Genomic DNA, 71,512 nt, shown 5'->3' on the forward strand with positions numbered 1-71,512 from the left:
GGCAGCATGGGAAGCCCCTGGGTCACCTCAGCTGCAGGTGGGGAGGTGAGGACCCAAAGCACTAACACGAAATAATAAGAAAAGGAAATAAAACCACTTATGCTCAACCAAGAGCATTAGAGGCAGCTACTCCCTAAACCTGCATAGCAACCAGATGCCAGCAGCAGCACAACACAGCTGCAAACAGGGGAATCCCTTTGGTTTTCCTAGCCCTCACTTTTGCATTTGCAGTCCCTACTGCCTCAGTCAGGATTATGTGAGGAATACTGATTACAGCTGATTAAGGGCTCTGTCTTCATAGAGCTGATTGCATAGCTTGCCTGGAGATGGCTGCTCTGTCCTCTTGGTATGCTGTGGGTCTTAAATCCCTTTTTATTTAGCAGCTGCTCCTCTGGTGTGCAGCGACTGGCTATGTCACATCATGGCTGGGGGTGGTCAGGGGACTTGCTTTATTGATTGCTGGGTGGGAGTTTCATTAACGTTTTGATAACCCTGCATTTTCAGCCATTAAGGTGCTGCTCTCTGTAACCTGCATTTTCTTTAATTCCAGTTAGGTTGCATGTGATACTCTCATTTTCATTTAAGGGAGGTGAGGGTTTCTCTTTCCAAATAACTGCCAGACAATTAAACATTAAAAGCTCTGTTTCCCAACTGCCTGAGGTTGTTTCTCATCATAAGTACTCCATGCCAGTTCCCTGGCTATCCCTGAGAAGATCCCTGTCTTCACCATTAAATAATGACAATTGTATGGAATTCAGCCCAGGTGGCAATAAAGAAAAATTTGCAAAGGGTTTTTGTTTTGTTTTGTTTTGTTTTGTTTTGTTTTTTATTTAAAAGGTAGACTTGCCAAATGTCAGATCCTCTTGCATGTGTTGGAAGCAGGCAGGAGATGAGCTGGGCAGAGAGGATGCTCTATATGTCCTCTCTATATGTCCTAGCTATTCAAAGCCACTCAAGTTTTGCTGAGGCTCTGTGCAATATTTAGCTGGGGCAGGGTGTGCTTGTGCCTCCCCACAGCTGTTAGTGCATGGGCAATCCCCACCATGGCTGTGTCCATTTTTTGGGAAGCTGTTGCCAAGCAAATACCTTGACATCTACCAAAACCTTGCCAGAAATTGAAATTCAGCAGATTTTTTTCCTGAGACAACTACTTAGACTTTCAGAGTAGACTACACAATAAAGTATGAAGTTTCATCAAAACTGTGTTACTCTAAAAAAGCTTTGAATTATTTAATGCATTTTATATGATGATTACCTGATCTATAGCACAGGACAGGAAGTGAGTTAACAAGTTTATCTCCTGTCTTCTCATAAATAGTTAAAGATGTATTTTGCTCTTGTTCTCTTACTTCCAAAGTATCACATTTTCTTTTGTGCACAACAGAAAGCATTTCAGAACCCCATATTCCTACACACAAAAGCTCTGTGTGACATGTTAAATTACATTGTAAGACCCAAACCCAATTGTTCTAGCTGAATATTACATTTCCTGACCACATGTTCCAGGAGAAGCAAAGTTTCCTGCAGAAAATATGTGATACAGAGCTAGAAGCTTGAGCCCATAATGCACATATTCATTCATCATTTCTCTTGACCTGATTTTGTGCTCCAGCTTTTCTGAGAGATTGTTTCCTTGGTTATCTAAGTTTGTTGCCAAAGCAGACAAATGAATCACCCATTTACAGTAAAAGTGGGGAGCTGCCAATGGAATACCTGATGTTGCTGCCTGTGGTGTGCCAGTCTCAGGCCAGCTGATCATAAAGTCCTTCCTCTCAGCTCTTTGGGCACAGGCCACATCTGCTCTGTGGCACCCACCCTGGCACACAGGCTGAAGACACCCTGTGCCAGAATGACAGGACTGGTTGGTGAAGGGTGTCTTGAAATAGCACTGCTGGATGGTAAAGCTCAGGAGAAAAGCCCTCAGAAAGCTGCACTCACCCAGCAGGATAGGTATGCAGGCTGCCCTGGTTCTTGTCTCAGCTGCATCTGGGGTTCAGACAAGCTGACCCAACTCAGGACCTTTCTTCTTTTAAAATACATATTAGTTCACTCATAGAGCATCTGAGCCTCCCACAAATACTCCTGCTGTAATGGAAAACATTCTTTTCCAAACCACAAGGAAAAATGCTTACTTTTTCCAGTCTTCTCTCCATCCTCTCTGGAGGTTAAAATCCCTGAACACTCAGAGTGCTCAGGACATATGCAGAGTGCCCTAGCACTGCAGTTCCCCATTGCTGATCCATTTGGGTGGGACAACCAGACCTCAGGTCCCCTAACCTATCCTGCTGGCTTCATCACTGAACCCAAACAGGAGGAAAAAATACAAGGTGTGCCTTTGTTTTACACACAGGAATAAGGAGGTTCTATTATTTACAGCAAACTGTAGAAAATTCATAAAAATCAAGCTTCCTACTATGAAGCCAGATTTGATTACACAATAAAGTTTTCATTGAAAAGGTGTCTAATAATGCCCTTTCAACTATATTTTTCAGGTCACCCTTGGATTAAATCCCAAAATAGCTGATGTAATTTCCAGCTGGCTTTCACAGTTAGACTTTAAAAATGGCATGAGGTAAATTCACAATTATGACTCTGTCTTCAGCTGGAACCAGTCAGAAGTGCACGTCTTGCTATTAAGCTCTGTATTTAGAGGGAGAAGCTGCATTTTATTTAGCTCACAGCATGCCAGAAACAAGCTTCCCTTAGCAGCCTCCCAACAGAGCAGCCAAGGAGGGTCCCAGGGCACAGCCCATGCACACTCCCAGAGCAGGCTGCTACTCAAAAAGCACCAGCAGCTGCTTTTAGTTCAAAAAACACAGGCAGCAGAGATGCTCACAGCATGGAAACCCACTTTCTTCTGTTGCTGCATGGCAGCATGAGAGTGCTCGCCTGGAAAGTCAGACTGAAGTTCAGCTCCATGCTGAGACAGAGGGGCTGCAAAGCCCACCACATGCACTGCAGGAGAGGGACCCATGGGGAGGTGGCACCTTCTTTATGGCCTCCTGTAGGGCTGCAGCACAAGATGGCATTCAAGGATCAGCGTGCCAGGCAGAGCTGGCATGGGGATCTGGTTCCCCGTCCAGTGGCTACTTGCAGGTGTGGAAAGGTCTCAGACTCAGAGTTCTTACAGTATTTTCTCATGGCCATGAAGTGAGAAATACCTTGGAACAAGATGTTGTAATGGGACTCCCATCTCACACTGCTGGGGAAGAAGCATCTCTTTGGCACTGGGCTGTGATGGCAAATCCCACCTGGAGCAAGAAGGGCAATGACTCAGGTGCTCCCTACGCAGGGCCCTGTGTCACACAGGATAAGGTAAGGAGTGCCTCTGCCCCAGCCCACAGCTGGGAAGGGCAGTGAGTCAGCATCCCTGGGGTTGTGAAATCTGGGGATCCCCTGTAGGCAGGGGAGTCGGAGCAGAGGCAGAAGAGCCCACAGGAGCAGTGCCAGTGGCCACTGCTGGCACACAGGGGCAGCAGACACAAGCCAGGCTGCCCAGCCTCTGCCCTCAGAGGGGAGAGCCCCAGCTCCCTGCTCTCCTCTCTGCAGGGTCAGCTTTAACAGGGCAGGCAAACCCCGAGCCTGGAGCCCATCAATGCCAGCACCACCTGCCCTGGGGATCCACAGGGATCCCACACCGGGGGAGCAGCCACCACCCACAGCCAGGCAGAACACAACTGGCTCCTTCCCAAGGAAGGCTGGGTAAACACCAACAAAAATAAATACTTCTCATCGGTGTCATAACAGCCCACATGGGCACTATTAGCTTTGGGTCCTGAAGAAAAGCAGGGGGATGAAGAGCTGGGACAAAAACCACAAAACCAAACCAAAACAGAGATGCAGAGTAGTAAGCGCAGACTTGAAATTCCACTCCTGTGGGCTTTATTGTGCTTAAAACTATTAAAAAAGTAAAATATATCAGGACAATTTTATTTTGAGGTTGTTTTCCTTGCAAAGGGATAAGTTCTGCTATGAATTAAAAAAAAAAAAAAAGAGGTTGATATTAAAGAAAATTGGTTTATTGTAAACAAAGTATAAAGTACAACGTAAGAAATGTGCAAATCTTTAAAGTAGTCACAAAAAGCAGATCTAATACACTATTTTCAAACCATTCACTTTCTGATATGTGTCCTCAACATAATATGATAGAATAGGAATAGTGAAAATTGATGCATTGTCACAAAAGCTGGTTTAAATTCTAGGCCGGTGTCTTTGCTGCCTTGTTTTCCTCTTTGAATTACAACTTTTTAATTTAATACATTATATATATCCATTTCAATTTTAGCATAAACTGCCTTTCAATGAATAACACAATCAAGAAGCCTAAGATTCTTGTTTTTCTCCTTTAATCAGCCAGAGTAGTTTACAGTTACCAAGTTTGTCTTCAAGGTGCCCCGTTATCTGCTCATGATAAGCACAGTGAGAGGGTGGAAAGGAAACCACAAGCAACACAAAAGCAGCAGCACCATGCGATGCTCAGGTATAACCAGCTGTAACAATCACAAAGCTTGCCAAAGCAGCTGGGAAAACATTACAAAGCTAATAAGGGTTTGGAAACACTCCTGCCCTTCAACTGTCCATGCAGTGTCCCTGCATGCCCATCCCAAGCCCCTCTGGACACAGCAGTGCAAAGCTGGGTGTGTTTACCACCCCATGCAGCAGGAGACGCCTAAAATCTCCAGGAGTCTGGACAACAGTTAGAAGGAAAAGGTTCCTACCAAGCAAAGGTGGCAGAAGTAGCAGGACTGATTTAGATTATCTTACGCAGGTGGGCTCTGGGCTTTCAAGCCTGTGCCTTACATTGCTGCTGTCCTTGTCAGCGCCTACTGAAGATGGACAACTGACAGCTAAAACTGGAGCTGGTGTCAGGCATGAGCAGCAAACCCTCAGGAACACTTGCACAGGACTGGATCTAGAGCATACGCAAATGATTTGCAAAATTCAAAACTGGCACAATGTGGCTGCTCTGCTCTAGAGCCTTCCCTTTCTTTCTCTCCTCACCAGTGCAGAATACACCCGCTATTCCAGTCAGCCACTGGTTCTCCCAGCAACATCTTTTGTGACTGAGAGCAGGCTGCCTTTGCCTCTCTGTACTGCTGTCAGCAGCCAGTGCGGGACAACACAGACCGGGAGGAAGAGCCTTTTTCCAGCCGGCCCATCCCAGCAACAACAGTTAATTCCACCGTCTGCAGAGCCAGTCCCTTCACTGGGCGGTGGCAGACGCTGGCGGCACAGCCACGTCGCTGAGCTTGCTCACTTCCATCTGCCAGCTGGGCAGCTTCTTGGCCGACAAGTGGCGCCGCGCGTGCTTGGTGAGGTGGTCGCTGCGCATGAACCGCCGCTCGCACATGGGGCAGGCAAACTTCTTCTCCCCGGTGTGCGTCCTGCGGTGGCGAGACAGTTCATCAGAGCGTGCAAACCTCCTCTCACAGCCCTTCCAGCTGCAGCTGAACGGCTTTTCTCCTGCAAGGGAAGAAATCACAAAGGGAAAAACCCAGTGAGTACTGAGCAATGAACACCGCTGCCTCAACTGGCAGCATTTGACCTAATAGGCAGGAAAGTTTCTATTATTATGGCAGCTCAGCCAAAAATCTACGTGAGCATTATACGCACAAAATAGGGAAAATTGTTTATATACTAATATTTAAACATGAAGGCTCACTATCTCCAAGGCTAAGTAGTATGGGTAAGGGTTAAAGGTTAAAAATTCTCTGGAACCCAATAGTTTGAAATGCTTTTCACACCTCAAGACAGCTGATTTTAACACTCAGTTCCGTGTAAACTGCAGATAATGATGACTCAGCATGCCCAGAACTCCCCTCTGAAGCACAGCCTGCAATGATGTTTTATGCAACAGAGCTCTAGTAGTGCACTGTGAGGCTGTGTGAAAATACATGCGTATTATAATGATGATATAATACATGGAACTCTTTCTGCTACTGCAGTTAAGGGCTAAGGCTGGAGAAGTAACTCTAGAATAACCAAGGCAAGAGTAGTTTGGAGTGAATTCTCACGTCCTCTCATAAAACAATCTCCAAGTTTTACCCATTCCTGGCAAAGGCATTCCAGGGGAGCAGCCCAATGAGGCATCTTTAATCCTGGAAAGCATGGTCCATTTTGGGCAAGGCTTTGCTTCCCTGGATGTATTACTGAACACCTTCTGACACGAAGCGAGTCCAGCACAAACAAACTGCTGAGTCAACTTCCCCTCAGGGAGACTTCCCGTCAGAGATTAGGCAGCTCTATAATGCACGCAGGCAAAAAAACGTATTTCATTGCTGGCCCACAGATCTGGTAATGGCTACAACTATAACAAGCTGTACATATAACCATAGTTTTCTCTATTAGATTTTAACACGCAGCAGCAGTAACCAACCTGTGTGTGTTCTGACATGAGCCTTCAAATGGGAGCTCTTGAAGTACGTTTTCCCGCATCCTGGGTAGCCGCAAATGTGACTTCTTATTCTTGAAGAATCAGCCTGAGGAGTGTTTTTTGCTGTAGAAGGTACAAAGCCAGGAGCAGGGGCAATGGGAGAGAGTCTCGTGCCATTTGGACTAACAATGGGAGCCTTTGTGCCCTGCACAACTGGCTGGGGCACCACAAACATGACAGCCCCTTTGGGCACCTGGGTGCCCATGAAGACCATGGGCTGACAGAGAGCCGGCTGCTGGCTTGGCGCGGGGCTGGGCACCACGGCCGTCACAACGCTGCTGTTTGTGGGCAGTGGCACCATCTGGCAAATCACTGGCACGGGGGGGGCTGCGCTGCCTTGGGCGGGGGACAGCGGCGCTGCCAGCGCCGGCTGCTCCGCTGGCTCAGGGACAGGCTCCTCCTTGCTCACCGAGGGCTTTGTCAAGGGCACGGCACCACCAGCTGGTTCTGCAGTTCTTCCCTCTGCCAGCGACAGTTCGCTGGTGTCAGCAGCGGCTCCGCTCGCCGAGCGCTCCTCTTTGGCGCTCTGTCTGCTGTCGGCTCCCCGCGCAGCACTGTCCTGGTACGTGAGCAGGCTGGCGGCTCGCACGGGGCAGGTTTTGTGATCGCAGAGCTGGGCATCGGCCGTGTGGCGGATAACGCTTGTCACCCGGGCTTTCAGAGGCCGGGCAGCCGGGGAGCGCTCCGCCTCCCGGCGAGGCGTGGCCAGGGGCGGCTGGGCAGCCTCGGGCAGCGCCTTGCCCAGCGGATGGATCACCTGCGACATCTCCAAGTCGGAAGGGCTGTAGGGAGGGGTCAGGCACTGTGCAGGAGAGAGAGAGGAAGGGGGGGACGTTAACGGGATATCACTACACTGATTGTCAAAAAAGGCACACGCACAAATTGGAAAACTTACGAATGCGGGTATGGCATTGAAGTCCGCCGCTCCAGGAAGCAAAGGCTCATCACTCTCTTCTGACATGTCAGAGGCAGGAGTTATGGGTCTCATCTCTGCATGTTTCCTGAAATCCGATTTCCAGTTGCAACTCATCGAAATAAGGGCTTCTACAGCCTCATAATCGCTTTTTTCAGGTGCATTGTTCCAGAAATACCTCGCATCTCTCTGTTTTTCAGTCATCATCTCCATTTCTTACTCCTGTTTTGGTTAGAGAAAAAAAAAAGAAACTTTAAGCATTATGTTAAGTTTATTTTGTAGCTGCTTGTACGAAGGCACTGCAAAAAACAAGCAGGGCAATCTGTTCAAGATAAATACACTTGATGTACCTGTGTTTTCCTGCCTTCTTTCTTATCTTTGTAATATTTTTATGAAGCTGTTAGTGAGAATATCTGGCCATCAGATGAAAATTACACAATTATTTGAGACAAAAGAACTACTCTGGATCTTAAGTACATTAAAGTTATTCCACACTGCAAGAGACGTGTCTGAGAACTTAAGAAAAATTTTCACACCCCCACAAAAAAAGTAAAACAAAACTTCCTCCACCATTCCACCCTCTTTCTATTTTCGCTTTGGACACACACAGCCCTCAACATTCTGCTTATTTTGGCACATGAGAAAGAACCGCATTGGGGCTGATTCACATTTTCTTCGAAAGGTATTAGCAACAAAAAACGTTCCAGAAAGCACTCAAAGGTCTCTCTCGCACACGCGTACATGCGAGGGACATTACCCGCTCAGAGAACGGAGATATACACACATATACATATACATATATATATATACATATACACACACACGTACCCCACACACCGCTACCCGCGCGCTCCCCGCCCGGCCCTCACGCGGGGCTGTGGGCGGGGCTGAGGCGCGGCCCCGCCCCCGGCTGTTGGGCGCGCGCCACCCTCACCTCAGCGCACCCCGCCGGCCACCCCCGCGCGCGCCGCCCCCGCGCTCTCCTATTGGCTGCGCCGGAGCCGCGCCCCGCGCCCATTGGCCCGCGGCGAGCAGGGCGCGGCCCGGGGCGGGGCACCTGAACAAAGCGTGAGCGGGCGCCGCCGCGCGCCGACCTTTCCCCCAGTTCCCCCGCGCGGCGCCCCCGCCTCCGGCGCGCGGCGGCGGCCGCCGTGAGGGCGGGCGGGGAAGGAGCCCGGGCGGGAGGAGCCGTCACAGCGGGCGGGGGCCGGGCTGGGGTCAGCGCCGCCACACCCGCCGCCTCCCGCCGCGAGGGAAGGGAAGAGAAGGGAAGCGAAGCGGCGACCCTGCGGGAAACGGGTTACGGGGGCGGCGGCCGGCTCTCCCCGCAGCGCCGCTCCGCTTCCCTGCCGCCGCACCGCCCACCCCGCGTGGCGCCGGGATCCCCCCGGCATTCTCCTCCTCCCTCACCGCTGCCACCTGGTACATGCAGCCGCCGAGGCCGGCGCCCGCGCCCGGTCGAGCACGCAGGCACAAGGGGCTGCACGGCGCCGGACCGGCGCTGCCAACAGGTTACCGGCGGCTTCTCGCTCCTTCCCTCCCTCCCGCGGCTTTCCTCGCCGGCTTGTCCCACGGAGGAGGCTCTTCACGCGGGCGGCTCTCCTACAGCCCACCCCAGCAGCTCCAGTCCCCCCACCACCGCTCAGCCCCTCCAGTCGCCGCCTCAGCACGATCTCCCGCCCGCAGTTCCTCCTATCGTGGGTCGCCCCCGCACGTGCCCCGGGGATCCCCGTGCCGCAGCACCCCCGGGACTCCCTCCGTCCCAGCCGCCCCGACCGCCCGGGATGCCCGGGTCGCTCACCGGAGGAGCCGAGCCCGCCCCGAGGTGCCGCCGTCGCTCTCCCGGTTTTCCTCTTTTTGTTCGCCGCTCCCCGCTCGGGCGGCAGCGCCCCCGGGCCCGCGCGCGGGGGGGTGGGCGGGGCCCCGGGGCCGCCCTTCGGCCAATCGCCGGCAAAGGTGTGTGGAGCGGCGGCCAATGGGCGGCGGGCGGCCGCGCGTGATCGGCGGCCGCGCGGCGGCGTGGCCGGAGTGTCAGCACGGCGTGTCCCCGCCGGCGGCTGAGTCAGGGCGGCCGCCCCCGCCCCCCCGCCGTGCCCTGCCCTGCCCTTCCCTCCGCGGCATCCGTGTGGGAGCGGCGGGGGCGGCCCGGCGCTTCCTCCCGCATGAGGTCACACGGCGGCGGGGGAGGGAGCAGCCTCCCCGGCGCGGCCCCCTCTCCCCGCCGGGCTGGGGTGAAGCGGGGCCGCGGGCGGGGGGAGAGCGGAGAGCGGCGCGGTGGTTCCGACCTGCTCAGGTCTTTCTGACCCATCCCCGTGTCCGTGCGCGCCCGGCCGGGGACCCGCCGCCGTGTCCTGGCAGCACCCGCGGGGTGCGGGAGGTCGCTGCCGCCAATCGGGACCACCCCAGTCCGTGTCAGCCAGGGCGCGGCTGCCGGCGGGGATCCGAGGGACACCGCAGGCGGCTGGGCCGTGCCTGACGCGGCTGCCTCGCCCGCTGCCCGGCTGCTGCCGCCCGGCCGGCTCGGGAGCAGCTGCGGCTTAGCCGGGGCACTGCTAATCGCCTTACCCCGCATCCGTTCTGCTCCGTGCGGGGCTCTTTTTCCCTGTCAGAAAGTTGTAATGAAAGTTGAAAGAGCGGCTGTGTGTGTCAGGACCTGAGAAGCCGGATCCAGGCCAGGCTGCAGCTGTGGCTGGTTTGGGCTCTCGAAATGCTATTGATGCTTCGTTACACTTCAGTTTCTTTCCTTCTGCTTGCTTAGCCTCACTTAAGAGATTTCCCCCCTCCTTCTCCTCCTAAGTGATCCAGTGTTGTTTGGTCAGAGCATTTTACTTTCTTCTTTTTTTTTTTTTTCTAGCACCTTTTCCTCAATCTTCAACAGTAAGACCAGTTATCCTCAGGACAACAGGCCTCCTGAGCTGGTAGAAAGGGACAGGAGCAGAATGGACCCCCTGTAATCCAGGAGGAAACATTTAGTGACCTGCTGTGCCACTTAGATGGTTACAACTCTATGGGACTGGATTGGAGTCATCCTGGGGTGATGAGTGAGCTGGCCAAAGAGCTCATTCGTTCATCATTTATCATCAGTCCTGGCTAACCAGGGAGATCCCGCATGACTGGAAGCTGGCCAATGTTACACCCATCCCCAAGAAGGGCCAGAAGGCAGATCTAGAGAACTACAGGCCTGTCAGCCTAACCTTGGTGCCCAGCAAGGTTATGAAGCAGATCATCATGAGTGCAATCACATGACACATACAAGACAACCAAGGGATCAGACCCAGCCAGGATGGTTTAGGAAAGCCAGGTCCTGCCTGACAACCTGATTGTCATTTTATGACGAGGTGATCTGCCTAGTAGATGAGAGCAAGGTTGTGGAGACAGTCTACCTGGACTTCAAGAAAGCTTTTGGCTCTGTGTCCCATAGCATACTCCTGAAAAAGCTGGCAGCCCATGGCTTGGAGAGGTGAACTCTTCACTGGCTTGAGAACTGGCTGGCTGGCTGGCCCCAGAGGGTGGTGGTGAATGGTGCTACGTTCTGTTAGCATCCAGCCACCAGTGGTGTCCCCCAGGGATATGTGTTGGGCCCAGTCCTGTTTAATATCTTCATTGATGATCTGGATGAGGGGATCCAGTAAATTTGGGGATGGCACCAAGTTGGGTGTGAGTGTTGGTCTCCTCTGGGGTGGGAAGTCTCTGCAGAGGGATCTGGGCAGGTTGAATCAATGGCTCAAAGCTGGTGCTATGAGGGTCAATAAGGAGAATTGCTCAGTGCTACACTTTGTCCATATAACCCCATGCAGCACTTCCTGCTGTGGATAGAGTGTCTGGAAAGCTGCTCAGAGGAAAAGGACCTGGGGGTGTTGCTCAACAGCTACTGAACATCATCCAGTGTGTGCACAGGTGGTCAAGAAATCCAATGGCATTGTGGCCTGTATCAGCAATAGAGTGGCCAGCAGGACCAGGACAGTGCCCCTCCCCATGTACTCAGCACTGGTGAGGCCACACCTTGAGTGCTGTGTCCTGTTCAAGACCCTGCAATTCATGAAGGACATGAAGGTGCTGGTGAGAGTCGAAAAAAGGACAACTGAGCTGATGTAGGATCTGGAGTACCACTCATATGAGGAGCACCTGAGGGAGCTTGGGGTGTTTGGCCTGGAGAAAAGGAAGCTCAGAGGTGACCTTATAAATCTCTGTAACTCCCTGATGAGAGGTTGTAGCCAGGTGGGGGTTGAGCTCTTTTCCCAGGCAACAAGCAGCAGGATGAGAAGACAGCCTCAAGCTGCCTCAGGAGCAGTTTAGGCTGGACATTAGGAAGAATTTCTTCACATAAAGGGTGATCAGGCACTGAAATGTGCTGCCCAGGGAGGTGGTGGAGTCATTGTCCCTGGGGGTGTTTAAGGAAGGACTGGAGGTGGCACTCAGTGCCATAGTGCAGTTGGCACAGCGGTGTTCAGTCAAAGGTCTCAGATGCCTTTTCAAACCTAATTGTTCTGTGATTATGTCATTATTCCTGTTCTTCCCCTTTTGAATGGTGTCATGGTCCTGTTCTTTCATTCTGCTTAATTCTTCCCCATGCCAGCCAATCCCAGTTGGCAGAAGGGTTCTGGCAGGTGATGTGTTCCTGTAACTTGCTGGAAAGCAAGGAAACAAGAAACACCTGTTCCCGAGAGTTTAGTTATGCCTGAAAGACAGAAAGCCAAAAACCAAACAGAAAAAAAACCCAAGAAAACCAACCTTCAAGAAATGAGCAGTTTCTTCAGCCTGAAGATAGAAAAATGATATAAATATTGCAAAACATGACCATAGATGTATGTAATTTAAAGTATGTATGTATGTAATTTAAAGTAATACTTAACAATTTCAAAGACATGTATTGACAAAACAGTGGTATTTTTTTTCCAGGAAGACACTTTTTTTATATTACTTTAATTCCAGTATTTCAAGTGATACATTGTACAGATGGAATCTCTGTTATTTGGCTTCACAGTGGTACCCCAGACAGACCTGATGAGATGTCCTCTCCTACTATGCCTCTTGAACCAGGCTGCCAGTGGTGGGATCCCCTTCTCCTTGCTCCTGCAGCTGCCACAATTGGCACCTATAGGAAAACATGACACTAGAGAGAAATCTGCATCTCCCATCTTATGTCTCTATTGTGCACTCTGGGTATCTGCCTGACTTTTTGACAGATTTTATAAGATGCCTGCAGGCACTGCAGGGAAACAAAGTGGTTTGACTGCCTTATCTAGAGGGAATTCCAAAAAGATAATTCACTTCAGGATGATCCGACCTCCTTTCACTGCCAGTAGCAAACAGTTGTTTACAAATTACTCTATTGGATCCCACGTCTCTGGGTGGAGAAACTGTGTTAAATGTGTGTTTCACACCAAAATCGACAGGGAAAAAAATGTTGATAGAATGGTTGCTTGGCTCCCAGAACATGCTGTCCTTTGTCAGAAGGTGCTACTGTCACACAAGGCACAGCTGGGGAAAGAGCTCCTGGCTCACAAGTGCTTCTGCCCTGGCTGAAATAAAGGTTGTGGAACAAATACTCAATAGTTCTTGGTGAAATTCTGTGTTTTCTGTTTTGGCAAGGTCTGTCATAGTTTTTGTGATTGTAAGCGGTTTTATTTAAAACATTCTGAAATCTCATTTGAAACATACTATTGCCACAAAAACAAAATCTGTAAAAGTTGCACCACCCTACATGATAAATTCACTCACAAAATTAATAGTTCCTCTGTACATTCAGCAGAAAATTATCAGTTTTTCACCCTTACTTGTATGTAATGCATATATACAAATGTTTTACTGATCCGGTAAGAACTTTAGTGTTAAAAATCCAGTTTCCAGCATGAACAGAAGATCTGTAGCATGAGCTACTGTTGCTGTTTTTAGTTTGCTTACTATGGCAACATGTTGAAGGTGTATGCTGGACTGTTGGAAGAAGTTACAGTGATTCTGCAGTAATTTTCTATAAAGTGCTTTTTGGACAGAATACAATTATTTTCATATAAAATGTAAAGGTGAAATTAGCATTGCAATGTTTAAGCTTGATCATGTACCTTTTAGATTTGTCATAAGGGTGACTTTCAGGGCACACTGAGCAAAGCTTTGTAAATACTTTGGAGTTTTGGCCATATCTCTCTTTGTTTTTGTGATATGAGGTAAGTTGTGATCCAACACTGATAGCTACTTCTTGACTCTGCTTGGTGTGACTATGAGAATATAAAGGGCTGACTTGCAATGGCAGCTCGTGCTTCAGGTGGTTTGTTCTGTTTTGTTCTCTTCCCACTCTTGCTTCTCTCTCCCCTGTCCTTGCTTTACCTGCTTGCCCATCCTGCTCTTGGCTTTCCAGTAAGCCATTTTAGCCCTTTGTTGCTGTGGTTCTGCAGGATCCCCCTTGCTGCCCTTGGCACCCCTTCCAGCAGGGATTCTCCACAGGTCCTCTTGGCTTGCCTGTCCCAGCTGTCAATCTCATGTGCCCCTGGCACACACAGTGTCTCTTAATGCACCTTCCTTCCCGTGATGTCTGTAACTGCTTTTGCTCCATGAAAGCCTCTCCCTGTGGCCATTCCCAGTAACCTGCTCTTGCCAGAGCCTGTTCTGTATCACTTATGGCCATTCAGATCCTGCTGCCTCCTCCACCATTTCTGGATCCTCCCTAAAGTATTCCTCCTCCACTGACACCTCCCGCCGCTGATGTTTCCAGCCCTGCCTCTCCAGCTACCCTCTTTCCTTGATTCTTTTAACCAGCTTGTTTCAACTTTAATTTCCAGAGCAGCCCTCTGCAGCCACGCCTCTCTTCAGTCTGCTTATCTGGTCGCTCAGGGAGCCTCCTGCTCCTTCTGCCGGGCGAGATTCTCCTCTCACTCCTGGGCTTTGCTCCCACCATGTCGATGCTTTGCTGTGCCTCCACCCAGGTGCAGGGCCCTGCATCTTGCAATGTGCACTGACCAGCTGTTACACTTCCCCTCCTTCAGGCCAGATCTTCAGATGAGTTCTGGGTTTGGCAGGGAGTATGGGCTCTGTAAGAGACTGCCTGGTGGTGTGGGATTGGGATGCAGGTGGAGTGAGGACTTGGTGAGAGGGTGGAGAGGGGGTTTGCTGTGCCTGTCCTCCTCAGGCAGGCTCGACTGTCATCTCAGTGGCACGTCCTGTAGCTGTGCTGGTAGCAGCTGGCCTGGCCTCAGCAAAGAGCAGTCCTCGGAAGTGAAGAGAGGTATCTGTTCCTTGACTCCCACAGTCCCCAGGAGCTTTGTGTCCCCCAGAGACCTCCTGTCCTTTCTAAATGCACAGCTGGGAGCCCTGCATGTGTGTTCTGCTGTATCTTCTCTTCGCCCCCTGCCCTGTGCTCTGCCTTTGAATTACAGAGCAGAACTGTCAAAATCACCTCTCCCAAAAATAATCTCTTGCTTCAGAGGCTGGAAAATATGACAGCTCATTTTCATATGCAGAGCGATGCAGTGGGTGTCTGAAAGCAGCTGAGGCTGAGGGGGTGGCCAGGGAAAGGCAGCTCTGAAATGGCAGCTGGGGAACATGAGAGGAAGGACGGAAGGAAGGGAGCAAATGAAGAACAGGGAGGGGACGGAAGGAGGGCCGGAGGCAGCGGACAGAAAGTCCAGGGCATGGGAGGGTTGTGCAGTGTGCGGCTGTTCTTTTTCCCGTCCTTCTGCTGTTCCCGCTCACTTATTGAATTAGAAAAGTATCTCTGCTGCTACTGACAGCTATTGCCAAGCTTGATATATCAGATAACTGCAGAGAGGGAGCATACAGTCAGCAACAAGACAGCTTGATACTTTTTTTGTCTCCTTTTTCCTTCTTCATGTTCCATTTTCTTCACATATCCTAACCTTAAGAAAAATCTGCTTCATTCTGTTTCTGCAATTGCTTATTGGAATACCTAGTGAAAAACAGAACTTATTTGTTGTAAAGATTTCAGTTTATGTGTTTTACTCTGCTTTACCGGTATGATTGCCAGATGGAGTAAATCCTGTTTGCCTGGCAGTGCCATGTTCCTCCCCAGCCCTATATGATACTCACCCCGTTCCTGTGTACGTGCATTTTACAGAGTATTGCTCATGGCCCTTTGTCTCTGGAGCATTTGTGGCTGTGCCTGAGTCACTGCAGCTCCAGTCCTGCTGTGCCTGCTCAGTGGAAGGCTTCAGCAGCTTCCAGCAGTGTTGATGTTTGCACTGCTGCCATAGGAGACAGCCTTGTGGGGTTCAGGGAAACCTCAAACATCCCCAGTGAAAGCCAAAGGACAGGTAAGAGAAACTTCTTTTTGGCAAGTGAGCTGTTTCCAGTGAAGTTGATCTTCTCTGGCAGCACTGGAAGCAGCTAAAGCATCACTGTCAGTTCACAAGTATTTTCCATTCGGTTTCCCAGAGAAGCTGGGGATGTGGTTTAATGCCACCCAGGAGGAAATGGGTGTTAAAGGTCATCTGGTTCCAACTTCCCTGCCATGGGCAGGGACACTTTCCACTAGACCAGGTTGCTCAAAGCTCCATCCAGCCTGGATGTGAACACTTACAGAGATAGAGCACCTTATTTTTCTGATTAAAAAACTAAATTGCCATGTGATTGGGACAATAAATCAGAGAAGAGAATTTGGAACACAGCTGGTGATTTCCTGGCCAGCTTTGTAACTGGTCTAGAGGCTGAGGCTGTGTCAGGTGAAACTAGTCTCTTGAACTTCACCCCTCTCTTAAGAAAAACAGCTTTGTTATCTGTGGCTTATCTTGGCTTTGGCATGCAGAATTAAGAAGGTGTTTTAAGTTTTTCTTTTATCCTAAACTCTTTGATTTCCACCTACAAATAAGCAAGAGACATTTTCCACTTCTCAGACATTAAGGGGTATTTTTGACTTCTGATGAGTACATGTTTCACATAAGACTATGGGGTAGATGGCTGTTCTAGTCAGCACAGAAAGAACCCAGATAAGTCAATGACTGCTCCAGTACATACCAAAAATTGGGAGAGGTTTTATATTCAACTGTTTCAGTGCAAGATTAGGTTGCATGTCGACTAGAACTTTCCTTGGGTCCTGTAGTTGTATCTCTTCTGAGGACACTCTACAGGACCTTCTGAGGTCTTGTACAGCTGCAGCCCTGCTTCCATCAGTCTTTTGGAAGGTCAACCAAGACAGGTGTCTGGTCAGCTCAAACCAGCCAAGTCACATACTCACTGAGTGTCTTGACCCAAGAAATCCTGGGAATCCAGTGGCAATCAAGAACTAATATTGGAATTATTTGATTCCTTCAGTGTTTCCTATTTCACTTCCCATGGTGTGACCATGTTTTCATTTTTGTTTAATATCTTGTGTGGTCTTTCTTGTGCAATGCTGATGAGTTTCTTGATACCTCCAGTAAAGTTCAACATTGCTGTGTCACATGGAGTTTGTCATTTCACAACAACATACCTTTGGATACCTTTGGAGAGCTGTGGAAGAATGTGGCAAAGTGACACTGTTGGTTTTTTTTTTGTTTGTTTTTATTTTTTTGCAGATAGAGCTTGGAAAATATTAGAAAACACAACAGAAAAATGTTTTCTGTTTGAGATGATAACATACAGGTCTGTGCATTCCACCACTTGAAAAGCTATATTTAATATATTTTGAGTTTTCTCAGTGTCAAGATTGATTAAACTATTCAGTATAAAACTTAACTGATCAATATGAATTTCTGCTATCAAAATCAGATACTTAGAAGCTGAACTGTCAGCCAATAAAATGAGAAGCAGACAGCCTGTAAACACTGTAGAATGAGCTTGTGTAGCTAACAAAGCCACCTGTTCCTGCTATGATCAAATAAATGTTTTTCCCAATGGAAGTGTAAGAAACACATTTGTGTCCTTTTCCTGCCAAAACAGAATTTGCTTGTTACACTGTGATCTAAAGGGTGCTGCATTTTAAAAATTCCTATGATGGGCTCAGTCCTGAAGGTATGAAGGAGATGAGGTTGTGGTGGTATGGGACATAGCAGTGTAATATAAAAGCCAGCAGGGACACTTTGCCTTTCCTCCTAAAACAGGTAACAGCATTTCCATACCTCCCACTATAGGTACTGTCCTGGTTTGGGCTAGTATAGAGTTAAATTTCTTCCCAGTGCTGGTACAGTGCTGTGTTATGGATTCAGTATGAGGATAACATTGAGAACATGCTGATGTTTTAGTTGTTGCTAAGTAGTGCTTCCCCTAAGTCAAGGACTTTTCAGTTTCCTGTGCTCTGCCTGTGAGGAGCTACACAGAAGCCTGGAGGGAACACAGCCAGGACAGCTGACCCAAACTGGCCAAAGGGATATTCCAGACCACAGAATGTCATGCTTGGATCCCAACACAGTGGGATTGAGCATAACATAAATGGTATGGAATAAGGAGTGGGGAAGGTGCTGGCACTGGCTGCAATAGGCTTAAATTTCTTCGTAGTAGCAGGTTTGGGCCTGTGTTTGGGATTTGTCCTGGAAACAGTGTTGATAATGGAGGAACATTTTCATTGTCACTGAGCAGCACTAATACAGAGTCAAGCCCTTTTTTCTTCTCACCTCATTCCCCCCAGTGAGGAGGCTGGAGGAGCACAAGGAGCTGGGACAGCTGACCCCAGCTGACCAGAGGAATATCCCACTTCAGATGGCATCATGCTCAGCACATAAACCTGGGGGAAAAGGAAGGAAGGGGAGGATGTTCGGAGCAATGGCGTTTGTCTTCTCAAGTCACCATTGCATGCGATGGAGCCCTGTTTTCCTGAGGATGGCTGAACACCTGGCTGTCCATGGGGAGGGGTGAATGAATTCAAAATTCCTTGCTTTGCTTGTGTTCCTATTAGACTGTTTTTGTCTTTATTTCAGTCCCTGAGTTTCCTCACTTTTCTGATTCTCTTCCCATCCCACTTCCAGGGAATAAGCAAGTGGCTGTGTGGTGCTTAGTTGCTGACAGGGTTTTAGCCATGATATATATTTTGATAGAAGTCAGGGGATCTAAGATTTTTCTTTCCTTTAAATCTACCTTTGATTATTTTTTCAACTATTGACTAACTTAATCTTGATATGATAAATGAGATAGAGATGTTAATAACTCCTACAGTGTTAATTTATTAATGTATTACCTGGATCCACCACATACCCTTTAGTTTATCTTCAAAGAAACAAAAAACAAATAAACAAACAATCTCTAGATAGGAAAATTGAAGTGAAAAAGGGCAGGTAGCATGTCCTTCATCTGATACAGACTAAACTGCATCCAGTTTGGCCCCCTGCAGCTGATACACTCCTTCTGTATGTGTCAGCAGGTCCTGAGTTCTCATGTCCTGCTGTTTTCTGTTGCCACATTCCTGGCTCACATGCCACACCTTTGGCATCATGGTACAAAGCACATCACTGGCGAGTTGCTAAGCCACCCACTTGCTATTAGTAATTGATTTCCTTATTTTTCTTAAGATTTCACAGGAATTAAGGACAAGGGGCAAACTTGTGAGACCTGTGGAGATAAAGGCCTTGTGTTTAATTTAAAGAGACATGATAAGAGCCACAGCTTTGCTGCTCACATAGTCTCTTAGCAGCAACATAAGGATAAAGCAATTCTATGTTAAATCTTTAAAGCAAGAGTCTTTGTGAAAACCAGCTTTGGTATTCCTCAGTGCAGTTATCTCCACTGTGAGCTCAGACTGGCACGTGGGGCTGCAAGATCTCTCTTATTCTCCAAATCCACAATGTTCAGGGACAGTGTTGGCTTTGTCAGAGACTACAGGGAGGGAACCCCTGTCAGTGGAGTTGCCCTCATGACCAGAAAAACTTGCCCAAAGATTTTCATCAGTCTTTGCAAGATCCCAGGTGTAGCTGGAGGTTGTGCAGGTTGTGCTGTGTGCCTGCATACCAAACCCTGCATGGCAGCAGCTGCCAGCATCCATCTGCTCCCTGAATTCTCCTCTGGGTCTCACATGGCTCTTGCACTCAGTTTTGGGGACACACACGTAATTCCTGCAGCTCTGCAGGGGACAGACTCAATTTGGTCTTGCAGCTCACTGCAAGAGGGTCACCTCTGTCCCACAGCTCATCCTTGGTCCTACAGACTTCCCTCTGTAGGAGCCACAGTATCCTGGTTTTGGCTGGTATAGAGTTAATTCTCTTCCCAGGAGCTGGTGCAGTCCTGTGTTTTCAATTTAGATAAGAATAATGTTGATAACACTGATGGTTCAGTTGTTGCTAGTAGGGCTTGCCAAAAATCAAGGGTTTTCAGCCTTCTGTGTTCTGCTAGTGAGGAGTTGCACAAGAAGCAGTAGGGAGCACAGCCAGGACAGCTGACCTGAACTGGCCAAAGGAATATTCTGTACCATAGAGCACCATGTTTGGCACATACACTGTGAGGAATTGTCTGGAAGCTGCCAGTCACTGCCCAGGGATGGGATGGATATTGGACAGGGGTGGTTAGCAGTTGCACTATGCATCACTTGTCTTTCTTGGGTTTATTTATAGCAATTTTTGTTCCCTCCCTTTTCATTATTTATATATATATAAATTCATTATTATTATTATTATATTATATTTCAATTATTAAACTGTTATCTCAATTAATGGGTTTTTCCTTTTTTTCTGACTCTCTCCCTCATCCCAGGGTGTGGGGGGAGCAGTGAGCAAACAGCTGCATGGTCCTTAGCTGCCAGCTGAGGTTAAACCACAACAAACAGTAAGAAGAAGAAGAGGGACAGTATGAGCCTTGTTTGAGGTGACATGCAAAGTGGCATCCTGACCTAATGGAAGCTTTTCTAGAAGAGGGCATTGTCTTCTCTGGATTAGAGAGGATACTTTATTCCAATTGGATCTGTGGTGCAGACTGAGCCCATGTATCTGATTATGGTACCCACAACTCTGCAGGGCCTGTGAGTGATGTGCTGGCATTAAAGGGCTGGCAAAAGCCTTCTGAAGACCTCATCAATCTGAGCCTGCCCATGACTGCTCTTGTCCTGGTCCAAAATCTCTCCACGAGGAGAGGAAAGGATGGTGGACAAGGTCAGTGTCCAAAAGGGTGTAGATACGTAGGCAGATGTCTCTTGCAAAGCAGCCATGGAAGGCTCTGGAGCATGGAGAGTACACAGGCATGGGAAGACAAGGAGGTCTGGGCAGGTGGGCCCTGTGCAGACTTGCTCCCCTTCATCTTCTCTGTAGGTGTAAATCATCTACTCCAAAGGATCCCTATTGTCAGCAGCAGGGAATTGAGCAAGTTTGCAGTGTTTGACCCTGGGCCCAAGGTTGTTCTTGGGTTTTAACAGCAAAGTTTATATAAATGTACCCAGAGTCACTATGGGTGGAGTTCATTTAAGAGGAGGTGCTTATAACACAAGCATCTGGTTTTATAACTCTTTTTATAGTCAGTGAAGTAACAAATAAACAAATATAATATATATAAACCCCCAGGTTCAAGCATGTTATGTTTTCCCTGACATGGAATGAATTACATTCTGAGCTCTGTTGACTCCATTTCCCTATTGATAATGGAAGCCTGGGCAGCAGCCACAGCGGTGACTCCAAAGCAGGTGGGTGAGGTGGATCCCACCTCAAGTGCCCACAAGAGCTGTCAGCTGGGCAGAGCAGAGTGTCCTGGAGGTGCAGCAGGAGCAGGTTCAGGCTGTTTGCTGGCTCTTGGCATGCAGGTGCTCACATGGGTGTCTGCAACTCAAACACAGCACACACTGCCCTTTGCTGCCAGGAGACCTGGGGAAAACTGAGGGGAGAGAGGGGACACCGGGATGGGGACTCAGAGAAGGTGAAAAGGACTTGCAAGGGCACGAAGGAAGTGGAGAAGGTGTGGTGTAGCTACTGAGGTGGGGCACGTGGAGGAGTTTCAGACCCTGTAGTGAGCCAGGCTCTCACAGAGCTGCCCTGGGGAGCAGCTGGGTTACCTTTATCCTGCACCAGAAGCCTCAGTTTTCCCATTCCCCTGGATGTGGTGCACAGCATGGCAGCTGGCTGTCCCTGTCCCTTGGGGGTTTGCTCTGCTGAGGAGCAATGGCCCTGCTCCTCCAGGTTTTTCAGGAACATGCTTGTCCATCATGAATCTCTTCTTTGGCCCCTGGCTCTGCCTCTTTAGGTGAAGCTGGAGGGCTGATGTCAAAGACTTTGTAATCCCTTTAGTTCTCAGTTTAGTTTTCACAAGCATTTCTTGTATTGAAAAATAATTTTAAAAGTCAGGAGACAACCTGTGTGTAACTAGCTCCATTCTCCCAGGAGAGAATTGGCATTAATTTCTCACTGCTTCCAGGAACATTTGGTTTTGTGAATTTTTTCCAAATATTTTTCTAGTATCTTCCTGTTTCTGAGTTAGCCTAAGGTGGATTTTGCAGGTAAGCTCTATTTCTACACAAAGAGGATTGGCTGAAAACGGATTGATGCTTTCATTTCTACTGCAAACTTTCCAAAAGCCTTTTCACAGGTGCTGTTGAAAAGTTACTGGCTTGCAGTAGGGAAGGACAAAATGATTTTTGCAAAATACTGTTTCATCTCCCTTTGTTTAGGGCCTGAAAATGCAGATATTTGGCAAAAATAAAGAGGGTGTGATTCTGCAGCACTTGATGCCAGTGCACTGAACTGTTTAGAGCAAGGACTAAAATGCAATGGGAAAGAGATGTTTACCAGAAGAAAGTTTGCATGTAGTTGTTAGAAGCTAACAAGATGCTTTGGTTAGTTTAAAGATGCCTCAGTTAGTTTCAGGAAGTTTTCAAGATGGTCCTGAAGACCATTATATTTGTTGGCACCAGATGTAAAAAACCCCACTGATGTTGTAATGTCTGTGTGTGTACATGTGTTTGTTTTGCAGCTAGAACAGTTTGACTATCAGAAAACTGTCACATCCCACACTGGCCAGTCAGGGTCACACACTTACCAGGAACCATCTTCAGAGCCCCCCAAAAAAGGCATTTCCAGCACCAGTGTGGGTGTGGGTGGAAGAGAAAGTAGCAAGTGAGGGTCAGAGGGTTCTTGTGCCTGCAGAAGGCTTTATCAGATAAAGTGGGTCTTATTCTGCTTGTTCAGTCTTCAGCTGCACAAACCTGGATGCACGGGTGGTGGATGCCACTCTCAGGGGTCACAATCAGTGAGCATGTCTGGGACCAGTGCTGGAACATGAGAACAGAAAAAAGGAGGAAGGTGGAAACTCTTTGGGTTCCTTTGTTCTCAGGAAGCTTTGATGTTAACCTCAAATCCAGGTCAGTGTCATGAGAATGATCTAAGCTGCAGTTTATCTGTAATATCCATAACAATTCTCCAGAAGGCTTTACCTGCTGTTCAGGCTTCAGGTTCCCAAGACTTCCTGCTTCTGGTGAAGTCCTGGGAACTCCTAAAGCTGGTGTGACACCTCCACCCCAGTGTTTTGTGTCCTATGTGAGCTGCATGGAACATGTCTCATATTGTCAGCCTGTCACAGCTTGAGTCTGTTTCCTTAGGCTCAGTGAACTGAAGGCTCAGATTTCATTTAACAGCAACTGGAGGAGTTGCTGTAATAGAGAAATCCTGTGCCATCCTGGTCAGCACACTTGTGAAAGGCAAAGCTGAGACACTAAAGTACATGTATGTGAAATATGACTATGTTCTGGAAAGCATTTCCTAAATTAAAGAAGCACAGCACAGCAACCCATGCTGAAGGAAGCTTTTTGGATCCAAATTAGGATGACACAGGTGACACAACAAAGGCGTGTTTTTTAGGTGCAGACCTATGAGTGGCCCTGCATGCACAGACCCCTTTTCTCTCTTTGGGATGACTATAATCAGCACAATATCTGACCAGCCCAAATTCAAGTGGTGTGTGGGTCTGTTTGGTTACCAAAGACCTATTTGGCAGCTCTGGTTGAATGTCCTTGAATAATCCTTCTGGCACTGGGTGTTGGAGAATTTGAGGCTTTAGAAACTTTTAGATCAAGTTTACTCTTGTTAAATAAACAATGAATATTGATTAGATCATATGATAACCCAACAGAGCACTTTCAAATACTGCAGGTCTCCAGAGTTCATTTTTATGTATTTATATTCTCAGAATGCCTTCAAATGGTTGCTTTGGTGAAAGACATGCTAGGTCTTTCACTCATGAAGTTCTATATACTTTCATATGCATGGACCTGTGCACGCAGATAGGAGGATTTTCAAGACTGCTTAAAGGATTTGGATACTCAATTTGTTTGCTTTAGTTGGAGACTTGAATCCCTTAGGCAGATTTAAAAATCTTAACCATAATTCTTTGCTTATCTTAGTATATTGGGGTATGACTTTTTCAATGTTAAAATAATTTCTAAGTGCTCTTTTCTTGCTGTCATGATATAAAAAATGTGTTTGAGTGGAATTTTAAGAAGCGATTGTTTTTCTAGACACATTAGTTTATTTTAATTGTTTTTCTAGACACATTAGTTCATTTTACTCATTTGTTATTTTATTTACTGAGGAAGCTCTTAAATCACAGTCTGTTTATATTTTGTGCTGAGCAGAGTAGCAAAGGGTTTGTCTTGACTAAGCCTACACATCTATAAAGGCCTTTTATTATCTTTATTTGTGCAGCTTAAATGTCCTGGAAGGGTTTTGTCGTTCAAATCTCTGAGCAGTGGAGCTGTGTCTGTGTCTCAGATGTGTGTCAGGAGAGCAGCACATGGCCCTGCCCAGGGCAGCAGTGGGGGCTGGCTGGAGGAGCAGGGAGGGGTCTGTGCACAGTGCAGTGGGTGAAAGGCTGTGCTGTGCACACCCTGCCCAGGGCAGCTCCCCCTGCACAGGCAGTGCTGCCCAGCAGGAGGGGGAAGCACAGCCTGTCTCTGTGCTGCTTCCCAAGGCTGCTCCATCCATCCCAGCACCTTCCCAGCTGCTCTGCTGCTGTGAAACCCTCGGGGGAGCCCAGGGTGAGCAGTGGAAGCAGCGGTGGGCAGTGCACACCAGGCTCCTTGCACTGCCTGCTGCCCTACCCAGCTCAGTTCCAGGCTGAGCTGCCTTTCTGAGCTGCCTGGATGATGGAGATGAGCTGGTGCCCTGCAGAGTGCTGGAGCAAGCCCAAGTGTGGGGAAAACCAGCCCATCCCCAGACCTGACCTGGATCTCATTGCCAATCTTCTGTTGGGTTTGACTTCTAGTTTAGGGCAACATATTCCTGTTTCACCCCCACCAAGGAGAGGATTTCCTTGGGAGTAACATGTTGAAATAAGCAGAACTTGGGAATTTGCTTATTCTCAGAGTGAACAAGGCACTGACTCTGCTTTAGGCACACACAAAAGAAGGTGCAACTCAGTAGTTTTAGACTGTTTTTTAAACATTACTTTGCCTTACCCATATATGCCAAGGACCTCAGATTTTGGGTTGCTTTCAAGTGCTGGAAATGGTGCAGATGTTTTGTTAAAGAAAATACTCACTTGTCCCCAGCAGTTTGTTGAAGGTGCTTTCTCCCCCATTTTCTCTCCAGCTCAGTTAACTCAGAGCTGACAGGTCAGGCTCCTGGAAGGACCACGTGCCCTGCGGCTGTCCCTGTGACTGAAAGGGCTGGGAACTCTCATGGAGCACCAGCACCTTCTCCTGCACTCCTTTCTGCTTTTTCCATTGCTGCCTGGCCCATGGCCCTGGTGGCACTCAAGGGCAGCTGTGGCTGTCCCCAGTGTCTGTGGTCCCTGCCAGGAGTGCAGTCCCCTCTGCAGGGCTTGCTCTGCCAGGCTCAGGGTGTGCCCCCTTTGCACGCTTGCAGACACTCTGTGCTTTGACTCTGGTCGAACAGGAGTGGCCACAGAGCAGGCTGGAGGCATCAGCCCCATCCCCAGGGCCCTGCTCCCTCCCTGCCTGCAGCAAGAGCAGCCCCATGTCCTGCCAGGGCATGGGGAGTGGCCAGCAGAGTCACCTGCAGCACAGGCAGGGACTGACAGCTCCTGGCTGCTTCCATCATCCTTCAGTTACTCACCTACAGCTCGTGCCTGCCCAGGAGAGGCCTGAGAGCTGCTGGGGGAGCACTGGGTGACAGCAGCTGGGTGTGCAAGCTGCACATCACACCCTGGGGGGATAAGTTGCCTGCAGGCCATGAGCCATGAATGGACACTGACCCTTTCCCTGCACGGGACCCAGCTGGGGGTGAATGGTCACCAGGACTTCACAGGGCCTGAGGAACAGCACAACCTGAGAGCAAACACCACCACGGGACCCTTTGATGTGTGCAAGGCATGTGAAGAGCAGCTGCACAGGCTGTGGGAGTACAAAAGCTCAGGGATCTCTTTGCTGGGGGTCCCTCTCCAGAGGCACCCGCTCAAGCTGTCATTGCTGTACCACAATTAAAATACTTAAAGGAACCAGATGTTTGAAATTCTGCTATGGGAAAGCCAGGGTGGGCTGGTGACTGTGTGAGTGGTGTGTGTGTATGGAGTCAAGTGGGGCACCTGCCCCTTCACTGGAGCTGCCCAGTTTGGGGTGATGTGAGTGAGACTCACAGAGTGGCTCCCAAATAGACAGAGAAGCTTCTTTAAGAGTGAAACAGGCATACTACCATGTTATCCTCCTCTGCCATTTTTCCATGGGCACAGGGCAGCCTGTGAACTATCCAAAAGGACCTTTTGGAGATCCATTGTGAAATCCCACGATCACTGATTTTAAAACACCCAAAAGAAGCTACCATCATTTAATAAACTATCACTGCTGATCTAGTGCTGCCATTTGTAGACATTATAGACATTCTTTGTGAATTACAGGCTAGATACCAAGCCAAACACTGTGCTTCCATCCGGAGCTTTACATTTCTGCTTCTTGCTTTTATCAGTTTGCTCAACTGGGCAAGGGAGCTGAGAGCAGAAACTGATTTTCTCTGGAAAAAAAATTAGAAATCTACTTAATGCTGAAACAATGCCTTCTGACTTGCTGTCAGGGTCTTCAGTTGATTTGAGTGTAGCTTATTCCAGACCATGATGCTTTATTTGTCATGGTGCATTGTCCTCAGCCTCACTTTTCCATTGTGCATCTTGCCTGAAGTCCTGCTCCTGGGACTTTGCAATCTTTCATTTGGAATTAAAAATGAAACAAATCACCTTAGACCTCATTTATGTGTGAAGCTGGGAACAGGACTGGGTAGAGGAACAGCTTTTGGTTTATTGAGTATCCTGGGGACATGCTGCAGAAAGCCCAGTAAGCTGTGTGTGTAAAACATGCACAGTGTGTAAATAGAAGCTTACAAGACAACACGTTTTAAAGTGAAATTGCTGCAGTGTGAGACAAACCCCAGAAGCTTGAAGGGACAACATCAGTCTGAGTTTGGGGGATTGTTAGTAGTCACTGGAGAGGCAAAAGAAGGCAGATAGAAAGAAAATGTGATCATATGGAAATAGGCAGGTGTTGAGAGCCCAGCTGCACCCTCTCCAAGGCCAGAGCAGCCTGTTGGGCAGATGGGCTCAGCCTGTGGCACAGGGAGCCTGCACCAGCTCCTAGGAAGCCCAGGGGCTGTAATGAGCTGCAGAGGGCTGTGGTGTGACAGGGTGTGACCGTGGCACCATAGCCCCTCTTCTTCCCTGCTAGCCACGTCACATCCAGAGCTGTCTCCTGCCCTGTCCTGCCAGGTGCAGGGCTCTGGCTGGAGGAGGTGGAGAAGGCCAATGCCTCAGCAGCCAGGCACACTGTGGGGCAGCCAGGCACACTGCTTGGCTGTGGCTGCAATGCTGGTCCTGGTGTGGCATGCAGGCTGTCTGCATTCCTGCACTGGGGACTTGCAGCCACCTTCTCATCCTGAGTGCTTTAATCCTGCAAGAGTGCATGATAGGGCACTTGGCACCTGAGACAGAGGTGTCTCCTCTGAAACTTCTCTAATTGCAGTGTCCTCCAGGGTTTTGCACTGGGGGAGGACTCATCCTGCTCAAGATGCTTCTAACATAGCCAGTCTGCTGGTTTAATAGGTTTGTTGCCAGAGAAACTCCCTGCTCTGAGGTGGAGGGATTACCTCCTGATTGCCAGGCTGCTTGGGCCAGGAGCAGCTTTGTGTGCTGTGCCAAGCCAGTGCCTGGAGGCACAGCCCTACAGCCAGGTGAGAGGCACCAGAAGGTTGTTCAGAGCACCAGGGTCTGGAGCCACATCTCTGTGTGAGCCGTGGGCTGCAAGGCCACTGTGGCTTCATGTGCCAGTCATTTCATTGCCAGGCTGAGGGTGACTCCCCTGGTCTTGGCTTGAGGTTTGAGATGCTGAACCCCTCAGAAATGCCAAGCAGGTGACCTCCTCCAAGGCCTCAGACTGCGGGGACAGAGGCAGGCAGAGCAGCAGTGGCCCGTGGAGGTGGGTGTGGGTGGGTGCATGCCCTGGGGACAGCGAGCCTGGGGCTGTGGGCTGCCTGCTGCTGCTGGAGAGGAGCTCCAGCCCTTTGGCAGCACCAGCCATGGGAGAGCCCCTGCTCCAGGGAGATTGCAAAATGGATTTGGCAGAAGCAGAAGCGCAGCATGCTAAATGTGCTAAGCTAAACCAGCTTTGCTTTGTGGATTGTTTGTTTTTTTTCTCACAAGCCATCAAACAAACACCACTTTGGGGCCTGAGCAGAAGCTGGGAATTCCTCTTCTGTTTCTGCCTTTCCCCTGCTTGTCCATTCCTCACTTGTCCTGCCCATTTCCAGCTACTGTGGAAAAATGCATTGAGGCTCCGTGGGACCCAGCTCGACGGTCCCAAGGGATGGAGGGCTGGGACTGCTGGGGGAACCACGGCTGAGCCAATGGCCACAGTCTGGCATGCTGTGACCTGAGTGTGGGGCTGCCCATGCAGTAGAGACTTCCTAAAGCCATCTAGAGGGTGTTTTAAAAGCAAATATTGCAAATCATTGCCTGGCCTTCCTCTAGCTAGCAGGGGAAAAAAAACCTATTCTGGTCTCTCATGAGCCTCAAGTGGAAAATTTCAGCTGAACTGATTCCGGCTGGCGGGGTTAAGGGAGGTGAGGCCCAGCTGCCGCTGGCTCTGCAGCACGCACGGACGGACGGACGGACAGACAGACAGCTCCTCAGGAGCCCGTGCTGCCACGCGGGCAGGGCTGGGTCTGGCAGCGGCTCCGCTGGGAGAAAGGAGACCTTTCCCGGGGGAGCGCAGGGGATGGGATGCAGCCGCTGTTACCGCTCCCCGCCTGGGAATAATCCATCCCAGCCCTCCAGGCGCCGGGGCCGCCTTTCCACCTTGTCCCCGTCTTGTCCTCAGCTGCAGTCACCGCCCTCGGGGCAGCCCATGGAGGGGCAGCGACAGGGACGCTGGGGCGGGGGTAATCCCTTGTCCTGCCGGAATAACACGGGAATATCAGCCTCGAGCGCCGGCCTTGGAGCCGCGCCAGGAGCTCGCCCCGGGCCAGGAGCGCCCGGCGGCCAAGCACGGCTGAGCGGGGGCTGCCCGCCCCTCGCCCTCCCCGCCGCGCTGATAGCCCAGGGCCACGCACTTCAGGACCTCGGGCGGGCTGGGAAATTGCGGTTCAGGTGTGTGTCGTTGGAAAATAGTAGTGATTTGTTGAAATAGCAACTTTTAATGGGAATGTTCGTACGTGTGAGGGAGACCGAGTCGCCCGGTCCTGTACCCTGTCAGTCCCCACCCTCACACGGAACAGGAAGGTTTTGGATCCTCAGGCAGCTCCAAAGAAGGGGTTTTCCAGCCTGCCCTACCCACAGCCCCTGCCAGCACAGTCCCATGAGGGCCAGCAGCGCTCAGCCAGGGCGGTGGTACAGCTCAGACTGGAGAGGGGGTTTGTGATCCGGTGTCAGGCTCGCCGGCAAATTCTGTGGGGAGAGAGCGGGATGTCTTAGGTTCAGCCATTAGGTCAGACCAGGCTGCCCCTGGCCGGGAAAGCTTGCGGGAAAGGATCCCGACAGCCTGTCTGGGCAGCCCTCGGCACTGCCTAGCACATCTTCCCCCGTCCGCCGCTCCAGGGGCGTTTGAGGAGCGCTCGGAGCGTGACGTGGCGCCCGAAGCGTTTGGCGAGCGGCCGCGGCTCCCGGCGCGCCCAGCCCGGGACACGGGACGGGGCTGGAGCGGGGCTGGGCTGGGCTTTCCCTCCGCCCCGCCGCACGCAGCGGCTCCGGCGGGCGCTGGAGCTCCCTGCTGGCCGCAGCTCCCGCGCCCCGGTGCCCCAAGGGCGAACGGCAGGACCCGCACCGGGCTCGCCGGTGCTCCGAAGGGAAGTTACTGGGAAGAGGATGTCCCAGCACTGCTGCCCTGAGCATCCCCGACTCCAGCAAGCGACTGACAAGGGAGCTGTAGCGCACAGCTCCTCTCTGCTTCATCACCTCCATGGGAAAGGTGGAATAAAACTTCTGACACACACAGCTGAGTGCTTTGCTTAAGGGTACGAAGAAAGGAATTCAGAGACTGGGTGTTGAAAAAATGTTCAGCCAGGATCTAAATGCAAAGTCTCAGGCCTGAATTATCTCCTCTATTTGAGATACAAAGGAGTTGTCCTGCATTGACATAACACAGTAGCACAGGTAGTGCTACACGATGCACATTTGACAGATTGGGCGCTGTGCTACTGCCCACTGCAGCATACAAGCATGTCACGGGAACATTAAAATAAGCAACTATATTTAACAGAACTTATGGGAAGCAGCTGTTTGAAGATGGTGGATCAGTCCCTGCTGCCACAGGTGAACTCAGGCTGACAAACACAATTACTTTGGTCCTGTGAGCCACGCTTATGCCCCTAATTCAGCTCAAAGACTGTGTAGCCGCAAAAAAGATAAAAACATAGAGGGAAACAAGCTTGCAAATAAAGTGAATAAAGCTTGTTACTCCAAGCATAAAGACTGCAAGAGGAAGGATCCCCAGCCTTCCCACTTCTGTGAAAGGAGCAGCGCTTCGGGAATAGCCCGGGAGTTCAGGGTTAGAGACCTTTACCTGCCTTCCCTTGGCAGCCCCTCTGCCAGTGCACACTCCCACGGCCCTCGGCACTGGAGCCAACAGATCATGCTTTTCCCTAAAACTCTGGGCAAGTACTTGATGCACTTGCATCACTCACAAAATGAAACAACTAGCAATAAATTGATCAATTACATGCTACTCCAGATTTTAATAAAGGATGAAATATGAGCTCAGAGAACAAGCAAGTCTGCAGTCAGTGCAGTAATTTAAGCAAAAGGAAAAATTAGGTAACATCTGACACATTCCTGCAGTAATGTGGCAAAGATATTTTCTCCTTCAGTTACGATCAGGTTAGTTAATCCACCTTTGGTACATACCCTGCTCCTCCTCCTGGCTCCTTGCAGCAGTCAGCTGGCACTGCCAGCACCCAGAGCCCCTCCCATGGGCAGCCACTGCCTCCCCCCAGGCTGTGCTTAGGGCTGCTGCCCAAGGCCTCAGCCAAGCCCTGAGGGCATCCCCCCTCCTCTCTTCACAGAAAAGGAGACTCACAAGGTGCAGTCCTGGTTCAGCAAGATCAGTCTGGACCAGAGCAAGGGCAGTTGCTTGGCTATCAAGGATTAAAAGCTGTTTTCTAGCCCAAGAATTTTTTTTTTTGGGGGGGGTAGTTTTTTTATTCAAACCTGATACAGACAACTCCACACACCCCTCCCTTTCTTCCCCCCCCCCCCAAAAAAAAAAAAAAAAAAGCAGCAGAAACAAGAGTACATAGGAAGCAGCAAAATATCCAGTGGTGGATCCAGGGCACCCACTTTTATTCTGATCCAATGTAAGCCAGTTGAGCAGCTGCTTGGGCACACAATGAAAAGTTGGAACCATTTCCTCCTGTTCCTAAGAAGTAACTGGCAACACCAGTACCAGAGCCTTGTCTGGGCCCACAGCCCTGGATCTTCCTCAGGAAATGGAATGCAGGCTGCAGGGCTGTATCAGGGAAGCATTCAGGCCAAAGCAGGCAGGGCTGTTTGCCATGCACCACCACACCATGAAGCACTGAGCTGTGCCAGACACCCCTGCTCCTGCCACAGCCTCAGCAAGCAAGAGGGGCTGCAGCTGGCTAGGGAGCACAATGGCACTCCATCACTTCCAAGCACTCTAAAGAAATCATCAAGCTTTCATTATTCTGTAATATTTCTGAACTGCAGCTACAACAAACAGCAGCACACAGCAAATCAAACTGAAATACATCCTGTGTTCAGACTCCAGGTTGGCTTTAATGGCAGACTGTCTTCAAGTACAGCGAGTATTCCTGCTCTGACCACTGCTGCATTTATAAAGAAATTGTTCTTTACTTATTTGTAAGTTAACATAAAACAATTTTTAAAGACTGCATGACAGAATCCTGTGGGATTATCTAACCTTAGGCAACTGCAGTTGCATTTAGTAAAAAAACCACACAGCAGTGTGTTGTCTAGAAAGACTTCAACAAGTAAACTGAAGAGCTTATCACTGCTTGACATGGGTCAGCTAGTAACTTCAGGTTAAAAAAAAACAAACAGAAAACCAAAGTTAAACCAAAACACAGGCTTCTCCCCCATCATTTACTTCCTTTCCCCTTTCACATTTAATTACAGTAATAAGTATTTCTTAGACTGCATTTCCAAAGCATAAGCCATTTCGTATCTCCTAACTGGCCTGTAAAAAACTGTTCTGACAAATCCCAACTGAGAATTTACTTTCAAGTAACAGCTGATTAAGTTTCATAAAATCTTTGCTTTACAGAGATAGAAAATAAAATTTCCTACCAGCTGGCACTCATGTAAAATACATTTGCAGCCAAAAGGTATAAATTTTACCTCAATTTAAAGGGTTTAAAAAGTCCCTTTTGTCTGTAGACCTCAGTGAATAATTTCAAAACCCTAAAACCCCCTTCTCCTCCTTTCCCCAGTTTTCAGGTAGGGAAATTTAAAGTGAGGAAGTCAGCAAAGGAGCTTGAAGAAATCAAGAGGCTGCAGTAACACAATAAGGAAATTCTGACCAGTTCAAGCAGTTCATTACTCAATGCACACATACTTGCAGCAGTCTGATTTACCTTTACATTATGGATACAGCTAAATTAAGTCCAGTGCAAGAGAGCATTTGAGGTTTCTGTAGTCTTGTGCAGCTCTAGAGTAACACTATAAGAACTAGCTGAAGTTAAGACTTTGAAAATAAACACTATTAAAAAACAAGAGTCAAATGTTCTGTGCCAACATGCAGAATTGGACTAACCCATGCTGCCTCAGGGCACTGCATGCATATGAGCTGAAACAACCTCTCCATGCACACCCATGCCTAGTGCAGGTTAGCTGGTTAGTGTGAAGAACTGAATCTAAGGTCATGCTCTAAAAAACACACCAAAAATTGCCTTTTAGCCTTCCAGGAACTTACATGACTTTTCACTTCATACAGATTGATCAATCTTAAATTTTTTACTCTTTAACACAAAGCTGAACCAATGGGTTTGAGAAAAGAAAGGTTCTCAAATCAATTACATATACATCTATTTTATAGCTATCTGCCTAGTTCCTCCCAAAGTTAGCCTGAAAAACAGTAAAATCTACACAAAGTTTTATTGCAATCATACAAGGGATACATCACGGGTCAAATACAACAAATACTATGATGCAATTTTACATTTATTAAACTACAGTTCAAAGCACAATTTACACATTCTAAATACACTAAAACATCTAATGAAGTCACACTGGTCTCCCACTGACATTTGATATATCTGGGCGAAAGACAATAACTTTACAAGACTTTTCTAACAGGAATCCTTAGTATAAAAACTGTGTACTTGTATGTAAACTGTTGAAGAACCCAAGTGATGGGTTTCCATCTCCACTAAGTCATCCATTTTGTTGCATATTTAACGCTCAGGGGTTGAATGAACTTGATTTTAAATTTGGACACCATTATCTAACCCTCCCACCCCCCACTGAATTGTTGCTGTAGCTTGTTTTGCCTGGTCCCCATTACTATTACTATTTTTTCAAGTTTTGAAGAGAATGAATTGAATTCAAAATTGTTCCATTTCTTCCACATTGGAATGTTGACCAGACAAACTACAGACTTGCAACTGCAGGTCTAAATGAAGCGTTAATGCCTGTTTAAGCTGCAGTGGAAAAGCGTTCTTCCGGGCTCAGCTGAATGCACGAAGGCACAAAGAAGAAGTTCTTCATCAATGTGTCTGAAGCAATTCCAGCATCTTGCATCTCATCCCTGCAGCAGAAAAGGTCAAGAGATGTAACAGCAAGTTTTCAGGTTCAATTTCCCTTCAGAAACCAGCACAGTATTTGAAGCCAGTTGGCCCTGCATGGCTTGGCCCCGAGCCTGGCAGAAGGGAGCCCAGCTGTGCCAGTGCCTGGCACACACAGAAATGCTGCCACTCTCCAGGGGCACAGCAGTGGGTTACCACACTCTCCATAACCACACCAGCATGGCTCCCTTGCTGCCTGTGATGGTGCCAAGACTGTGCACAACCTGCAGTTACTTGTATTAGGAAAGCTCAAAGGTTGATACTAAACAGCTTTTGTTAACCCAGTAAAGACTTTACATCTGCCACTGAACTCATAGGTGAGATCAGTCAGGTATTTTGCTTTCCTTTGTCACCCCTAAAGCAAAGAAGGCATTTCAGCACAGACCTCAATTTAATCTCAGCAGTCAGACAGAGACAAAAAAAAAAAGAATAGAAAACCACAAACTAAAAAGGCACCTTCTTGCACTCAGCATCCTCTAATATTTGCTACTGAATGTAATTTATAAGTGTACACTCCTGAAGGAAGCAAAAGCAACCTTGCCACTATTAAGATAGTTCTCTTACCAGTCACTGAAAGACATCATGTAGTAAATCAGTGGCCTCTGATAGTCGTTAAAGGCAGACTGTTCACCCAAGGTACCAGAACCCATATTGTCAAAGATCAGCCAATCTCCAACACTCAACTCAGGAAGAAGACAGTTTTCCACAATTTGATCAAGCTCATCACAGGATGGACCCCAAAGGCTGCTTGCAAACAGAGGCTCATCTTCCTTGTATTTCTATATGGAAATGATTTAGGCAATTCAGGCTTCAGTTTATTGAACAAGGCAATTTTCAAATATACAGGTTAAATCCATAAATAAGGTGCAATTATATATGTATTAAGTGTTAAATATATATTCAATGGACAAGGACAGAAAGGACTACTTCCAAAAAATATAGGAGGACTCACCTTGTGAACCTCTGGGATAGTATTCAGTTTCTCAGACAATTTACTTGCAAAAGAACCATAAACACCATCATTTATGTAATACGTAAATACTGGTTCATCATCATTCCTGGTTTGCTCCACTGGAAGCAAAAAAAGAAGTTGTCTTGCATGCATGTTTTGTCATAAGTAGTCCTTTTGCAATCTAACTTAAGTCAGCTGCTTTCTCCTGACAAGGAGATTCCATATATACTGGAATGGGAGAATTACAAGCAGAATAATCTGTATGAGACCAGATATAAATTAAATTATAACATTAAGGGAGGCTTAATAAAATTAATACTCTCAGTAATAGCTACTGCTAAGAACATAAATCCAGAGAAGTAGCTTGCTCTGTGACATGACTTTTTTTATGTGCTAATACAGAAACTCCTAACACCATCTGTGACACACCCAATATAGGCTTAACCTAGTAAGGATACAGGAAGTGCCATATAAAAGTAACAGTGAGAACACAGATAACATATGGTCAGAACCCAAAAGCTACAGTGCAAGAACTAGGAGATGCACAAATATATAAACAAATCCTAGTCTATCCCAACTAATAGTGGGCAATTACCTGAACTGATTCATAACACAAATCCAACTCTTACCTCCAGAAGGAAGAAGTTTATCATACTCGACAGTCTTCTTTGCAATGACATTCACTGCCAGTGTAAATGCAGATGAAACATAATAACATCCAGGCTCTGCAATCACATTAACACCAGATTCCTTAGGAAAGTAGACATCCAGCAATGGCCTGATGACATGATTAACCTAGGAAATTGAAATCAGAGGTAAGACCAATAAACTGAGCTTATGGATGTATCACACACACACACTTCCAGTCAGCAACAGGTCTAGTCAGCACACCCAATGCTTACTCTGATCCTCCATTCTGAGAAATGCCTTTACCAGAGGTCCACAATTTATTAAAAAAAAAAAAGCCAAAAACTGGTCATCCTGCTAAACACTGAAGATGGAGGACCATGAGTCTGAGTACTACACAGTGTCTCTCCACAACCAAAGTTCAAGCTGTGGTGCATGCAAGACTGTACCAGTAAATTTCAATGCCCATGCAGCAAAACAGAATGCAAAATTATATATGAACCCACAAGAACAGGCAAAAGGCCTTTTTGTGATCAGTTTTGATTAGTGTCATATTAGAAACAATTATTTAATACTAATGTTCATATCTTAAGACATATTTGAAGAACAATATATTTGTGACAAGCAACAGAACCATAAGTGAGAGAAAAGCCCTGATTGCTGTTAACTCCTCACTACATAACCTTGTTCTGAATTCATGGAATCTCTGTTTAAGACAATCTAAATGTAAACTGGGTATCCTGTTTTACATGCTACTTCATACTGAAGATGGCATTCAGGCCAAATCAGAGGCCAGCCAAATCAAGACCTGTAGCTTTCAGTTCTAAAGCCAAGTAGCAGAATTTTTCATCCAGTACTAACAGGGTTTATGATCCAAAGCATGCAAGAGTCACCAGCTGGACAATAGCAATCAAAAAAACCCTTGAATTACTACTGCTAGGATTACTTCAGATAGTAATTTAATCTCTAACACACTTAAATCAGCATTCACCCAGGATGAGCAGGATTAAAAAGAATGATCACCTCCAAAAACTGGTTACACTATCCATGATCAAGAATACAAACCCAACTAGTTCGATCATGAGTTACAGTCTAACATGGAACTTAAACAATGTTTCAGCTATCAATTCAAGTTGCAGTTTGAAGGTTAAACACTTCAATTTTTTCAAAAGTAAGAGTTTCAATTTCCAACACACTGCATACCTCTTCCAGCTGAAGTTCTGAACCTGTGAAGCCTCCACCAATATCCAACATGTTCATCTTAAAGCCAAATTCTTCCTAAAATGCATAGGCAGAAGGTAAGTACATAAACAACTGTAAATGCAAAAATATTTTTGCTCCTGTGGTTGGCTTCTGTGTATTTAAGCTTTTGAAAATATTTAGCTGAGTACATCAAATGAGGGAGTAAGGGCATAGTACAGTTCCATTAAATGTAGTAGCAAAGCCCTGGGATGTCAATATAAGTTGGTTACACAATTCTCTGCAAGTCCCACAGCAATATCAACTCCCGTATCTTGTGGCTTTTGTTATAATCAGACAGTACTTGCTAAACAGGGGTGCTTTCTGACAAAAATACAGTTTTAGGATTTCACAAATTTTGTGATAAGACCACTACAATGAATTTGCACAAAGATCAGAAAGATCAGTTTTATTGCCCCCACATGTTACCAGCCACAGCTAAGGCACTGCAGTAATAGGAGCAAAAACACTTGCAGTCTTCTCTGGTCAGTTTACAAACATCTCATACCACAACAAATGCCAGCATACAATTGTTCAATTTCAATGTAATCTAAAAGCATCAGTTGTGTGTTCATAGGACTGATATCTGAATATCAAAAAGCCTTGACTCAAAGTGGGAAACTAATTTAAACAGCATGCAAGGCTACTGCATGTCAGTGGAATAGTATCCATTACCATAATTAGGACAAATTTGGTTTTACCTCTACCACACAAAGAAACATTTAGTTCCTTATTAAAAGTTCCATGTCCAATGATTTATTTTGGAAAGAATGCAGTTGGTTTGTCAGTATGATTGGACTAGAATGGATCTTCTACTACAGCAATTGCATGTGTGCATAGATCTACTTACAGCCATGTCAAACACACACCGAGCATCAGATAAAGCATGAATGTACGTTTGCAGATCCTTGCAAGAGCCTGAAACATGAAATCTGAAAGAAATGAAAACAGTGAATCACTGAACTATGCAGCTTTCAGACCAAGCAGGTTGCTTCACCACATAAAATAGCAACAGAAGCAATTAATTACCAAGTGTCTCAAAACAAGTTTAAATGATAATTTAAGCAACTGTGCAAAGAATAAACTCAGAACAACACTGCCTTCTATTTCATTGCATTTGTACTTAAGAATTGTCTTCCTCTTAATTCTAAGAATGTCACACAATATTCTCATCTTTAAGATAAAGACCATTTACTGAATGTTTCAGTCTTCAGTATCAAAGTGGCTAGAAGTTGTTCTTCAGTAGTTGCCAAAGCTGCAGAGAAGTGCTGATGCCTACCACAAGCTCCTGGACCCCCTCTCGTTCCTTGTTCAAAAGATTCAAGTACTGCCACATGCAGTTAGTCACTGAGGTGCTAAAGCAAATGCCAGCATTCCCATGGGCTTCCTCAGGAGGAGTATGGTCTATTGGTTCTAGACCACAGACACACACAAGCCAGGGTTCTCTAAGTCTACTCCTTTAAGGGATGTCATTCTGGGGCTAAGGTCACTTTTCAAACCTACTTGCATGAATCCACATATGGTTTCTAAAATTATTTAGATAAAGATTATGCACAAGAGCCATATGATTTTTATAGAAGTTGGTTAAGACACTACACAAAGAAATGATTTTTCAGTAGAATATAATTCTTAAAGAAATTTGTAGTTTATGCTTTAACATCCATTTCAAACAGATACACAACATTTGTGGTTTAAGTAATCAAAATCTGGCTTAACATCTTTTTATTGTCTTGAAGACCCATTTATTTGTTTGATTTTTTAAAACAGTCATGAGCATGTGATAGATTTGTAGCTGAGGGTAGACAGAACAGACTTGTGCATGCATTTTTCTCCAGTATAGCAAAATACCCATCAAGCTTTCAATTAAAATACTACTGATCATTTGTACAAAATTGGAACTCTAGGATTCATTCCTGCCACCTGTAAGTCAAAAACTTATCCAAGTATTTTCCCTTGAAATGACCAAGGAGTGACATACAACCTTAATTCTTACAGAACCTGACCCCATGTTCATCTTGTTCAAACTATCCAACCTATTTCATACTATACTAGCACTTCTGTTACGATGTTTATTGCTGGAAAAATACAAATCAAGTTACCACAGAAGTTCAAGAGTACAGCCAGAGAATAAGGGAGGTTCCAAACTTCAGTTTTCACACTGACAAGGGTTTATGTTACTTCATTTCAAATTGATGTCTGCAATAGTTACTTTGTTTCATACTAGTTTGTGCTTGCAAGCAAAAGCTCATGATTCTAAATTGATGTGATATTGTCTGGGGGTTTTGTTGATTTTTTTAAACCCTGTAAAATAGTGTCACTGGGGAAGAATTATTTTCTATATTACATCTTAAGTGCATCATATAAATATCTGTTCAGCCAGCAGAAAAAAAATGAAGTTACTCACTTGACACCAACTATTTGGACTCCCAGCTCCTTAGCACATTCCATGAGATGCCTACAGTTCTTCAGGGTGGTGCCAAACTTCATATTCATCTCCTCACCAGCAGTAATGTCTTCTGTGGCAATGTGCAGTAAGAGCCTAAGAGAAGGGGAAGATGATTGGGGCAGTTGGTTTACATCATCAGCACATGTGAAGCCTGAAGACTGTCAGAAGTGTGTTGATTATGTAGTCAATACTCCAGCTCCATCGATGGATGAATCAAGGCAACCTAATAATAACAATCCTGTACAGAGAAAAAACTAGCAATTAGGGGCTAAAACATGGAGCCAACAAGGACAAGGGATTTCAAAATGCAGCAACTAAGACTCTTGTAGCAGCAAGAGTGTTGAGTGCTGTAATAAAAAATAATGTTACCTTCTAATAAAGCATAGTTCCTCATAAAATCAGTACGACTAATATGGTTTTTCCCATCACTGCCCTCCTCCCCAGCCCAGAGGCTCCCCTTCAGTCAGACATCTATCAGATTTAGTTAAACTCAGCATCTAGAGAACACCAGGCTGAAAGCACACCCTGGCCATACCACATAACCTCCCCTTCTGGCTGAGCACACAGACTCAGGATGAGGGGTAGGGTGGTCAGTCCATTCCCTCGCCTCCCCCAGGACACTGTAGAGCAGAGAGGCATCAGCTACCATCTCTTACATTCTTATACAGTGGGACATCTTCCTCTCTCTGGGCAAAGACTCATTTTGGGTAGTTCTGGCAAATTTCAGTGCCAATGCTGACCTTTCTCTAAGTAACACTTGAAAGCAAAGGCATGGTCACATCCAAACCTCCAGAGACCTATCCCCAAATTCAAACTGCTGTCCACTGAGAAAGTCATACCATCACAAGATCAATTAGTCATGCAGTAAACTAAAGAGAGGTGGTGTCATGACATACACACAGACTGGACAGAGCACATTGCAGTTAACCAGGAGGGGGAGTGTAAATGAGTGGATGAAACTCTGCACCCAGAGTGAAACAGCTCTTGACAAGACAGGCAACAAACAGAACTCAGCCTAGCCACTACAGCTGGCCAAACATCCTCCATGACTTCTACAAGTACTTTCTAAATGTTTCATGGTGTGTTTAAAATGCATTTTGTAAACAGCAAAAAGTCCCAAGTTTTCACACAGGCTGCCCTTCAATCCTTGTTAATTTATACCATTTCCTCTTGAGAAACTGACAAGCATCTCATTTCCTCCTTCTCCACTAGCACAGAAAATTCTGTTCAAAAAAATCTGTAGTCAGACAATATTTTGTGAAGCATTTGGAAAAATGTGCTAGCTGTAGCAAAAAATTGTTACAAGTCAAACTCTAAAATGCAATAGAAAAATTCAAATCCATGATTTGTAACCTCATATTAAGACTAGTAAAAACCCCTCCCTAGAGACATCCAATGTTAAACTTATTGACAAATTGTTATAGCAACATTTTAAGTGAATCAAGATTTTTCAAGCAAAACCTATTAAATCTGACTTCTAGAAATCTAGCAGGATTCTTCCTCCTGGGTTTCAAACAGTCAGAGCAGGGCTAGAGGGTGATATGTGTGTTTAGAGCTTGGTTTTACTTTTAGTTAAGGAAGCATTGATACTTACAACACCCTTGCCTCTACCTAAATTCTTAGGACACCAAGATGCTCAGCAGTTAAACTTTACCTGGAAAAATCTTAAAGATATAATATAGAAAAACAATATCTAAGCACTCCTTCATGACATTTCTCATCTTAAAAAAAAAACAAAACAAAAACTGCAGTCATTTCAGTTGGTAAATCTTCCAAAGGCAGAAATATCAGTTATAAAAAGAGACACTTCTCCCCACTACTGGAGTTTAGTGCAAAGTTACACAAATTTTCAGAAAATGAGAAGAACCACATCTTCCTAAACATGATTTTCACTGCCAAAACATGCTGGCTTCATCTATGCAAACAACCCAGCTCTAGCAACCACAGATAGGAAAAACAAGGCTATATAGTGGCTTTGACTTTTTATAATTATGCCAAGTAAAAGACAAAAGCCTGTCACTTGAGCACCAACATTAGAATGACCTGAATAAGGTAATTGTAATAAAATGAAGGGGGGAAAAAAAAAAATCTATCCAGAGATCATACATCTAAAAAATTTAGTCATCAAAATGCAGTTCTTTTGTAGAAAGTTTTGTGCCCTTGGTAAACAAACTTTTGCAAATATTAGACAATGGGATCCTTGAAAAGAAGTAAAGGGTTTATATTTTTTTTTTTCCTCTCATTCATGATAGTTCTTCATCCTGCACCCCGATGTACAATTTCTCTGGCCCAAGAAAAATCTGCCTCCTAACTTCTCTTGCTGTGGATATTACCACAGATAAGACCATCTTAAAAAGATTGTTAGAATCATGGAAATAAGTCAACATAAAAACTAACAAAACTCTAAAGCCACTAGTGAATAACTGGTAAAACACTAATGACTGAACAGTCAACTTTAGCATTGCCAAGGCTTTCAAACTACTAAGTATACCAGGGCCAGCAGTTGCAGGAAAGTTTATTCATCATACATAACATTTTTGAACAGAAATTTCTCTCCAGGATGCAAAGCACAGACTTCCATGAGGATGAAGTGTCATCACCAGCAACAGCAATATTAAATCTTGTAGTCTTGAACAAACAAAAAAACTGTCTCAAATAAATACAAGCACCATCCCTCTAACAAAATATCCAAAACAAAAAAAGTCAGTTTTGGGAGAAGACAATACTTTAATAATGACTGTTCAGAAGCAAGGAATTTGTCAGGATGTCAGGAATCCAGTTCCTCCAATGACATTTATGGAAAGACATACTTTTAATCACTGCAAAGCACTAAGATTCACTTAGGCTCTGACTTTGTATTTCTTAAAGACATGACCCAAAGCTAAAGCATTCATATGTGAGAGATGTGATGCTAAATTACATGAGTGCCTATCAGTCCAAGAGACCATTATACAGTGGCAGCAATAAAATTGCCATATTTAACAGCCCTTCTTTCCTAAAGCCTTATCAGCTTTGATCATTTTTCTACAGAAAGCAGCTGAGCTAATATCAAAGTGACTGAAAAGAGAACTGGAGTCAAATTTCTCACTGTTTTGATGATGTGGAAATACTTGTAGGTATATTTAATAGACCTGCAGTGTACCCAAACCCTAGATGGGATCCACTACACACAGTCATTCACTGGTAGCTCAGCCCTGACTTCAGCCAGAGCCACTAATATCCCAACAGAGCTCCCTGAAAGATAACACTGAAGCCAAAACAGAGCAGGAGGAAGATCATTTGCAGATGATGAAACGCCAGACTTCTAAATTTTAATCACTGAAACCTTTACATGAAGATTGCCCTTAAAAAAAAACTCTCTCAAGATTTCTCCTAAACCAATGGCCATTGTATTAGGAAGCCAAAATTCAGTAGGAAAAGATGCAAAGAAGCTACTTTCAAAGGAGACAGAAGAACAGATACAAGTGAGTTGTACTAAAGAAGCCATGTACTTTGCTTGCAACTCAAACCACCCAGAATACAGGCAAATTAAGTTTCCCTCACATTAAAAGTAAAACCAGAATTTTGACACTTACTTGGCATTTGGATGGTTACGTGAAATTTTCTTCAGCTCAATATCATTGTCACAAGTCATGATGTTTATCCCAGCTTTTGCAGCATACTTGAGCTGAGAGGCTTGCTTGCAAGGATTTGTGTATATGATGTTTTCAGGAGAAATGCCCAGGTCTTGTACCAATGCCATTTCAGACTGTAAAACAGGAGCACACCAGAGTTTGACAAAGCACACTGCACCAACTTTGCTGAATTTTTATTAGGTCTGCTCTACTACCCCACTAAAGAAAACTATGGCACTTAGCACCAAACTGATGAATTTAAACCAGCAGACATGAAAGAAAATCAGGCACACAGGCAAGAAAAACTTACTTTGCTGGAACATGCAAAACCAACACCAAGAGTTCCCAGAATTTCGAGTACACCTGGAGTAGAATTGCATTTTACAGGATAAAATGGCTTTATTGGTGCCATCACGTTCTGCCATTGTATGTTATTCCTTACAAGCTTTCCAAGATCACCAACATAAAATGCCTTTTTTCCAGTCTGCAAAAGGAAGAATAGGAAAATAAAATGTCTGAAATTGTAGGTTTGCTGTCAAAACAAACAACCCAAAGTCTTAAAGAACTATGTACCTTTTTTTACCCTGCTCTTAACTTTTAGATTTGACCTTAAACAATGTTTTTCTGTTCACCTAGCAATTTGAACTAGTTTTAAAATAAAAGGGAATACCTACCACTTCAGAGACATTATGAATGCTATTGACAATATTCTGAGATTCCTGAATAAAAAAATTCCACTGAAATGCCAAATGTTGATTTTATCAAAAAGTACAGATTAAGCTATGCATTTCTTTCAACTTTTTATTTTCAGAAGTCTGCAGCTATTTATAGGAAGAAAGTCCACTGGGATGAAAGCTTCCACAGTCTCATATAAAACATAAATGTAATTTATATCTTATTATACAAGGAATAAAATCTGATGTACTAATATTGTTTTAACACCCAGCTAATAGCTTATTTTACTGAACATTTGCCTGATGGTATTTTAGTTCAAGAAGTCAAGTTCAAGACTGTTCTCCACATCTTGTGAAGAATGAAGTGCAAAAGGGATTTTAAGAACTAGACTCATGTTAAAGGTGACAGAATCAAGTCAATTTTTAAGAAAATGCACAGACTTTTCTGGAACTGTTACGTTCCTTTTGGACATCTGTTACACCATAGTCTTTCTCAATATCAGGTCATGATGTGGGTGTAGTGGATCAAAATGCAAACAGATCATTCCAGATTTGTTCATAATGTGCACTCAGTAAAACTACTATAAGTGAATGATCTATTGCAAATCAATTAAAGACCATCACAAAATACAGGATGGATCTGAATGGAGATTGTACATTAAATGTTAATTCTAGCACCTGACTTTCACAGATATGAAACTATATGTTGTGGCTTATTTTATACAAAGTCTTTATTTCTGTTTAAAAAACACAAAGAAATTCCATCGGGTGGAAGCATACTGACCCCCTGTATGGGTCACCAGCAGGAATGGGATCTGGAGCTTTAGATCCATGGCACAGGCCTCTACCCCTTGAGCTAAAGGAGTAAATGAAAGCAGCAGGAGGCAGCTATCCTCTGTGAGCCAGCCAGTGGTTGGAGACATGACATGTTGCCAGTAGTTTACCTATTTATTTGCTAGACAGAAAAAGAATATTAGGAATCAGGATTTGGGAGTCCTACCCTGAGTTCAGAAGGCCATGGAATTTAGCTATTTGTTGCACTACAGTTGACCACCTGCACATTAATAATAGTTATGATAAACCAAGGGGAAAGTGAGCAACTCACAGGTATAGCACATGAAGAATAAAAAAAAAGTTAATTAAGCAAATCCTGTAATGTTTGCTCTTTCGACAAGTCTGTCTACAGACCTAAAACTTCATCTTCCTGCCTCCTCCTAAGAAATGAGTGAAGCCTTATTAAAAAAATGACTACTGTATACACAGAATTATTCAAGTTTCTTTCCAGTTGGTTGCTAAACTTCAGTAGCTTTTACACCACTTTGTCTTGAAAGATAGCACCTCACAATGTGCTTGTACCAGAGTTTCCAGCGGGGAGAAGGGTAACAGGAAGATGTATAAACAAAAACCATGATGGCCCACAAAATTTAAACACTGCTTTAAACTGGCTCAGCATACACATTTGTCAGAACTGTGTCATTTTCAGGGAAAGAACAACAACAAAAAGGTTCTAACTGAATATATCCACTTGCACAGTTTCAGGTGCTTGATCTAAACCCCACTGCTAATAAAATCTCTTGATACGATGAGACAGGAACCTATATTTAGCTACATCAGTCAGACTACCTTCCTGCTAGCCTCACTCAGGTAAGAGCTGATGCCCAAATTTCCCCAACAGAATTCTGCTCAAAGCAAGAAAACAGCAAAGAAGCAGATTTAGAAGAAGAAACTACTTTATAAGGTGAGTGAGGCTTAGCTGACTGCTCCTCTGTTGGTGTCAGCTCATCAGTTCTAAAATACTTTAACCAGTTCAAAGATTTAGGGAACCAAATCAAAAGATCTGGAAAGCAAACTTACATGAGTATGTTCATAAATACAGTTGTCAATAACATCTGCAAGAGTTGCTCCTTCATCCAACAGACCAATGGAGTAATTTGCATCCTCAAGAAATCCTTTCATCTCAGCCGTATTCCACAAAGCCGACAGTCATAAACCAAGAAACACAAGGGATGGGCTTCCAAGCCTTAGATCCGGGTCCCTTAAATTATGCAACAAACTGCACAAAGAAAACATGTGTCAATGGAAAAAGATACAAAGCACACAAAGCTGCTATTTAAAAATCAGCTTTCTACACCTGATGTCCTACAAACAGTAATACACCCTCTACAAAAATCAGATGTTTTTACTCTGCTCACACTACATTTGTCAGAGATGTGGATAGACCAATTCTGCTGGAGTCAAGAATAAAACAGAAGCTGGGTACTTCCAGCAACAACTAATGCAAGAAGAATTCCAGACTTTATGCACACAGATCTGCACTGAGTTTATGCAAACTATGAAAACACTGCAAGTGCAGCATAATTGTACAAATGCCTCAGCTCAGTTCTTCTCAAGTACAGCATCTTAAGCAATGCAACCATTCAAATGTGCAACTGCATGACAGACTGTAACAGAACATTTTTTAATTTGTTACAGAAAACTTGCATCTTATTGATTAAATAAGTTAGCAGAATGCATTAACATTCCAGTTTTTTTATGCTAATTTATAACCACTGCATTTATATGCTGTATTTATTAGATACTTATTTTTTCTCTGTTCATTACATTACCTAGAACAATTAAAAACGTCAACTGCAATAGAAGTTGATAAAAAGAAGCCAGTAGGCTAGCAGAAATTTTAAAAGTGATAATCTCAGTATGTAGAATTGTTATTAAAATAAAGTTAGTCTAGCTTTTTTTTTTGCATCCTGCTTATCTTCAGATCTTCACTGCAAATTAGCTTAGTAGTTCATAGTGTTTTCTGAAAGACAACCTTAACACAGGCCAAACACTGAAAACACTTATATGTATAGTCTTATAATGCAGATTGACTATTTAATCACAAGTAAAAATCAGCAGACAGCATCAAATTACCAACAGATGACTATGTACCTTCACTTGCTTTACTTGATGAACAGAACAATCTGCAGTTTACCTTCCATTAGAGTTCTGAGTCTTGTTTAAAAGCATCTTATTAGCTTACATCAACCCACTGACCACATTTGTTTCAACTGTCATCTTTTAGACTAACACAAGATTGATCAAAACCAGAGAGCTCACTAAATTCCTTCTCTAAATGAAGACCTAAGGCTTTTTAAAATCTCTCAACAGAAGGTGCATAGTACTTGTAAAAAAAGCAATGCTTGTTTTCTAAAGCCACCTGCACTTAAATTTACAAAAGCAGAATTATTTTTCTAATTAAAAGTTTTTATAGAAACCACAAACATTAGAGCTGAAAGCCAAAAATACTTAATTAGGACTATAAAAGTTAAGATAATTTCGGCTTCGAATCATCACAGGGCCAACGGTATTAACTCCCATCTCATGTTTCATCCACCACCTCCAAACAGGAAAAAAAATAAGCACACAATTTGCAACACAGGTTTGGTTAATGTTGTCAACAACATGAACAAAGTTACTTTGCTGCAGTTTAAAATCACCACAACTAAGCAGCAGTTGCTCCTGCTTGTCATAATGCCAAATAATGAGAAAGGAGCCAGCAGGGCTTTTTATATGCTTTGTGCACAACTCAAACATGCCCCCTATGTTTGTTACAAGAGGAATTTATCACCAGGTGAACTAACTCAGTGGCAGCAGTTCTGTTCAGAAGCTGAATGATAAAGACAAGTACACTGTGTAAGAAATACTAGTCTCACACCTATATAGTGAGTTCTATAATTATTTAAAGGAATCCTGAAGATCCAAAACAAATCACAGAAGAGCAAGATAATTATCACATTGATGTAAGGATTTAATTAGTTATAAAAACAATGACTGGGGGGTAGACTATAGTAATCAGAAAAGTGTTGAGTCAGTAATATATCAGTATAAGACTAACAGATAAAACATCTTACAAAAATACCACCACTGAACAAAAGAAGCTTGTGAACCAAGTTTGCCTTAGAATCAGTCCAACAAACATGAGCACCAGAGTCATCTCATAAATATCCACGGTTTCCAGAGGCAGAGGACCAAAAAGATTGAGTTCTCTCCCCTCCCCACCTTGGAAAAAATGCTGGCACTGGCATTTAACTGGACTCTTTACCACCAATTCCCCAAAGCCACCACCAACAAAAAAAAGTTACCTAGTAAGATAGTTTTGATGAAGATTATTTCCTAAACAATTATTTTTACAATTTAATTTATAATTTAAATTAGAATTAAGATTATTTCCTTTGTCTCTTGCTCATTCATCAAAAAGATGGTCAAGAGGCAGGGACCAAAAGGAATATATGGTAGTACAGATTCAATGATAAATTGCAACCTCTCCCAGGCTGCTAAACAGTGATTGCTTTTTTTAAGCACATCCAAGCCATAGAAACATTTCCATTTAACATAAATTATCTAGTAGGGGAAAAAAAAGCTAACATTTGTTTGACTATTGTCCAATTTCCCCTTTTTTGAATAAATTACATCTCTTCAATCTTGATAGGAAGAATGTTCTACAAAGAAAAAACAAATTTTTAGAAGCGCTGCTACAGCGCCACTGCAAGACAGTGGCTAGAGAAATTTTTATTTAAGGGGTTAATCCCTTACAGTAGGATTTGGGATTCTGCTGTCACCTAATTCTGTCCTGACTGGTTCCCTCCTGGGGGGGCAGGGAGGAGAAGCAGTGATAAAATTTGCAGAAGGAAATCTAAAGGATGGTTTAGGACTTTTTTTTTTTTAATGTCTGTAAGATGAGTCAGAAATCATTAGAGTACAGAGTTCACTCCGTGCTGGAAATGCTGACTTGCTGCAAGTCATTATTTGACAGACTTGGTGTGGTAACACCACCCATTTTCACACCTGAAATGTTAGTCTGCACAATGCTCCAGGACATATATTTTAAGTCAAACAAAAGCTGTCAAGTGGTATGAGACTTATACATAGGCATGTAATTGCTTTCTTTGAAGTAAGCATTACATCCTCAGGCTCTTTACAGTTCAACACAATGACTTCCCAGATGAAGAACTCTAAGATAAAAAGTGTACATATTTAAACACTGCAATTACTGCAGACATCTGGAAAAAAAGAAAATTAAAATTCCCTGAACAGAGTCTAAGCACATGCTTATCACATGTAAGCATCCATGACAAACAACTTTCATTTTTTTAACACTGTTCAAACTATGTATTCTTTGGCCTAAGAACTTTAAAAACCCCAAACACCTATAGGAGTTTGGATCTTTCATTAAAAGCTTCCTCTGCAAAAAAGTCTCTGCAAACAAAACAGGGTCCAAATAATGACCTTCAACCACATCTTAATAAAGAAAAGTATTTATAGCATATAATAATTATGCTGATGCAAGAATCATAAAGGGCTAAAAACACATTCTCTCATTCCTTGCAATACTGGTTCTTCAGGGCTAACAAATCAAAAAATAAACATTTTGTCACTAGCAATTCAGTACAGAACAGGTATACCAGAAAAGTATATATATATTTTATATATATACTCACTATATGTGAGTCCTCTGTTTTCAGTGCAGAAAATACCTATTTATAAACTTCTAAAAAATATTCGAAGACACCATTTCACTAACTCACATCACTGCAACTCAGTTAGCTGAATGCAGCCACTAACCAACTGATGGAAATGCTGGAATAGGTGTTTCCTTTTGCATTACTCAAGTTACCGCTCAGTATAAATCCACTGAGGGTCATAAGTAGGGTACCTGTACAGCTTTGGCCAGCTGTATCCTACTCTATTCTCTCAGCAGCACTCCACACAGAGAAGTGAGCAGTGTAGGAAGAACAATTCTGCTGAAGCAAGCAAACGGGGTAAATACTGAAAAAACAATGCCCACCCAACATCTTCTACAGGAACAATAACCTCCTTCTGCTTTCTTGAAGTTTGAATACATTATTCAGACTCAATAAGCTCCCAAAGTTTACAATAGAATATTACCCTTCCAAGTGCACGTACACTCCCGTGGTTCCAGACCAGCACTTCTCTTTTACAAGAGTGCAGCCACTTCCCTATCCTATCTTCCTGCTCAGTGTTAGTATTTGGCCTTTCCACTCCCCCCTGAGACTCCCAATTCCCAGCCCTCCTGCACCCCAACCGCCACCAGTTCCATTTAAGCAAAGTCGTGAAGGGTTTCAAAGTTAGCCAGTACAGATAGCTACTGCTTCCACTTGGCATAGACAGGGAATGTTAATACATCAGACTTCCATTGCTAATTCCCATCATTTCTGATCAATCAGATGTGGCAATAAATAGAAGAGATTTTTAAAGGAGGCAAGACTTCAGGCCATGGTTGCCAGACCTGTTCAGGGAGTGAGAGCTTGAAGAGCAGACCGAACTAAACCCCAAGTCTTCCCCTGACCAGTGTAACACCAGGAAAAAAGTGGGATGGAGGAAATTATAAAAAGGAAGAGTTTAATGGAAATGTAAGTACACCTCAGACAGAAAGATTTTATTTTAGCTCTACTGGAACATTAACACATAATATTACTGTTACATTTAAAAGTTCACTTGACCTTTTTCCCATTAAATCACTTTGAAAGTTGAACAGGACTCAAAGTACCAATTAGCTCTCTAACTTATGTTTTAGCTGTGTTTGAGGCAATGACCTGTGCTTCAGCTACAGATTTCCTGGCAAACACTGGTGCTTACATCACTACATTCAATATTGAAATGCTTCTATTTGTGTGTAGTATTGCTGAACATGTAATAGATCCAAACTCAAAATGAACACACATTATCTGAATATTCAGCTGCAAATAAAGCAAATCCAGTGGTATTCCCATTCCTGGGCAACCTATACCTTGCATCATTTTTCACAACACAGGAGTCTACCAGTTAGAGAAGGAATATCTCAAAAAAGGTAGCAGAACAGCCTTTACCTCAAGAGTAACAACTTCTGCCACAGCCAAAATTCTTTTCAGAAGAGTTTTGGAAATTAAGATGCATGTATAGTACCTTAAGATTTTATACTTCCTTCACTCCTTCCTAACAATTCTTTTGCCTTTTCTAGCTTTTTACTACTTTGCCTTATTCCTGTTCAAGTGCAAAACGTTGTGCAAGAGTTCTAGCCACGTACAACAGCAAACCAGAACTTACACTTAAACTGAACAGAAGTAATTTTCTCAGCTATTTTGCTTATAAAAACCACACCTAAATCAGAATAGTGATATCCAGAAAATTCGCAGTGTTAACAGAATTCACTTGAATAGTGCATTCAACTACAATGAACCAGATACATGCAGTTAATTCAGCAAGATTCAAACAAAACAAAAAAAAAACATCACCTCTGGAGATGGAGCCAGAAGTCATGATAAACCAAGCTCATCCTGTGCCTCAGCAATTGTGGTATCTTCAATGAATAAGTTTATCTACATTAAATACCTTATTAGGAAGCATACTAACACAACTGGCATTTGGAATCTTTGTGGTCTTTAAAAAGTACCTGGCTCAGTAAGATGTACTTAACCGTCCGCAAGTTCTACATTAAAAAGCATTACATAAATTTATAGGTACTAAGCCAAACAAAAACGCCTTCAGCTAGACAGGAAAAAAGTAACACTGTACAAACACTGCATAAAGTCAGCTTAAATGCATTTGTAATATCAGACTTAAGACTATTGTTATAAAACCACATAAAACTGTTCTAAGTTAACACAACACGATAACCACACACACACTTCAGAGTTTTCTGTGCTCCTTAAGATCAGCTAAGTGCATTAATTTGTTTTCCAATTGCTTTTCTTTAATAACTATTTGCCACTTCAAAATATAAAGGCATTTATAATTGGTACACATTTTCCATCCAACATTAAATTCCACATTCTACTGGAACCCCACTACAACTATTCGTGGAAGTGGATAGTAATTAGCAAATAATGGAGATGGGCATTTGGGAAGGCACACCCTTCATGATCAGCCTTAGTTACTATTTACAATAGCAAATTTTAACTATTTCAGTATAAATTACTCTAAGAGATTTTACAGTACTCAGCAAGTCGTGAGTTGATGTTAACAGTCATGCAGTTCAATTAATGACTTCAGAATTATCACAGACTGAAGTGATAGCATTTTATTTCAGGATTTCTGCAGGCAACACAACTAATTCAGAAAAGTAGCTCTATTTACCAAGTTTACTGCAGAACTCCATCTGATAATTATATTGAGAAAAGTGTTAGGTAAAATTTTTCGTCCCCCCCACCATTCTGAATGAAAGGCCTATGTAATTTTGATAACCTACATTCAGACAGTTATCTTCCTTATCAAAAAACCAATATAAGCTGTATTTCTGCAAGTGCTTATCCTGCTGATACAGATGAAGAGAGACTTACATGGACAAGTTAGGAGATGGAACCCTACTATCATCAGCTAGGTTCCCAAGGTGGCTCAGCGTTGAAGTCGAACTGCTCTCTATAAAGCACTTCTCCTAAGCCCTCTGGATAGTTGTAAACTTGATCAGAGATTTTGCCCTGTAGGGAGAAAAATGCACACAAAAATAAATTTCATAGCCAGAACAGAAAAAAAGCTTTATAATAAAACAAGTAACAAATGCCTTTCAGTAGTGCTTTTAAGGAGGCTTGCAACAACCCACCGTGAAAGTTTATAATCACAAACACCCAGTTTTCAAGAGTTTATATAAACCCTGAGCCAGAACAAGTCAGATGTACAAAGAACTGCTAAAATACATGAAACTGTTTTTTGTACTTATCTTTCACAGTCTGAATGGGAATATTTTCAAAACTAATTGCAAAGAGCTCTGATCTTTGCATGATCCTGCTGTAGGGTTAGTATGGCTTAACACTGGACTACTCTCCCACAAGTGTTTTTAACCCTGTAACCACTGCATTCTTCCTCTCTCCACTTCCTTTCTATTTTAGAATTCCCTTGCCACGTTCCTTCTCCCTCTGCTGTGAATGAACACGGCATGTGGGTGAAAAAAGCTATGTGGGTGAAAAATAGTGCTTTATATAGTGAAACTGAGCACCACACAGACAAATCCAGAAATGAGCAAGACAGGAAAAACAAAGAAACTTATGCTTGCCTTCAGGAATGAGGAAACATTTCAGCTGGCCCTTAAAGGCTATTACACACATCACCAAAGCAGCATTTTAAAGTACAAGGCTAGCTTATTCAAGGTGAATCAATCACACTAACCAGCACAACAAATATAAAAGCAATCAAGGAAATAATTATTAGCTCTGTTGAGAAGTTATTCCTCCTAAAAGCAACAATTTTCATGGAATTAAATACCAAACTGCTCAGGTGTAAACCCAACATATAACAAAGTTTCTACAAATTTGCTGTGATATGTGGCATGAAAGAGTGTACCAACCTATCATTGAAATAAACCCTTGCTACTTACTTTTTGTTTAAGTAATACTACATGGCCTGACTACAAAAGCCTGACTTCTGGGAATCAATCCCTCAACACAAAAGATCTTCACAGACATATTAGTTAAACTCCTGAAATGTACTTTTCCACTTATTCTTGCTATGGGAAAACTAGCACTATAAAGGACTGCAGAACACACAGAGGCAATGCAACTTGAGGGTAACTGTTTCACAGCAACTCCCACAGAGCAATCCCTGCAGCTTTACCACATAAATTAGCATTTTACTAGCATGCAACACTAAAAACCAACCTCAATTCTTCAAAACTGAGCTATTACGGAATTTTGCCAGCTAGAATTAATGTATATGTATTGTATTTAACCTTACCCTTTTCTTTCACTAAAGCAAGAAGTCAGTAACATTTAGTTCAGCACATAACAGTTTTACAAAATGAAGATGTTGCCAGGATTTAAAATCAACTAGTACTTACACTATTTTCTGCTACTGTTCTTGTTATACTCAACAATTCATACCAATTTCCCAGTGACAGGAATTCAGTTTACCTTCCTAGCCAACCAAGTTATTAAACAGGTGCTTCTAGGGAGAAGCACATAACTTTCAGTGGAAAGTTATTAAAATGCAATGCTTCAGCCAAATATCACCTGCAGTATTACACCAATAAATACTCTCACATGTCCCAAAAAGGAAAGTTTACAGTGAAAGTTCCTGTGGAGCAGGAAGGAAACCTGACAATTTTCTGTAGCAACAGTCAACTTTGAGCTGTGTCTTTCAGAACTTCTTTTAAGTGAGAATTACTTATCTAAAGACTCTACACAAACATATACAAAATAGTCAGATGGCTGTCTTCTGTGTAGCTTTGCCACTACTAAACATGCAGAGGAAAATGGCACAACTTGAGCTTTTCCAATATCATTTTAATCTACTTTAACCAACAGAAAGAGGGATGATTTTTTTTTTTTTTTCTGTAGAGAGCCAGAGCTGGGCTAACACTTTAAGTAGAAGTGTATTAGATGTCTATAACCCATATGGGCAAACCCAGTTTTACAAAAATTGCACATTATCAACCACGATTAAACATTCCTTGTTTAAGGGATTTAAAGTAGGTATAAAAGGATTCTTTGCTATTCAGCAAACTTTGAGTTGTGGGAATAGTCAGCAAGATAGGTCTGCCTTTTGATATTGAAGTGATACCTATATGTACATGTTTATAATCTGTTGGTATACTCTACTAGCAGGTTCCTGAGGTTTGACTACATCTCAAGTAACAACAGTCACAACTCACCTGAGGACCCAAATCACCCCCCAGTTGCCCACAGCAAATAGTTTTATCAGAACACCTGCATCAAGCCCCATAAGTGCCCAGCAGGGCTAGGCTTTTTCCAGTTCACTGGTTCCCCTTATCTCCCTATGTGTGATGCCAACAGGCCTATAAAACCAGGCATCAATTCAGTCTCTTAAATATAAATCCACTGCATCTGTTTCTGAGAAGAGGCTCTTTAGTGGCTTGAGCTAAAATATCCATTAACCAAACCCTAAAAATCTAGAATTACAATGACCTTGCACATTTACTCTGAGTGACAGACCTCAGACTCAAAGGCACCAAAGTTACTCTGGTTTGGTATTTTTGAGTTACAGAAAGCCTCTTCCAGCTCAGGGAGAGGACACGCTCTGAGTGGCAAGAGGAGGGGAGCAGGTCCTGAAGGAAGCACAGGTCCCTAAGGAGTTCTCCCATGAACCACACTCTTTGCTCCAGTGCTACATCAACAGTATTTAGAGCTAAAATTTACCATTACACCCAAATTAGCACACTACACAATTAAGCCTTACTTTCAGGAAGGGACAGTCTTAATTCTCTTCCAGAGCACTCCATCTCCCCTTTAATTTGGAGACATGGAATCATTTCCAGCAGCACTGCTGCAATCACACACCTGCACCAGCCTTTCAGGGAGCAGTGGGAAGCACAAGCTGCGTGTCCAGGACAGGCTGCAGTGCCAAAAGGCAGTAATCCTGCCTCTTGCCTCCAGTAAAACTGTGCCCGCAGGAGGAACATTCCCACAGCTGTTCACCACCAAACAACACCTCCCCCTCCCAAAGACCCTCCCTTCTCTGGGGTTTAACAGCCTTCCCTGGAGCTCAATGCCCAGCAGGAGGGATGGGGGAGAGCAGCCGGCTGTCTGTCTGCCGGGGGGCTTGGCCTACAGGAGGCAGAGAAGGGAGCTCACCACAGCCAGAGGCACACGGGGAAGGGGCTGCCTTGTCACAGGCATCAGCCACAGCAGCAGCAGCATTGTTCACACGGTGACAGGAAGGAAAGAACTAGACTGGACCAGTCCAGACTGGAACAAACCCCTCCTACCATCACCATTATTCACAACCCCCACCTCCCCCCCAGCACCACTGCCTCCCACGTTTATCCAAGGAAGAATAGTGGGCAAAGGCAGAGCCTTCAGAGGCAAAAATCCGGCAGCTGGGGAGGGCAGAAGAAGCAGGGCAGGACTATCCCCCAGCCCCTCGCACACAAGAGACCCCATCACGCATCTGACTAAAGGGCAGGCAGATCCACGCCGTTTTACTGGACTTCACACAGTGTTTTCATATCGGGTGCTATAACCGACTGGGACTACACAATTGTGTCCTGGTTAGTCAGTGGAGGCTGCTGCAGAGGTCTGAAACGCAGTGCTTCTCCTGCCTACAGGCACAAGGCAGCTGTGCAGGATTTTGTACTGCAGGAGATGCACTTCAGAAAGGCTCACTTTCTTCCCTCTTCACTGCAACCAGCTAACTCCCGGCACACACAGCCATCTCACGCACTCATGACTGGAGAAGACCTGCAGTGCCGTGTAGTACCCGGCCATAACAGCATCCTCAGCCACACCACGGTCCTGCACTTGCACCGTCCCACTAAGGCACGCATGAGCCCGCTTGCTCACCGTGCCTTCAGCTCCCCTACCACCAGAACAGACATCTCTACAGATCTCTCACCACTGTAACTCTGCTGACCTCCTACCAAACAGGGAAAGGCACTGCAGCCAACACACACGCACTCCGGATACCCAACAGTAAGGCGCATGCACTTTACACACGCGAATTCAGATGGCAGCTGAGCAGGGACCAGACCCTTCTCCATACTTTCCAAAAGCCACTAGTACTCCAGTGGCCAAACGGACCACAATACCTCTGCTTGGCATAGGCAGCCAAGCCGAGGAGGTTGAGCTCAACCAAGAGACCTCCAAAAGGGCCGGCGGTACCGGACCTGCTACTGCTGCCCTGAGGGTCTGACCAAGGCGGGGGTAAAGGGTGCGCCGGTCAGATGAACGGGAACGCTCCTCGGCCAAGGGAGGGGGCTGCTGACGGGAGGGAAGGGCTCCTCTCGGCATGCCGGGTGACCCCACGGCCCTTCTGCGTGTAGGCAGTCCCGGAAAGCGTCAATTGTGCAATTCCCTTAAAACTCGAGCGTTGCTCTGACAGCCGGCGCTGCCACCCCGCTCCTCTCGGCCCGGCCCGTGGTCACCATGCCGAGGGGGACAGGCTGCTGCTCGTGCAGGCGCAGCTCAGGTGAAGGGAAAAGTGGAGCACGGCAGCGGGAGCCCGGATGGATAATCACGCTCACAGAAGCACAACATGGCCCCTGAGAAGCAGGCAAGGAGACGCCGCGGCCATGCCAGCAGCACTTCTCCAGCCTGTGCCCCCGCCAGGCTGCCCAGCGCCGGGGCCTGTCACACACGGCCGCCCCGGGGGCTCGGGGGAACCCACAGCGTGTGGCGTGGAAAGGCAGCCTGCAGCCCCCGCGCCGCAGCCTGTGCTCCCAGCCCGGAGCTGCCTCAGGGCACCGGGCAGCCCCTCTCCCTGCGGGATCCGGCCGGGACGGCCCTCGGCCCGGCTCCCGGGCAGGGGCGTCCTGCAGAGGCAGCAGCAGGACGCGGGTCTGCAGCCGCGGGCACTGCCCCGGCTGTGAGGGGGAAGACACCGTACAGCCCCCCTCCGCAGGAATCCGCCATGTTAGGGCGGCCGCCGAGCCCCCGCTGCCCGCGGAACCGGCGGCCCCGCCGCCCTTCCGCGTCCCGGAGACTGCGGGAGAAGGGGACCGGCGGCACCGCCGCAGCGTTCACGCCGGTGCCCGGCCTCTGCTCCCGCCCCGTCACCGCTCGCACGCAGCGCTGTCCGCCATGTTAGCGCGGCGGCCGTTGACCCTCCGCCCGCCGCCGCCGCCACCCTCACGGCTGCGGGGGTCCCGCCGCCCGCCCGCTCGGCCCCCGCACTGCGGCCCCGCACCGCCCGGCGCGCAGGGGCACAGGGGCAGCTCCGGTCTGACTCATGCCGCCGCTCTCCATCTGCCGCCGCCGCCGGCAGCCGGGCTCGCCCCACGCCGCCGGGCGGAGAAAGGGCAGCGGGAGGAACCGGCCCCTTTCCCAAACCTGCCCGGCAGTCACCGCCACGGCACTGCCCGCCGGGTGCCCTGCGCCCCTTCCGGGCACCACGGCCACCGCTCCCGGTCCCTCCCTGCACTGCCCCGAGCCCCAGGCCCCGGGCAGGGGGAAGCCCCTGCGGCTCTCGCCCGCCGCCGGTGACCACGGACGCTCCGGCCCGGTTCGGAGCTCGGGGTGGGCGTCGCCACTGCTCCCCTCCCTCCCTCCCTGCCGCCACCTCCCCCACGGGCGGCGAGAGCCCCAGGACCCCCGCTCCGATACTCACGTGAGATAACGGCCCGAAAGATTTGGTAAATCGTCTTCTCTTTTTAGGCGGAATTTTTAAAGAGGGATGTGGGAACCTACAGCAGAAATACAGGCGGCGGCAGTGGCGCCTTCCAGGGCCATAGGCTGCGGGGGCGGCCGGCGGGGAAAGCGCAGCGCAGCGCTGGGAGCAGAGGGCACAAGCGGAGAGAGACAGAGCCGGAGAGGGCCGGGGGCTGCGGCAGCGGCGGGCGGAGGCGGGAGCGTGGCCGGAGGGCTGCGAGCGAGCGAGCGGAGACACGGGGCAAGAAGAAGGGGCTGTCGGCGGCAGCGCTTTTATAGAGCGGGCGGGCGGGCAGGGCGGGACCGGGCCGGCGTCACCGCACGGGGCGGGACGCGCCGCCCTTCCCCGCCGGGCGCGCCGGGCCAGCAGCGGCGCGGGTGTCCCCGGCTGGGGTGTCCCCGGAGGGGCTGCGGTGTCCCCGGCTGGGGTGTCCCCGGAGGGGCTGCGGTGTCCCCGGCGGGCCGCCCGCCCTGGCTGGCACCGAGGGTGCTGCAGGAGCGGTCAAGTCTTTGGTTAATTCCTGACACAAGCCGGGGCAGGGACACCGTCAGCATCCCCCCGGGATCCCGGACAGGTGGTTACCATACGTGTCTTCACACGGCATCTGCGATCTGTGCTTCTGCCATGGCTTCACTAACCCGAGACCTGTTCTGTGTCACTGCTGCTTTGAGCAGATGGAAAAAGAACCCAGGGTTTAATGGTCAGCCAGAAGCCTTCTTCGCCGAGTTAACAACAGGCTGACAGCTCGCCCTGATTCCCTGGGCATTGATAAGCTGCTCATAATGCTTGCCAGAGGAAACTAATTACACTGCATAGCTGGCAGCCTCAGTCTCCCAGCAATTTCAGGCCTTCAAGGATCCTATAAGTAAATACACGAATGGAAGGTTTCAGCTGATCCATATAATTCATACAGAGTTTCACTGAAGTTCTGGGACATCTTCAGCACACCTCAAAACCTTTAGTTCCTTCTTAACACCCTTATGAAAGTTGCTCAGCAGCAAGTGGAAAAGAGCAACTCAGAGATGAGGTGCCTCAATTAAAAGTCACAAAACTGTTTCATGGTGGAGCTGTGGATGAGCCCTAGTCTACCAGCCATGTCAATTTTACTAAAATACACAGAACTGCTTTTTAAAAAATTCATTCCAGCAATCACAGTTCTTTCCAGACACTGAAATACATATTTATACAGTTCACTGAAACCCACCAAAAGATATACTTGTTCTGGAAAGTACTTCTTCCTCTCAGGGCACATCTATTTTCTTTTTAACAAGTACATTAGTACAGTTTCCATTTCTTTTTTCCAAAGCAAATTTGGGTTTGTTTAGTTTTATAGTAGAGGGAATTTAGAAAAGGAGTGAGAGATACACACCTGTCATCTCTTCAGAAAAAGAATGGGACTGAGGTTCCACAGAGATGGAGTTTATTTACTCTTTTCATCTGTTACCATGTTCTCTTTTGCAAATAATTTTAAATGAGGAGGAAGTGAACTGAGAAATATATGCAGTCTCATTATCATGTCTCCTTTTTCATGATAACAGCACTAGTAGGTTATGAATGAAGTTAGTAAAAGCAGATACTTTGATTGAGAAGTCAGAAAACTTCTTATATACACTTCCAACAAACCCTGTATTGAAGACCAAAAATTCAAGTTTACAGTTTACACTGCTGTTTTTCCAGGTGTGTTCTGTATTACATCCTTCATCAGTGATTTACCTGTATTTTGAGTTTCCATTCCAGAATTCAAGTGCAGGAGAAGGGTTCAGATTATATAAAAAACAAAACAAAACAAAATAAAACCCAAAACAAGCAAGCAAACAAAAACCAAACAAACAAGCAAACAAAAACAGATGAATAAACAAAACCAAATCAGAAAAAGCTATAGAGAGATAGGAAGAGAAATTTGGGCAGAGCTTGGTTATGGCACAGTAACTGTGAATCATTAACAGGCAAAAAATGGAGGAAGAGGGGAGGACAAAGGTTATAGTGATATATACAGAAGAGCAATCCAGAAAGCTGGATTCATTAGGAAAGGTACATTTTTCAAAACACATCTTTGGAAGGGATATAACCTAGGAAAAGGACTTGATTAGTTTGGAGATGTTACCATGTGTTTTATATATGTTCTTAGATGTCTCCTGTTGGTAATACTCAAAGATATCCTAGTGATATATGAGTGATCTCACTGGCACATGTTACTGCCACAGTCATCTTCCCAGGAGAGTTTTTGTTTTGGTGGGTAGGGGATGTTTTCAATACTCTTATTGGGAGTAAGAAAACAGATGGACTATTTAGGAGGAGTGCAGTCACGTAGGACAGGAAAAAGAACTTCAGTTTGATATGCAATTAATTGGGGGATCTGTCAGCTATTCTAAAAATGTATGGAGAGAGGGAGGATTTCCTGCCTGTGGAGGAAGCAACACTTGAAAACAGAAACATAAACTTCATCCTCTCCAATCTACTGGAAAAAGAAGAGTGGCACACTATTAGGGAATGTACAAGACTGAACTATGCAGTCACTTTGTACAAAATGAGAAAAAAATGATGGATGAATGCTTGATGCAGTGTTTCTGCTACCACAGGTGATATTAATGCAGAGCTAGAAAACTGATGGCACAGCTCAATGTATATCTACCTACACATATTTATTAGCAGTCCTGTTTTGTCTGGTGAGGCAAAACATAGAAAAAACTTACATAAAATTTCCTTCTACCTCATTTCTCATTTCACACAGTTTTAATACTTGGATTCCTAACATTGTGTGGCTCCATATCCACATTTCATAGATCAGTAGAGTAAAACTTAACATTTTCTGCTTCAAAGATAGAAAGTCAACAAAGCACAAAATGCATCTCCAGCTCTGAGTTCCCCTTACTTACATCTGTGAGGCACTTCTACCACTTTTTTTTTTTTTTTTTTTTTTTTTTTGTGGTGGTGGGGGGTGAGGTTGATTTGCCTCCATGCTTTGTTTTCAGTATGGTTCACAGTTGGATGTAGACAAAATCAGGTGCTATCCCCATGACGCAGATAAACCGGAGCAGGAAAGACATCCTTCCCCACTTCATCCTTCTGAGTGCAAAAAATACTCATTAATGAGGCAACCCAGCAGCCAGGAGCTCCAGATTGGTTTGGACAGATGTCTGAGGGCTGCACAGCCTGATGACCTTCCCTGCTAATCCCAAGTATTTCCTTCTCCTAAGGATGTATTCCTAAGGGCTCTTTTCTCCTCTGGTTGTCCCATTTCCTCTCCCTCTCGGATATACCCTCTATCACCACTCAGCAGCAGCGGGGTTGGATTCCACTCCTGCAGTGAGAGAATGAGATTATTTCCTCCTCCATCTCCTCTTCCTCTTCCCCCACTGCTGCCAACTCCTGCAGCGGTCAGTGTTTTTTCTTAAAGCCTCAGGTGCAGAAATTATGTGATTACACAGGAATTTCATCTTCCATTGAGAATAAAATGTTCCTAGCTATTGCAAATTCAGTCCAACAGAAGACAAATACAAATAGTGATCCACTTTCCAATGCAGGGAAAAGATTGCTTCAATTTCTGAATGCTTGGACTTGAGAGTATGTTCCCTGTTCTGTCTTCTTTCACATGTAGTGGCACATGGTAGAGTTGACACTGGGTATAGCTAAAAATCTGGAGTGCTGGAGCACTCAGCTGGGAGTGGGAGGAAAGAGTCAGTCCAAAGTGCATTTTTGTCGGAGCTGCTCAGGGCAGGAACGCCTGTGCAAAAGGAAGAGGCACGAGAAAAAGAAGGCTGTGATAGAGCTGGATCCCTCATACCCACAGTGACACAGAAATACTAGAACTTCAGTAGTCCCCTCCTTTTAGTAAAATAAACTGTATAAATAAGACCTTGTAGTAGCAGTATCAATCGATACTCTGATCTTCAGACCTTTTCTACTGCTGCATACTTTGGAGCTATCAGTGTTCCAGCCAGTTGACTGAAATGCTGATAACCAGCTGGAGGATGATTCATAATTATTAAAAGCTCAGAGGTGATGGGAGGAAAGACATTTCTGCCTTAGCTCACAGGGACAGTCACCTTTCACCTATATTTACTGACTATTTTTCTAGATCAAAACAACTGGGGCAAAAATAAGCTGCCATCTTTCTATTGGTTTCAGAAGAGTGTAATTTCCATGGAGAATAGTTAGAGAAGAGATCTCATACTCACACCAAGTAGTTTACACAAAGTTAATGGAAACATCAGCTCAAACCACTACATAAAGACATCACAAGTAAGTAAAATTAAATTTGAGTTGTTTTATAAAATCAAAGAAAAAGAGGGAAAGAGCAAGAGAAAAGTCAGTCTTGGTTTAGGAGTATTCAGTGATTTACCATAAGCTGATTACACTTCAATGCTAGAATGGTGTTAGCTCCAAAAAATCTAGACTGGATGGGCAGAAACTAAGAGAAAAGAACCAGCCAGCAACCAAATATCATACCACTGTTCACTCACTCCCCTACCAGTGGGATTGGGAGAAGAAATCAGAAGGGTAAAAGAAGGAGAACTCCTGGGTTGAGATAAAGACAGTTTACTAGGTAAAGCAAAAGCCACTCATACAAGAAAACAAACCAATAAAATAATGTATCACTGCTTCCCAGGGGCAGACAGGTGCTCAGCCATGTCCAGGACAGCAGGGCTCTGTCAGATGGAATGGTTACTTGGGAAGACAAATGCTGTCACTCCAAATGTGCCCTCCTCCCTCTTTCTTCTTCCCACTTTTTTTATTGAGCATGATGTGATGTGGTCTGGACTTTCCCTTTGGTCAGTTTGGGTCACCTGTCTTGGCTGTGTCTTCTCTCAGTCTTCCATGCACCCCAGCCTCCCTGCCAGCATGAAAAGCAGAAAAGCCCTTGGCTCTGTGTAGGCACTGCTCAGCAATAACAAAACCATCACTATATTGCAGCCCTGTGTTCAGCAGAAATCCAAATCATAGCCCTATACCAGCCACAGTGAAGAAAACTAACTCTACCCCAGCCAAAACCAGCACAATCCAAGCAATGGAATAAGAACTCTTCAAGAGAATATTCAGCTATGAACATTACTTGAGAGTCAAGCCACCTGCATGCCTACTCCACATTAACTAGTGAAAAAAAAACTCAAAAGTTTTAAGTATCTGCAACATGGTGTGGACTTCTTACTATAGGAAATGTGCCCAAGTTGAGATCAGGTTAGAAATTACTTGGGTTCATTGTGTAATAGATATTGAGCTGTGTATTAATCACACCCATACCAGTTCCTCATATCCAAGTGCAATGGATCATCACTAATACCTGAAGGGTCAGCTGAAGACCAAAGATTATGCCTCTGTGGAATTTATAATTTCTCATTGCAGATATCTCTGAATTGGAAAAGTGGCATAGAATTCCCCTGTGTGGATAAACAGGAGGCACTGGTTCCCAGAAGAGTGAACTGGTCAGCAGTGATAAATCAACTTTAAAATGCAACAGTCCAAACACTAAAGCAGGATGAAGTGGTCTGTGTACCATGCAAGGAGGTTAAAAGTATGCATATCATGTGCTGTGACTGATGGTTACTGAATGGGGACATTCTTTCTTATTAACTTTTTTTGGAATGAATACTCTCTCTGTTGTCATTGGTTGAATTCACAAGAAGTTTTTGTTCCCAAATGTCTATTCTAAGCCCTGTACTTCTTGTGTAAATAGTCTTCCTCAAATGTGATCCTAGTTTTATGCAATGATTAAGAGTTTTTTGGGGTTGCTTGGCTTGCTAGTTGTTCTTGACAGTCACGTTTCAGCTTTCTGAACATGCACATGTTCATCTTATGATTTCTGGTAACAGTATCCCCTGATAGCCTCCAGTTTTGCTGAGCTTCCCCAGGCTGCTAGGGTGTTTTGTCAAGAGTGAAGACTCACAGTCTTCAAAAGAAAGATTTCCAGCAAACCCCTGGAGAAGCACTTTCTACTTGTCAATGTCTTTCATCACCCTCCCAGCTCTGAGAGGTGGAAATGATCTCTCCCTTGTTATCCAAGAGCAGCAAGAAGGGAAGTGGTCTCTTGAGATTGCACTCCAGTGCCGTCAGAGATGCCTCCAAATGTGTGCCTGTGTTTTCTCTCTCACTGTTGTTGAATGTTGTCTCACACATTTTGGTGTTGAGGGAACCACAAGTCAAGGCAGAGACTTTTCCCACTAGCACGAAAGGAACAGGACTCTTACACAAAACTCTAGCAAACTCCTTTGCTACTTTAAAAGAAAGTAACAACTCATTTGAAAAGCAAAATTGACCCATTTAATATAAATCCTGTTTACTTCACTTGCATGATTAGAGTTGTTATGTTAGCAGGAGGAAGACAAGCAGCATGTAGCACTATTCACTTCCCTATGCATTTGAATTTTCTGGAACATATATATTTTTCCCTTAGAAATTGAAGGCCTTTCAAAAAAATTTTTTTTTTTTTTTCCTACCCAAAATCCAGAAAAAACACAGATGGTAGGTTGGCAATAGTGACCAGCCTGGAATAGTTACCTCTCTAACACAGTTCAGAGACACAGAAGGATCTGTCACATCTGTGTCACCTGCATACGGGAAGGAACAGGCTGTTGTCACATGCATTTGGCTGTCAGACCACTGCAGGAGTGATGCTGCATCAGCATCAGGGTCTTCAAACAAGTTGTTTGTCAACATGCTTTTGAGTCTCTAATTGTACCCAACCAAATTTGATCTTCACCTCGAGAAATTGTGTCCATGTACCTTCTACTCTTTCTCTCTAGGGTCTGGGCCTTAAGCTAAGATTTGTAGCTTACAATTTGTTTTCTCAGCCTCAGTCTTTTTGAGGTCCTCAAAAAGGGGGGAAGGAAGCACCTTTTTGATTTTGTTGCTGTTAAGATCCCTGATCTTGGGGACCCAAGGCACATTGGCTCAAGAAAGTGGAGCTATCTCCTGGCTCAGATACATTGTTGGAGGTGAAACTGTAGCTATGGATGTCATCTGCTCAGGGTACCATGTCAGTGCTATCCCCCGGCCTTGCTATTTCCAGCTAGATTGCAGAAGCAACAGGAAAGTTAGCAAAGCAAGGCAAACAGGGCTGGGTTATTTTTGTTACACTCCATTTCCTTGCAGCTGATCAAAGTACTCAGTACCTTCCAAATCTGACCAGATAGAAATGCAAGTGAAAACTGAACTTGAAGTGAGCACCAGACAAGCCTGGAGCAGCATCTTGTGATTGATGTGCTTTGTCCTGCCCTGTTTCACCAGCAAGAGTGAACAGCCTTTTGTGCACACTCAAACCAGAAGATGTAAGTGCAAAGGCAGAGGATCTCACCTATTTTTAACATCTCCCAAACCCCAGGACAAGACCACAAGGAGGATATTATGCAGGACAATGGGGTCATGCTGGCCAGGAAGCCCTAGGGCAGTGGGGCTGCAGCCAGGGCCCCACTGGGTGGCTGCAGAGCAGGAAGACCTAAGGGCAGAGAGCAGCTGAGCTGAGCTGAGCCTTCAGCTCTGGGCAATTCTCAGGGGTCCTGGCCCTCTCCCTGCCACAGTGTTCTGCCATCTCTGTACCTCTGCTGTTTATCTCCCTGCAGAGAGCTCCCAGGCCATGGGACAGCAAACTGCCCAGCTCCTGCAAGGAGCAAGGAGATGGTCTGGTTTAAGGAGCTAGTGCTGGTACCAGTAAGCACACTGCAGTGGCCACCTCCTGCATGCTCACTCTGCATCTGCTCATGAAAGAAGCGACCTAAACTGGACTTGGGCCATCAGCTTTGCTTGATGCTCTTGGACTTGGATTTGTTTCTTTTTATTAGATAGTTTTCCAAAGGGGAAGATAATTGCTGCTCTGTCTTGAAATTAAAACAAATAAGCCACAATCAACTTTCTTGTCGCATATAATTTTCTTGCACGATTTAGAATTTGTTTCCTCTCTTCTCTGCTGATGGGAAATGTGAGACAGGGACCCAATGCAGCATCTGGGAAGCTGCTGCAGTCCTATGGATGAGCTGGATCATCAGCTCAGGTGCCACAGGAGCTGGAAGGAGAGATGGCTGCCTCCATGCCATTCATTATAGGAAAAAAATTGCCCAAATCAGTGTGTGTTTAAGGTCATCATCTCCCAAATGGCCTTTACTCAGAAAATCCCAATGTGTTGTTAGTTATGGAGCAGGACTTTGGGCTTAAATTTATTGTGAGAAACCAAAAGCGTGCTTACCATTTTCTGTAATAGCAGTGGAGTTTAAATGAATGATTATAATAATAACTATGGAGTGTGTTTGTGAGGTTTTACTACATGTAAACACAATCATAAGTGTAATCAATGTCAATGACTTCCATTTAATTCTCAGACAAAGTTTGCTTTTAAATACCACACCAGATTTGACACGGTCAATGATAAATGGAATGCAATTAGTTCTACTATTTGCTTTGATGATATGCTAAATTATTTCTTACAACAGACCATTTATTATCCAAAGCTAATGGTTACACTCTTTTCATTTAACAAGTCTAATGTATCTTAAACTGTGGCAAACTGATAAGTTTCAAAATTAGATACTAAAGGCTAGAAAAAACTGATTCCATGAATGACTTTCATCTAATAAATCCTTGTCAATGCTCAAATCATAAAATCCTAAATTGGAAGATGTTTTGTACATATTTCTCATAATTGCACAAATAAAAAAATAATTATGCTGCCTCTTAGTGATTTGCAGTCACTTAATGGATATTTAATCTTAAGGAAAATGTTCAAATTTAAGTGTTATTATGGCATTTTTAATATAATGCATCTTCTAATTGTTAACAAGACAATTATTACTTTTTTCCTCCTATTATGAGTATACAGTGATAATTGAAAAATTAATGAAGACAATGTAGTACCTCAGAAAATAAAAGTAATTTCCTAATTTTTCACTTTGTGTTCTTTTTGCATGGCCTATTTTTGGTAGCGGGGAGGGCACAGAGGTGGCTTCTGTGAGAAGGTGCTGGAAGCTTCCACCATGTCCAGCAGAGCCAATCCCTGATGGCACTGAAGATGGACATGCTGCCGGCCAAGGCTGGACCAATTAGAAATGATGGCAATGCCACTGTGATAACAGATTTAAGAAGAATCAAAACAAAGTTGTGGGGCGCAGTTCTAATTCCAGTCAGAGAGAAGGAGGAGGTGAGACCATGGGAGGAAAACAGGAGGCACTCCAGGGGCTGGAGCTGAGATTCCTCTGCAGGCCATGGTGAGACCATGGTGAGGCTGCTGTGCCCTGCAGCCCATGGGGATCACAGAGGATGCTGAGATCCACCCACAGCCATGGGGATCCCTGAGGGATGCAGAGATCCACCTACAGCCCATGGGGATCCCTGAGGGATGCAGAGATCCACCCACAGCCCATGGGGATCCATGGGGATGCAGAGATCCACCCACAGCCCATGGGGATCCGTGGGGATGCAGAGATCCACCCACAGCCCATGGGGATCCATGGGGATGCAGAGATCCACCCACAGCCCATGGGGATCCATGGGGATGCAGAGATCCATCCACAGCCCATGGGCATCCATAGGGATGCAGAGATCCACCCCAGCCCATGGGATGCATCCATGGGGATGCAGAGATCCACCCCAGCCCGTGGGAATGGTGTCCATGCCATAGTGGGGGGGATGCCTGGAGGAGGCTGTGATCCAGTGGAGAGAGGGGCCCTGATTCCAAGCTGGAGCAGCCTGTCCTCCTTGCACTGCACCCCATGGAAGAGTGACCCACACTGCAGCAGTTTTGGAAGGACTGGGTGCCTGTGGGAGGGACTCATGCTGTAGCAGTTTTGGGAGTACTGCTGCTCCTGAGATTGGATCCACGTTGGAGAGGTTCATGAAGAACTGTCTCCTGTGGGAAAGGACCAGGTTCCCATGGTTTCACAAGGGAAGAATTTCTCTCCCTGAGCAGTGGAAGAAAACCTCGGGTGATGAACTGACCAAAACCCCCATGCTCTGTCTCCCTGCACTGTCAGTGGGAAGGAGGAAGGTGTAGGTGGAAGAAAAGATGTTTTTAAGGGGTTATTTTATTGTCATTATCCTCCTCTGATTTTGTTAGTAATGAACTCACTTTGTATCTCTAATCTAAGCCTGTTTTCTCTTGGAGTGTTTTCTCCTGGTCCTGACCTCAACTCATGAACTCTCTGTTAAATTTTCCTCTCCTCTGCTCAGCTGCAGCTTTCGTGGGTGTCTGGCACTTGGCATTTGGCCATGACACACTTATATTCAGATTTCCTGCTATCATCAAAAGACAGGTCTGCCCAAGCTTGATTTATTTCATTCAAAGTTTCAAAATAATGCAGGCAGCAAATTCTGGTTATTGTTAGAGAAAATTCTTTCATAACATGAGGGGTTACAGAAACAGGCAATTAATTCCTCCTTCTGTGGTTAACAGCAAGCCAGGCCTACACCAGGCTGTGCCCCAATCACCCTGGAGGGGTTTGGGGGGGCAGACATGCCTCTTGTCTGCCCCTTCCCAAACTCCTCCTGCTCTCCCTGTTCTTCTTCCCTTCCTTCCACCCACACCTGGCTTCAGCCCCTCCAGACACATCCCTAAATCTTACATTCTTCTGCCATTTCCCTAATGTTCTTCCTTCTACTTATCTAATTCCTCAGAGATTTTTTTTCTCCCTCTAGTGTCTGCTCCATTTTCTGAGCTCCATGTCTTCTTTTACCTTGTGTGAGGTGGTTATTATTCTCAGGTTCAACCCCCCTGAAGATGATAGGAAGATTTGACACTAGGGTTGAAGGGAAACTTAGAAAACATACCAGTGTTTCATGAGAAACTCTTAAAAACATCATAAATATCATACTCGTCTCAGTAAAACCTTAAAAATTATCAACCGTGGATTGCCCCTTCTTCCAAGGACTATGTAGAAATGAAAAGGGCATCTAGGTATTTTTCCTTAGAAGAAAAAGTGCTCTGGACATTCAAACCATCCTTCCAATTTTGTTGTCAGTACAATGTCTTCATAAATATGTTCATCTTGAATAAAAACAGCTCCAACAGGGAGATTTGATTTGGGAAATTCCACTTGCAGGACCACAGTTGATACACTGTTGTACTTGGTAGCCTTTCCTTTAAGGCTCTGCTTCATTATTTTCTCTGTAAACTGTCTAGTCTCTAAATTCTGATCAGAAGTATATTCCCATCATCCAGATGACATCTTGTCTCCTGCCAACATTTTGGCTGGGATAACATTTCCCTTGAGGATCTCCATCTAGATAATAAAGACCACAAATTCTGCATGACTGCCTGGGGCTGTCTGTAGCTGCAAGCTCTGCTTAACTCTGCCCCTACACTCCATAGTATATTCATTGCCCTTGCGTTTATCTTAGTAAGATTCATAGAGATTTGTGACAGATGATACATACTTTCTAAACTTTGGTTTTCCAACAGAAATATCAAAAAGTACAGAAAGCTGCTTCTTTTTCAGTTTGAGGAAAGCTGCAGACACCAGTAGCAGCAGCCTATCATTGCAGCAAGGGCAGTCCATCGTAGCTGCTATACCTTCCACTCAGCTCTGGTCAGATACAGCTCTGTGATTTTAGCACTACAGAGTCTCAACATTTTTCCAGGGCAGCACTCATCTTTTTCTAGGGACTCATGTTAAAATAACCCAACTGCACAAGGTTTTGTCTTCAGCTTTTTCTTCCAAGTACAAAGGGTTTATTTAGCAAATAATTTTTTTTTTTTTTTTTTTTTTTTTTGGCGGGGGGGGGGGCGGGTGCAGGGGCACTGGGTAAAACACATCCTGCTCATCATCTTTTCCTGCAGCTGAGTGGCTGCTTGCACTGAGATGAGGTATCAGCAAGAGCTCAGTGATCATCTGCTCTGTTCAGCCAAACAGCACTGACTTGGACCAGCCTCAGCATACTCTGTCTTCTCCCTGGCCAGTCCTTGGCAGCTACTGGGGGCAGGGGGTGTTAGCAGATGTGGAGGGAACCTGGGGCTGTGGAGGAGGAGGGAGACAGGGATGGGATGAGGTGAGATGGGATTTCTGCACAAATCATGGGAAGCAGACATGGTTACTGCTGCTGTCCATGGGGAAAATTGTCCCCTCCATCACATGTTAGAGTAGCTTCTATGGGACAATGACACCACCAAGCCATCAGTTCATGCACCATTACCATTCACCAGAGCCCCACAGGGGAGATCTAAATCACACATTCACATGGCATGCCTAATGACCCCATGAGTGAAGTACAAAACAAAGGTAATAACAAAGAGCTGCAGTGAAATCCCTCTGCAGGACAGGTGCTGGTCTCCTGCAGTGGCAGACCAGACTGTCACCATGGCTGCTTGTTTTAGCATGGGATGCCAGCTGCATGATACCATTAGCATTCCTCATCAGCCACAGCTTATGTCTCTCTGTGCACAGTGTTGGGAAACCAGGTCATTCTCTTGGCTCATCCTCCTCTGATAACTCCTCTTTTCTTTCACTGCCGGGAAGCCGAGGATGGTGTAATTAGTTTTCACTAATGTTCAGCTCTATGTGGAACTGCTTTTGTGCTCAAGCCAAAAATGAAGTTTTCAAATAGTTTGCATGCCCTAAGAGGAGGAAAACTGGAGGCAAATTTGGGAGGCACTTATTTTCCTTGTATTATAATGGTTCAGATGGTATTTTTCAAAATACCACAGAGAATACAAATGACATGTTAAAATTCCAGTACTCACCAAACAGCTAATAAATGAGTGTGATTCCAATGAAAATACAAAGTTAAATACTTACCTATGCCAAATAACAACTGGTATTGCAAGGCTGTCATAACAAGCAACATGAAATCATGCCCTTAAGTAGAAAAGCTGCCCAAAGTACTATTTAACTGCTTGGGGTTTGCAGGCAGATCAGAGATCTGATATTCCAAAGAAGCTGCAGGGGAAGATAAAAATGAAAAATTCAACCCAAACCCCAGATAAGAAGTTCAAGTTTTCTTAATAAGACAGTGGAAGGGATGACTTCTAAACCTGTGAGGAATAAATTTTGAATAGATTTTATAGAGCATGATAAAGAGAGATAACGAACTTTATTAAAGGGTAAGTGATGTTGGGATGTGGGTTAAACATAAACATAAATGCCCACAAAGAATTAACTGGCTGGTACAGTAAGGCTTATAAACTGGTAGAATAACTCTATCAGTAATTAAAGCTGCATTAATGTGTTTGATTGATGCTCTGAAAACGTCACTGTAATGGTAGTCACAGCACCAACTGAAGCAACTAAGCTGTGAGACCAGGACCTACTAGTTACAGAGGCTCCTTCTCAGGAATATGCTTGAAATTTGTTATGTTGGTACACTATTAAAAATAGCATGATTTAAATAATAATACTTCCCCATCCCCCAGTGTTTAGTAACTGCTGCAGTAATTGCCAAATCAACCAAATTGTATGCAGCATTTTAGGAGATAAATATGAAGTAGAAAATGCATTAGGAATCATTCATATCCTCTCATCACCAAGGGGGCTCTTTGGGAAGAAGCACACCAAGTTTCAAAATACTACATTTTATTTTGGGAGGCTGGAAAAGATCAAAGTCACCCTGAAATTACAGTTGGATGTGATAACACTAGAAACATTTAAATTTCTCCTTTTCAATTATTTAAGTTTAGAAGTCCTAAACATGGCATATAAGCTGTCCAGACCTCTGAAAACACAGATCTGTTCCTTAAGTTACAGCTCACTAGGAGAAAAATATCAGCCAGGAAAGTTTTCAAATAGATTTAATGGCAATATTTGTGCTCTAAAAGCAAGAGAAACATTAAAAAAAATCATACTCAAGCATAGGTGATCCTTGTTGCCCAAATTCAGGAGAGTAATTTTACAGAAGCTTCAGATGCCTCAGCAGTATTAAAACATGATTTGGCCTAGAAGGCCACACATCCCTTAAACTTGTCATAACAACTCCAGATATAATAGAAGCCAAGGTCAAACTGTACTTCAGATATGTGGTGTTAGTTAAATATATTTGTCTTATTTTTTAGCTTCATCTCTTGCAAGCCATCAAATTTCAAATAAATCCTGAAGAAATAACTCATTTTGGTAAGTTCAGTGACCTGTTTCCTGAAGTCGTTAATTTAATAAAAGCTGCTTCAGTGCTATCCACAATCAGTACCGATGTGATAATGAATATCATCTCAATCCTCTGTGGTGTGTGAAAACATGACTTTGGTTCACAGTGGGGTAATCACAGTTTCATATACAAGACCAATATCAAGGACTTAATGGCTACAATAATGCACAAAGACTTAATTCAAAGAACCCCTGAAATCCTTCCTTGAATTTTTTTCCAGATTTGAGCCTGAAATGTCAATTGTGCTTAAAATGTAATTTGCAGCAATGAGCACTTTACCATGACTGGGTTTATCTTATGCATTGTAAAAAGTGAAATAAAGGATCTCCTCTAACACTGTTAGGCCCAGATTCTTGCAGTCTACATGCTTTGGTGATATTTAGACTATGGAAATATGGTCAGTATAAGGGA

General features: G+C 45.1%; 2 protein-coding genes across 3 annotated transcripts; both read right to left on the reverse strand.

The window, feature by feature from the left end:
- Positions 1–4,003: 4,003 nt before the first annotated feature.
- Positions 4,004–9,274, reverse strand: KLF10 (KLF transcription factor 10). The gene is made up of 4 exons (XM_079299548.1): positions 9,148–9,274; positions 7,329–7,568; positions 6,377–7,235; positions 4,004–5,463 (listed from the first exon to the last, which is right to left on the reverse strand). The coding sequence occupies exons 2-4, from the start codon at positions 7,557–7,559 to the stop codon at positions 5,204–5,206; spliced, it is 1,350 nt and encodes a 449-aa protein (XP_079155674.1). The 5' UTR covers positions 7,560–7,568; positions 9,148–9,274; the 3' UTR covers positions 4,004–5,203.
- Positions 9,275–32,719: 23,445 nt separating this feature from the next.
- AZIN1 (antizyme inhibitor 1) lies at positions 32,720–57,337 on the reverse strand. 2 transcript variants are annotated; one of them, XM_079301399.1, is made up of 12 exons: positions 57,008–57,337; positions 51,295–51,432; positions 44,834–45,032; positions 42,616–42,789; positions 42,267–42,439; positions 38,650–38,929; positions 37,096–37,177; positions 36,210–36,284; positions 35,009–35,174; positions 34,380–34,498; positions 33,992–34,206; positions 32,720–33,390 (listed from the first exon to the last, which is right to left on the reverse strand). In XM_079301399.1, exons 6-12 carry the CDS (start codon positions 38,736–38,738, stop codon positions 33,279–33,281), a joined length of 858 nt encoding a protein of 285 aa, XP_079157525.1. In that variant the 5' UTR covers positions 38,739–38,929; positions 42,267–42,439; positions 42,616–42,789; positions 44,834–45,032; positions 51,295–51,432; positions 57,008–57,337; the 3' UTR covers positions 32,720–33,278. The 2 variants fall into 2 exon arrangements, with proteins under 2 accessions (XP_079157525.1, XP_079157524.1); XM_079301398.1 differs by having other exon boundaries at positions 38,650–38,784; positions 57,008–57,329.
- Between the last annotated feature and the right edge of the window lie 14,175 nt (positions 57,338–71,512).

Source organism: Erithacus rubecula (genome assembly GCF_903797595.1).
Source record: "Erithacus rubecula genome assembly, chromosome: 3".
Taxonomy (NCBI): Eukaryota; Metazoa; Chordata; class Aves; order Passeriformes; family Muscicapidae; genus Erithacus; species Erithacus rubecula.

Excerpts from the sequence above, each read along its gene's own strand:
- KLF10 (XM_079299548.1), bottom strand. The coding sequence starts at position 7,559 with ATGGAGATGATGACTGAAAAACAGAGAGATGCGAGGTATTTCTGGAAC. Across the intron at positions 7,236-7,328 it reads TCAATGCCATACCCGCATTC|TGCCTGACCCCTCCCTACAG; the intron begins GTAAGTTTTCCA and ends TCTCCTGCACAG. Across the intron at positions 5,464-6,376 it reads TCATGTCAGAACACACACAG|GAGAAAAGCCGTTCAGCTGC; the intron begins GTTGGTTACTGC and ends CTTCCCTTGCAG.
- AZIN1 (XM_079301398.1), bottom strand. The coding sequence starts at position 44,935 with ATGAAAGGATTTCTTGAGGATGCAAATTACTCCATTGGTCTGTTGGAT. Across the intron at positions 42,790-44,833 it reads GTATTTATGAACATACTCAT|ACTGGAAAAAAGGCATTTTA; the intron begins GTAAGTTTGCTT and ends TTCCTTTTGCAG. Across the intron at positions 42,440-42,615 it reads GTTTTGCATGTTCCAGCAAA|TCTGAAATGGCATTGGTACA; the intron begins GTAAGTTTTTCT and ends CCTGTTTTACAG.